The sequence below is a fragment of the Aythya ferina genome (genome assembly GCF_964211825.1).
Source record: "Aythya ferina genome assembly, chromosome: 1".
Classification (NCBI taxonomy): domain Eukaryota; kingdom Metazoa; phylum Chordata; class Aves; order Anseriformes; family Anatidae; genus Aythya; species Aythya ferina.
The window spans coordinates 71,834,047-71,899,928 of NC_140296.1; the positions used below are offsets into that span (position 1 = coordinate 71,834,047).

Consider the following 65,882-nt stretch of genomic DNA (forward strand, 5'->3'; position numbering starts at 1 on the left):
AGACTCTGTGCTTGTAGTGTTGTTACAAAGGGCTTTATGTTAGCATATGGTGCCAAAATTTAGTCCATGAGGTGCAAAATAAAATTAATTGCATGATTTATTTTTTTTAAAGAACTCTCTAGTCCTTTATTTCTCCCCTGAAGAAATAAATTCTAGTCAAATGTACTTAAAGAAAGATTTTAATGGGATAGAAAATACATAAATAATACAAATAATCTAAAAAAAAAAATCACTTATTACGAAAGTATTCTTAATAATTAAAGAATGTCACTATGCTTATATGTCTTTGGTTTGTTTGTTTCTTTGGCTTTGTTTTGTTTTGTTTGTCCCCTTGTTTTCACTGTTGAACTTCAACTATAGCCATTGTGCCTGCTGGTTGCTGCCCAGCAATGCTTTTGTTCTGCAACAGTGGGTGGATGGAGTAATGTTAAGGGGTGGTAACAAATGAGAAGCTGCCCACCATATACCAGAACAGCTGTGGAGAACATAGTGATTGTGCAAAACCCACCTGGCAAATCTGGGAAATAGACGGTTAGGGCCAGAAAATTAAAGTAGTGAAACCAATCTAAGCAAAACTTAGAGCAGTTACTTTTAGTTTAGGGAAAATGAACTGCTTAATTTTAAGAATTCAAGAGACTAGAGAATTTCCTGAAATGTAGACGTGTGCACTGGCCATGCATCTGAAGAAAGGCATTTCTGAAACCTTTGTGGATCTGATTATGTGACTACTCTTAAATACAAAAGCAATAATAATAGTAATAATAGTAATAATAGTAATAATAATAATAATAATAATAAATGAGGAACATCACTTTTTATATTTTGATTGAGAAAATAATAAAATTGTTCAAAAAGTATTCAATTGCATTAGAAAAAAAAAACTATATTATGCATAATTTACAGCATAAATTCAGTCATTAAGCAATAAAATCTTGCATTCTTAAACTCAAATCCAATTTACAAAGCAGTCTTAGATAAGGGGCGTCACTAAGACCATGTGTCTTATTAAGACATACATGTATCTAAAACTTACACTTCATTTAAGGCTGAGAATTCATATATTTCAAAGTCCTTATATGTGATAGTACACAATGTTGATATTGACTGAGGAATAATGACATGAACAACATACAACAAATACATTTTAAATGTCTGGGTAGATAGTTAAAATAGCACTACTATTTACATTTGTTTTTTTCAAAACTTACCTTCTTTTTAATGCATGTTAAATGCAGCATCATTTGGGCTGAGACAATGGCAAGGTCAGCACTGGAGAATCACAGAATCAAATGTCTTGATTTAAGACTATATTGAGAAACCGATTCAAGAGACTTCCCTTTTTCTCAATATGCCACCTCAGAAAAGCCCGTTGCCACTGTTGCTTCCTCCTATGGGACCAAAACACACCTCTTAATACATGGAACCTTAGCCAAATTCTTCAAAAATAATTTGAAAAGGCGCACCTCTCTATGACTAACCCCAGTGGTGAGAGATGATGTATTTTTTTCTCTATTCATATGAAAGAGAAATATTTCCAAACATTTTAGATATTGCAATGATCTTTGATGTTTTAAGAAAAAGTCAGATTACAAAAGAAATTTAATTGTGTAGGGCAAGTGGTGACTACGAGATCAACATTCCCAAAAGATAACCTCCTTGCTGCTGTTCTGTTTTTGTGATGGCTAATATATATCTGTCACTTCACACTAAATTAAAATGAATTAATGGGTTAAAGCTAAAAATAAACAAATTGCCAGACAGATAAAAATCCCAGAAATAATGGAAGAAAAAAGAAAAGAACAAAAGAATCTTAACTTTTGGAAAAGTGTCACTGTTTGTTTTACTCTTCATCTCAGAAACTTTGCCCAGCAGAGCATCTGAAAGTCTCCTCCTTTAACTTGCTTAGCAAATGGGGTTAATTTCCAGTTATTGCTGCCATACTGAAGTGTTGTGAGTGGAGTTCTGGAGAAGCCTTGATAATACATAGGTTTGATATTAACTTTTAATTTTATTCATGCAAGCTGATATTTTGTATTCCAGCTTTCCACCTTAAGCTGAATTTGATGGGAGAATTATGGATATACTCACTCATGTCTCTCTGGGAATGTGGTTTGGAACAGATATGCCTCTTCTTCATGTTAAGAAGTTTATTAACTGAACATCTGAAACAGTTCAGGTTTTGGTGCAAAGGTTTGAAATGAGCCTAAGGTGTCAAAAATGAATTATTTGCTGCCATTTGCTGCATTTTTTATTTTTTTTTTAAAAAACTAAAAACCTTAAAAAAAAAAAAAAAGGACTTCTTAAAAGTCTCATTTCACAACTGCTGAACAGATCAAAGTATATATCTTCTTTCATTTACTAGCTGTTGTGCTCCCCTCCAGACCATAGAAACTGGCTCTTCTGCTTTGCTTTTCTCCTTTTTTAGCTTCCAGACACACAGTGGATAAATGCTGATGGAGGAAGGATCCTATGCCTTCCCTCACTTTGACAGGTTGTTAGGTGAAATGGTAGAGACCTAAAGATTTTCAACTCAGTTGAAGAGGTTGGTTGAAGAAGAGTTGAAAAGGCACAAATTTTAAGGGGTAAGAATAGAAACCTTTTTTGTACTTTGTTATCCATGTTAAAAACACAAAAGTTAACATTAAAATAAACAAACAAAACCAGATGTCATACAAAAGCTCAATACTGTGTTCCAAATTCTTATTATTAAAGCCTCAAAACCTGGTGCTTTGCACCATGTATCTCTTTCTTCTAATAATTTTTTTTTTTTTTTGCTATGATTACTGGGACTGTTTTGTATCTATATTTTTCTTACACCTAGATTTAGTAAGCTAATCTTGGCTTTAGATTAGTAAATAATGTGTTTAGGTCCACATGTTATTTTACTTTTTAAATGAGTTAATGTAATTATACACCATTTCTACAATTATTTTTGTTTTTGTAATATAAATAAATTTAATACAAATAAATAAATTAGTAAAAATAATATGCAATTAAATAATATACATTTAAATAATAAAAATAATATACAATTATTGTATAATTGCTGTAATGTAATTATACTATGTAATTAAAGAACAGCTTTTATTTCTTACTGCTCCTTTGTTTTGGTATGTATCAGACCCAAGCTTAAGACACGTGTATGCAGAAAAAAAACTCTCATCTATAGAAATGTACTACATAAAGTAAGGTAAATGATTCTTGACATCTTCAACTAAATTTAGAGGCATGTTGCATTTAAGTGAGAAGAGTGTGACTTAGAATCTCAAATCCAATTATAACAGTAGCAAACCTGGCCACAGGCTTAGTACTTTATTTTTAAAATATAAAAAACTTATTTTCCCGTTGTGTCTTCTGCATATTAGTAAAATGTAAGTTTTATCTGGTTTAAAAGCAGTTTATTCACTGAGTTGATGTCTGCACATTAGTAATTGCAGCACATTGCTTACACCAATAAAATGCTCCCATTGCTGACTTCAGAGAAAACATTCATTACCTAGTAGTAGTATGTTTTCTGGAGTTTTCTCATAATTTAAAGTAATTAAAGATGAAAAGGAAGAAAGCTACGCCTCAGGGATTTTTTTTTTTATTTATTTTTAATAATCATACAGTTTTAACTGTACTCAGAAAAGTAAGAATGATGAGAATTCATCACATTTTCCATTTTAGCACACTCTTACACTGAACTCAGTAATAGATTATAAATGTGTTTCATTGAAACCACATATGTATTTGGGCTGATCAAAATGGCATGTCATATAACTAAAAAAATCCATAAAGCCAATTCACTGAACAGTACATCACCCAGCATTTAGCTGCCTGTTAAAAGGAATGACTGCTAACTCTGTAAAACCAGCGATCTATGCATCTATGTATGTACATATGATCTATGTATGTATTCAGTAGTTAGCAATCATTTGTTTTGTGGTCATCTAAGCACTGTGCTGAGATAGTTCCAGTGAAGATTCATGTGGCTACAGGATATGGGTTTTCCTTTCTCACATTCCCTTAAGTGTTTTATGTTGTATTAGAGCAACTAATGCTTGTAATCATGCTAGGGGCATTTGAGATACTCTTTAATTCCAGCTCTGTTTACACCAATAGAGGAAGAGGGGAAAATCTCATATTTTTCTTTGCACTGCAGGGAAAATTACATTTCTAACATTTGTGCCACTGAAAAGGAAACGTTAAACTACAAAGGAATAGTGAGACAAGCTGAAAGGATATCACTAAGATAAAGGGAGTGTCCTGAATGCATATGTTCTTGTTAGCAGAAGGGAATGTTGGCATCACAGGTTTCTACTGCAGTGACTAAAATACAAACCTTTGGGTTTTTAATGCTGTTTTGCAGCTAATTTTATGTTTCTGTTTCACATAATAGAGACGGCAACTGTACATAAGGCCTTCTACACTGAATCTGTGATCTTAAAATGTAATGTTTCTTTTGTTGTCAAATATTTTTGTAATGCTTTTCAAAATAGATAGATGAACATGTATATACAATAATACGTTAACCAGAGAAAGTGATTTCTTGGAGAAGATATCTCTTTGCTTTCCAAAAATTGTCAGCTACAGCTAATAGCCATCTGTTGACCATAAAAGCAAACTTGATACATTTTTTTTCTCTCTGTTTTTTTCTACATCTGTGCAGGTTAATATCTATTACAGTCAAATCCTACATGTAGAGATTTATCAGAGACCAAAGTATGGGTTTGGGATGTGCTCTACGATAAACTGACTTTGCATTGATGTGGGAATGAGCCTTTTAAAAAAGCATAGCATTATATAGACATGCTTGTTCTCAGCTAATTAGAAAGAAGCAGTGAAAGATTTCAATTAAAAGGCAGTACTGATAGTATTGCCAGTATCTCCATGGCAGATGCTTAGACTAAATTAGATCAATTTAACACTTACTATAGAATATGCACTACTTTTAATATGGGAGAGAAAAAGGAGGGAAATATGGGGAAAAATAATAATAATAATAAAAACAGACCTAATCTTTTCTGAGTGAGGAACTGAGGTATAGAGAGATTATACACATTTTCCAAATCATACCAGAAATAGCTGAAATATCTAGGAATTTATACTGTTCTGAGATTTTCCTTTTAAAGCTTTTGGACTGCGTGGAAAAATTCAAAATACTGATCAGGAGCTGATATTTCATTACACATATGACATAACTTCTTTCTGGGGTAATGGTCAGGTCAGTGATGAATCACAGTAATTGTGATGAATAACAGCTGTGAGACCAAGGTTTGAAACAGATGATTTATCTTTTAGTGTGAAAACAATGTATATGTATCCTGAATATTTCTAGGAAGAAATCTTGCTGTATTATAAAAGATAAGCTATATTTCTTAACCATTATAATTCTTTCAAGAAAACTGGCAAAGCATAACACAGAAAAAAATAAAATAAAATTGTAGATGCTTAAGAGCTTATTACTTATTTCCTTATGTATTGTCATCTGATTGCTAATTTGTCTAAATATTCCTGATCAGATATTGAAGCATTGACAACAGGAATTGTACTATATATACTTTATCAGCTATAAACTTGAGGAGTCAAATTAGATAGAGACTCATCGCACCTTAAGGTAAACCCATAGTGTCAATCAGATAAATCACACTTTAAACCAAATTGACTAGATCTTCGCTAATTACAATTGAAATTCAGACCCTACAGTTATTAAACATGTAATCCCTGCTCTTCCTGTTTAGATTAAACTTTTAAAAATGGACAGATTTTAAAAAGCAATGTTTTAATGAAGTACTGTTATTTTTTCTCCAGGCTTCCTCTACACAATTCATTTAAGAATGTCCTTCAGAATCTTCAGAATAGAATGTCCTTCTATTTTCCTTCACAGTCAGTGTACAGAAATTGCACCAGGTGCTCAGAAATAGTCCTGCTTTTATAATATCTTTAGACTTCAAGTCTTAAGACTAAGGACTGACTCTGGCAAAGCTTCTATTGTTTTGCAGATGGCTATTAAAATACTGCTTCCTATTTGGATTCCTGAGGATTTTGTAAAGTGTTGTCTCCTGTATCCTTCACCTGATTCTTTCAAACTCACAAACCAGGGTTTGATAAGGAGCCATCTATTGCTACCTTGTGATGCTCTTTGCCCAGCCAAGAAGGACAACATATATGTGCAGATGACATTCTCACTGAAGACAAGCATATTGGTGTCCTTTACACTGCCAAAGCTAGAAGGGGAAAAAATCTATTCACTTGCTATAACTATCATTTTTGGAAAGACTTTTTCACTCTCTCACTGTCATGGCACTCCTCCCCTACCAAACCCTAGCTACCCAAAACCACAATAGTGAAGAGCAGCATTTACCACTCAGTTGAAAGAAAATTGACTTGTTGCCAAGCACGCTGATGATATAAAATCCACCAGAAACAATCAGAGGGAAAAAATCTTATTTGTCCACCAATCGCAAGCAGATTTTTATTTATTTTTTTTTTTTTTTTGGTGAAATAACTTCTGCTAATCCCAGTTTAAAAACACTCAAATTCATTGCAACTCCAACAGAATCATTGGCATTTATTTCACCTAGGCAGATTTTGAAAAAAATCATTCTGCATTAGAGAACGATAAGTTTCTATATCACCTGTACAGAACTTTTATATACTGGTCAACATTGATATTGTGCCTGCTCACATTCTTAGCTCCTTATTACTAATCTAGAACTCACTCTTTTACATTCTTATGGTCTTTCAGTCTACTATCAGTGAGAATGCACTGAGCAAGAATCTTAGAATCATTAAGGTTGGAAAAGACCTCCAAGATCATCTGGTCCAACCATCACCCTACCACCAATGTCACCCACTAAACCATGTCCCTAAGTGCCACATCCAACATTTCCTTGAACACTACCAGGGATGGTGATGCCACCACTTCCCTGGGCAACCTGTTCCAATGCTTGACTGTTCTTTCTGAGAAGAAATGTCTCCTGATTTCCTACCTGAACCTCCCCTGGTGCAACTTGAGACCATTCCATCTAGTCCTATCACTAGTTATCTGTGAGAAGAGGCTGACCCCCAGCTCCCCACACCTTCCTTTCGGGCAGCTGTAGAGAGCAATAAGGTCTCCCCTGAGCCTCCTCTTCTCCAGACTAAACAACCCCCATTCCCTCAGCCACTCCTGACAGGACTTGTGTTCCAGACCCTTCACTAGCTTCGTAGTCCTTCTCTGAATGTTCCAGGATGGCCTCGATGTCCTTCTTGTAGTGAGGGGCCCAAAACTGAACACATTACTCGAGATGTGGCCTCACCAGAGCCGACTACAGTGAAACGATCACCTCCCTGGTCCTGCTGGCTGCCCTATTCCTGATACAAGCCAGGATGTTGTTGATCCTCTTGGCCACCTGGGCACACTGCCAGAAATCACACTGAAAGCTGCACTTGCTGGTAATGAAAATTCAGAAGCATTTCAGCAACCAGGCATAGACTTTGAGCAGCTGTCCTATGTGCTCTTTGAAACAATTCCATTATCACCCAAAATACTGAGCTATCTGTGGGCACATAGAAAAAAACAAAAAAAAAAAAAAAAAAAAAAAAAAAAGAAAAAGGAAAAAAAAAAAAAGGTATTACTTGTGATGAAACCAGATGATGCTAAACATTCAACAGATCAGATTTATTCTAAATTTTAGAAAGTTTTGTAAGAAAAGCCTTCTGAAATTAACACATTTGCCTTGAAAATAATTCAAGATTAGGTGGAGTTTTTCTGTCATTTTGTTTGTTTATTTGTTTGTTTTCAGCTTCCCAATAGAGGATACTTTACTTTCCAGACTAAACATTGATGTTTTGCTTAAGAGTTGCTGGGAAAAAAAAAAAAAAAAAAGAGGGTGAGATGGAAGTTGGGTTAAAATCTGTCAGTTGGCAGAAGGCTGTTCTAGCAGAGTTCTGACTTCATCAACAAAGAGAATGTGACTTCCCGGGGGAAAAAAGGAAAAAAAAAAAAAAAAAAGAAAGCAAAAAGAAAAGACAGAGACAAAGAAAGAGAGAGAGAGAGAGAGAGAGAGAGAGAGAGAGAGAGAGAGAGAGAGAGAAAGAAAGAAAGAAAGAAAGAAAGAAAGAAAGAAAGAAAGAAAGAAAGAAAGAAAGAAAGAAAGAAAGAAAGAAAGAAAGAAAGAAAGAAAGAAAGAAAGAAAGAAAAGAAGGAAGGAAGGAAGGAAGGAAGGAAGGAAGGAAGGAAGGAAGGAAGGAAGGAAGGAAGGAAGGAAGGAAGGAAGGAAGGAAGGAAGGAAGGAAGGAAGGAAGGAAGGAAGGAAGGAAGAGGATGAAAGTATTTTTTAAAAGGAATAATTTTAACACCTACCTTTGTCAGAGGTTCACACCTGTGGCAATCCATGTACAATTCACTCCTTCAGTCTTGCAAGTAAGGTACACTCAACTCTAGTGAAGAGGATCTAATATATGTCTCTCTACTGTGTTATTTCCAACTGTGAAGCTTTGGTAATTTCCATTTAGCATGTGGGAGAGTCCCAGTAAGACATGTTTCTCATTCTGAAGCTTTCCTATTCCATAGCTTCTGTAGATTTCTCAAGGCTGTAACTTCCACTTTGGACTAATTATTTCCAAATTCTTTCCTGCACTCAGTCCAGTGTTACTATCCTTTTTCTATAGATCAGTTTACTCACCTCCTTATGTGTTACCAGATCAGCTAACTCTTAAGTTAGAGTTGCTCCTAGGCACTACCTCAGTTTTTAATCCTTTCTAGTACACTTCTTCATGCAAGCAGTACCAACTCTCTTGACGCAAGAGAACTAAGTATTTTCCCAGATGAGTCAGGGTTGTCATCGCTCTATTAAACTGCTCCTGCTTTCAGCTGAGTCATATTCATTTCGCCACTTCCATTTTGCTTTATCTGACAAGTATAAGTGGCTAAACATTTTCTTCCTTTTATGCAGCTGTTGCTTAGTTTAACAAAATTTTATGTCTGAAGAATCACCTCAAGTGTTCCAGTGCTGGGAAAAAAAAATAATAAGAGGAAGATGGAATAAACATTGTTAAAACAAAATAGAGTTAGCTAGTATTTGTAGCAGGTAACCACCCCACTGAAACTACCAGTACTAGTATCAGATGAAAAGACATTTGTGGCACTGTGCAAAGATCTATCTCCACATCAGGAGTTTAAGATTCACCTCCATTTCTTAGGTATCTAAGATCCCTAAGTCTGTGGTCATTATCTTGGGTTCCCCTCATAGAGAAAACAGAAACAAACTTGTTGTGATTTATGTATGTGTAATAGGGTTAATCTCATCCCATCAAGCAGAGCAAATGAATTATCATCTGGGGATGCTCCTTTAAAGCCCTTTTGGGTGAGACTCTGGATCATAATAATGATAATTTTCAGAGGGTTAACATTAGAGATAAACCTCAACCTATGCATTTGGAATTACTTTTCTATTAAAAACTGGCCAATTTATACCTATTAGGAACTTAGCTTTGGAAAAATAGCCCCATAGTTGAACCAAAGCATCTTTTGCGTGCATCATATGAAGACTATTCATATCTCCATCTTCTCCTGAAATTGCTAGGAACTTATCTTTACTGGGTCATTAATTCTGGTAAGTTCATAATCTTACTGTTTAAGTTAAGGAGAAGAAAATGTTCCTGCATACTCTGACCTGTAACTATTTTTCTGGTGAGAAAGACTACACAGTTACACACCTGAGAATGTGCTGTTGCAGAAGAGGAATTCTTCTCAGAGTATGTGGTGTACAGAGATACTCTTGTTCAACTTTATTTCATTCTTCTGATTGTTTTAGAAAGAAAAGGGGAAAAACAGAGTTGCTGAGAGACTACCCACATTTAGGTGGAAAGGGTACTAATAAATATTTGATACTTAGTGTTTTAAAAAGACTTGAAAGAAGAAAAGGCAAGCAGGATTGGCTTGGGTAATATATCATGAACTTTAGCAACAAAACAATGAATGAATGAGAACAAATCTACATTAAGGAAAAACCTCACTAGAAATTAATGATCAGAATATGATAAACCCAAGCTTACAAAGAACTCCATAAGGCAAAGGAAGAACGTCATTAGAACTTCCTCAATATTATTTTTTTTTTTTTTTCAAAAAAAATCAAGAGTAGCCCAGACTGGAAACCTGAGCACAATGCTCTGTGAGTCAGACTATAGTAGTGAGCAAACAGAAAAGAAACTGAGAAAAAAGAAACTGAGAAACAGAAAAGATACTGAGCTGGAAGATTGTTACCATGGTAATGATAAACTCCCAGCCAACCCCAAAGTGCTGCTCTGTCTGGATGCATATAAGTCTATGAGGCACAGGGTGATTCATCCCAGGGAACTCAAAGAGCCAGCTGATGCCTTCACAAGATCTCTCTCAATTATCTTTCAATAGTCTTGGGAATCTGGAGAAGTCTCAGCCAAGTAGAAGATGGCAAAGATCATTCCAATTTCAAGGAGGACAAGAAAGAAGACCCTAGTAATAACCAGCCTGTCAGTGTCACTTCCATGCCTGGTAAAATTATGCAGAAGATTATTCTGGAGGTTATTGAGAAACACCTGAATCAATGCAGTCATTGATCACAACCAATGGTTTCACAAGGGGAAAGTCCTGCTTAATGAACTTAATTTCCTTTTATGACAAGGTTACCCATCTAGCTGATTGATTGAAGCCATCTGATGTCATCTTTTTGGATTTCAATAAAGCCTTTGATAATTTTTCTTGGAGTATCCTTCCAGCAGAGAGCATAGAGTCTAGCATAGAGCCTGGTAAACAGGTAATATGATGAGAGAACAAATAGTTGATGGCTTGGGCTCACTGCACCTTCAAAGACAAATTAATTTTGAATTCAATACATGTTTTGTTTTGTTTTTACATTGGAGATATTTAGATGTGCACAAATCAGGTCCATCTGTTGTTATTGTCAATGAAAAACTACACTTTGACAAGAAAACATTTCATTCACCCCATTTGATTCACCCAGAACTCATCCATTGTTCATGAAGTGAGCAGACAGCACCAAAACTAAGGTGTAGATTGCAATAATATGGAGTTTTAGTCTATAGTCCAGAAATGAATCCCATCCTTGATGTCTCATTTAACCTTCACTGTATGAATGAACTTTAAAAAATGACTGTAAGCAAAAGCATTATTTACTCTGGTCCATAAGCCTACCTGCAAATGCAAATCAATGCAAATGCAGCACTGATCTGCTTTTCATCAGTATATAAAATCTGTTAGCAGAACTTCTATTTGGGTATATTTTGATTTAAAACATTAATTCTGGTAAAATAAAATAAAATAAAATAAAATAAAATAAAGTAAAATAAAGTAAAATAAAATAAAAAATAAAGTTAAAGACTGGAATTTATCAATGTCTGTAACTAAAAATCCTCGTCTAAAGTATGTTAAGTTTTCTGCTTTTTAAGCAATTTGGTGTACATTGGGAAAAAGATAAGATAAATTGACACCATATCAAATATTCAGTTTGGATTTCCTGATGAAACAATCCAACAAAGAATCCTAGTCAGTTCTGCAATTAATATAATAAGGATGTAATTTATTTTTAAATATTAATTGGATTGTACATGAATAAACATGAGTCCCATAAAAGAACCTTTAATTGGTACAAGGTTCTGGTCTACAGTATAGGCTTCCATTCCACCTGGAGATCTCTTATCTTACCATCATGCCTGCAAAGCTACAACTTTAGATATTTCCATATTTGATTGCTTTGGTATACAGTCTGAAGTAATAGCTCAGAAGCATAAGCTTTGGAGCATGTTGGCTAGATTTCAGCCATACAATCACATTTTACATAAGTATGGTTGAAGCTCTGAGAATGGTGTGCATGAACAGAAATACACAACATAAATAAACCTATGTCTTAGAATTTAATGTCTGGAGTATCCCAAAGAAGCTACTTACAGAAAAACTTGCACCTTTTCCTTTCTGAAATGAAGGTACATTTTGTCCATTTTTAGGGGTTTGTTTGTTTGAGGGGGAATGGGGATGGGGAGGGGGGAGCAGAAAAAAACATACACGAATCAAAGGGAAGTATGCCTAAGAAATAACTGAGTGCAATTAAGAAGCAAAATTAAGCCCTCTAAAAGCCATATGTGGATTTGATGGTGTACGTAGTGGTGTTTTCCAGGCTGAGAAGTAATCAGCCTTCAAGATCCTGTTACTTGGGAAGATTCTCAAAGTGGCCACATGATGGTAGCCTATGATCAGATACAAGCAAGCATCAACTGCTAAATCACATAAGGAAAGGAAATAGAGTGAAAAACTACTTCTTGTAAACAGAAATCAAAGTAAACCTCTGAACCCGTTGGTACCATAGAGGGAGGAGGTAAACTATATTTTGGTTTCCAAGCAGTGTAATATCCACAAAAAGGCTTTCAAGTGTACCTATTGACTTGCATCTAGATATGGTCTGTGTCTGGAGCTTTGTGACATCATAAACAAATTTACAGCTAGTAAGCTTGTCCTTACACTTCTCTTACATGTGAGGTCATCATATCATATCATATCATATCATATCATATCATATATCATATCATATCATATCATATCCAGCTACAATTTCAATTTTTATTTTAAAGTGCAAAACAGGAGTCAAAAGTTTAAACAAATCTCCTTGCTACAGTCTCAGAATCTCTTGCGCATTATACAAAAAAAAAAAAAAAATAGTTTTGGCTGTATGCCGTAAATAAAGGAAAAGAGGGATTTTTTATTTTTTTTGTATTGGACAGTATTACCCAAATTTATAGGCTGGGGATACCTGTATTTGCTGTTTTGAACTGATTACAGGTAATAGTTTCTCATTTTTGGAAGGATATGAAAATTGCTTTTAAGCTTATCTACTTTGTGTAAAAAAAAAAAAAAAAAAAAAAAAAAACAGTTTGTGTTCAACAAAAAAAATTCACTGTCCCTGAAGCCATCTTGGGGCCTGGGTAATTATACATGTATAGCACAAATGTGTCCATTTGTAAAATTAAATAATAAAAATAATAAGAAAAATAAATAAAGTTCTAATCCATACCCAAGTTACTAAGCTCATTTTCTTTCTAGGTCTGGTACCTCCAATGAAAGGTGATAAATTTAAAATACATTAAGGCAGAGAAATAAAAATAAAGATTACTGAAAGATTGTCCGATTATCAACTTCTTCCTGATCAGCAATGCTCTTTCTTATGCATGCAGTTCTTTAAATTGTTATGTTTCAAATTTAAGGTTAGAAAGCTAATCATATAAAGCCTCTACAATGATTCTGGTTTTGAAAAGACCACAGATCAGCCCTAAAAGTCTGTGGTATAATGTGCTGGTCTAATCAGGGTTGCTTTTACACTACTCCGACATGCAACTCCCCTCCATCTCATAAGCAAACCAAATCAATCTTTAGACTGACACAGCATCTAAGGAGAAATTCACTTTCAAACTGACTGTTTTGGTAAAAACACCCACATCTAGGTCAAACACTGATAATAAACTGCAAATTAAAAACAAACAAGGCCTGGCCTTGAACACTTCCAGAGACAGGACATCCACAGCTTCACTGGGCAACCTGTTCCAGGGCCTCACCTCCCTCAGAGTAAAGAATTTCCTTCTTATATGTTATCTAAACCTACCCTCTTATGGTTTAAAGTCATTACCCTTTGACCTATCACTAAAGTCTCTGACAAAAAAATCCCTACCCCGGCTTTCCCTTAGGCCCCCTTAAGGTATTGGAAGACCACTGTAAGGCCTCCCCAGAGCCTTTTCTTCTCCTGGATGAACAACCCCAACTCCCTCAGCCTGTCTTCATAGGAGAGGTGCTACAACTGCTTGATCAGCCTCATGGACTTCCTCTGGACTTCCACGTCCTTCTTGTGCTGGGGTCCCCAGACTTAAATGCAGCACTCCAGGGGTAGTCTCATGAGAGAAGAGTAGAGGGGAAGAATCACCTCCCTCTCCCTGCTGCTGGCCACACTTCTTTTGATGCAGCACACACTGCTGGCTCATGTAGAGCTTCTCATTAACCAACACACCCAGGTCCATCTCCTCAGAGCTCCTCTCAATCCATTCTCCACACAGCCTGTATTTGTGCTTGGCATGCAGGTGCAGGATCTTGCACTTGGTCTTGTTGAATGAACCTCATGAGGTTCACAAAGGCCTAGCTCTCAAGACTGTCAAGGTCTCTCTGGATGGCAACCTTTCCCTCCAGCACGTCAACAACAAAACACAGCTTGGTGTCATCTGCAAACTTGCTGAGGGTACACTCAATCTCACTGTCCATGTCACCAGTGAAGACGTTCAACAGCGCCAGCCCCAGTACTGATCTCTAAGGAACACCACTTGTTACTGATCTCCACATGGACATTGAGTCATTGACAGCAACTTTTTGAGTGCAACCATCCAGCCAACTCCTTACCCACACAGAGGTCTGTCTGTCAAATCCACGTCTCTCCAGTTTAGAGACAAGGATATCATGGGGGACAGTGTCAAATGCTTTGCACAACTCCAATAGATGATGTCAGTTGCTCTTCCCCTATCCATCAGTGCTGTAACCCCATTGTAGAAGGCCACCAAATTTGCAGGCATGATCTGCCCTTAGTGAAGCCATGTTGGCTGTCACCAGTCACCTCCTTATTTTTCATGTGTCTCAGCATAGTTTCCAGGAGGATCTGCTCCATGATCTTACCTAGCACAGAAGTGAGATTGACACATCTTCAGTTGGCCAGGTCTTCCTTTTATTCTTTTTAAAAATAGGAGTTATATTTCCCATCTTCCAGTGAGTGGGAACTTTACCCAGCTGCCAGGACTTCTCAAATATGATGGACAGTGGCTTAGGAACTACATCCACCAGTTCCTTCAGGACCTGTGTATGCATCTCATCAGGTCCCATGGACTGTGAACCTTCAGGTTCCTTAGATGGTCTTAGTTCATTGACTACATCCTACATTGGTTCATCATTCTTCCAGTCCCTGCCTTTGTCTTCTGGGGCCTGGGCTATGTTGCTTGAGCACTTGTCAGTAAAGACTGAGGCAAAAAAAGTCATTGAGTACCTCAGCATTCTCCATATCCCAGGTCTCCTGTTTCCTTCTGGAGAGGGCCCACAATTTTCCTAGTCTTCTTTTTATCAATGATGTACTTATAGAAGCCTTTCTTGTTCCCCTTGGTGTTCCTGTCCAAATTTAATTCTAAGAGGGCTTTGGCTTCCCTAACCTGATCTCTGGATGCTCAAAGTCTCTGTATCTCTTCCAGGCTGTCTCCCAGGCTATGCTTCCGCTCCCTGTAGGCCTTCTTTTTCTGTTTAACTTTGGCTGGAAGCTCCTTGTTCATCCATGCAGGTCTCCTGGTGGTTTTGCATGACTTCCTCTTGTCTGGGATGCACCCCTCCTGAGCTTGAGGGAGGTGATGTTTGAATATTAACCAGCTTTCTTGAGCCCTTCTTCCCTCCAGGGCTTTCTCGCATGATACCCTACCAAGCAGATCCCTAAAGAGGGCAAAGTCTGCTCTCTCAAAGTCCAGAGTAGCAATCTTACTCTGCTCCTTCCTCGCTGCCCTCTGAATCCCAAACTGCACCATATCATAGTCCCTGCAGCCAAGGCTGCCCTTGAATTTCCCATTCCCTACCAGCCCCTCCTTGTTGGTGAGAATGAGGTCCAGCACAGCACCTCCCCTCATTGACTCTTTGAAGAAGCAAGTTATCATCAATGTATTCCAGAAACCTCCTGGATTGCCTATGCCCTGCTGTATTGTCCCTCCAACGGATATGGGGGTGGTTGAAGCGCCCCAGGAGGACCAGCACTTGTGCACAGGAGGTTGCTTCTGTCTATCAGCACACTCCCACTATAATGTCCCTTGTCCCTGCCCTCCCTGTAATCCTGACATTTAAACTGTCTGTCAACTCCTCACCCATCTTGAGGAAGAGTTCCATGTATTCTAGCTTCATATTGACACAGAAGGTGATGCCTCCTCCTGCTGTTTCCTGATGGGAAATCATACGTTCCCAGAAGTTAGTTAAAATACGTACACTGAAATTGATAGCACATAGTTTATTCTGTATAGATAATGAGGGTTTAAACTGTTCTAATTCTTCTTTTTTTTTTCATTATTAAGGAAGTTCACATGGCAATAAACTAATTTTTATATCGCCTAGTTTCCTGTATCCTAATTCACTGTAACAGTTACATCATGACCCAACTTCCCCAGTGCAGGAACTTGCCGTTCCAAGTATAATCCTGTTACGAGAGTCTGCAGGATCCAATTTCAAGAATTACAGAAGCTGAGTAGCCACATGAGTCACAGGAATATCTTCAACCTGTAGTAGGACCCTTTCAGTTCCTTTACCAAGTATTAACCAGAACAACTCAGTTCTGAGCAGCTCGGTTATAGTTAGTCTTTTTGCTCTCTCGTTTCCTGTTTCATGAATACAGTAACTGTACTGAGTAAATACATTGTCCCATAATTCACAATATCACCCAGTTTCACATACATTAGCATAATGAAATTTGTCATGATAAACTTTTAGGATAATTGTGGACTTCTATCTGGCACATGTTTATGGGTGTGCTTGACGCAAGTATTTGTGTGAGTACTATAAAAAGCTACACAACTTAGCTTGTCTCAATTCAGTACTGCTATCATTGCACACACTCTGGCATGCATGTGCTTCAGTGCTTCACTGCTTCAGGAGGGTGTTTCTCTTGCTGAAAGGACCTTGGGAATAAGCATCATTAAGTTGGGAAGAAAAAGCAAATTCTGTGTCTTCTTACTGAGACCTGTTGGCTTCCTCATCACGACCTGTCCAGTTTGCTCACTCTACCAGGTTCAAAGAGGTTCTCTTGATTCCTCTGTGAAATGACAACATTAACCATTCCCTATGTGTTTACCAAGTGAAACGTTTCATGAAATCAGCTTCAGATCTAGCTCAGGGCAACTGATGAAGGAGAAACAAAATCTAAACCATAACATAAATCCCCACCCCCTCCTTATGACAACATCACCACTGGCAATAAAGCTTTTTTTTTTTTTTTTTTTTTTTTTTTTCCCAGAGAAACCATTTTATGTAAGGCAAATGCATCAAATTAAGTGCCCATTTTCTTTGGGGAGTTCACATTGAAATTGATCTGCAGAATGCTCTGTACTTCATGCCTCTAAAGGTAAGGTAGAGCATTTGTTTACCTTTTTCTTTGGATTCTGTTTCCATATTTTCACAGTAATTCTGCATATCTTCTTTTATTTGATCCCACAAGCCTCCAATTAAAAGCCCCTTGACATTTATGCAAACTATTGCTCTTTAGAAGAAAGGGAATAAATAAGTCACATGCTTTCTCTTAACTAAGAAAAAAATAATGACTTCCCTCAGCACTACTTCGTCTGCTGTTAACCACAGTACCTGTATAAACACCATTTATCTAACTGTATTTTATGGTTAATGTACAAGAAGCTAATCAGAAAAAAAAAAAAAAAAAAGAGAGAGAGAAAAATAATTAAAAAAAAGAAGTATTACAATACAAGTCAACTACCTCATTCCTTGTGGCCACATTATAGTAACTACTGATTATACAATTAGCTCTGTTTCCTTTATTTCTCTGTTTCTATTCTAAATCTTGTGATCTGGTTAGCTGACCAAGCAACTTCTCTAAAGTGCAGCTTTACAATGAATTTTCAACTTTTTACCACATTCATTATCACAGTGAAAGTATTCCAGCAAGGGCAACTTTACAGACAAGCAGACAACGGGGAAACATATTTTAAACTACTTTCTCTCCTTGAGAATGTGCAGATGAGAGAATTGTTCATCTAATGAGAGAAATGTTCACTATTGCATTGGAAATGAATTGGAAACCTAGATGGAACTTGAAAACTGGTTCTTTCCTGAGGTAGGCAGATAGCCCGGCATTCAAAGAAGGTCTCTGAATAACAGGCAGGCCTAACCAATTCTGCCTACTCAGCACAAGGTGGAAATTATAGGTAAGGGTTTTCTAAGCCTTTCCTTGGCTTGTGGGAGAAACACTAGCAACATGGAACATTCCTGTGGTAGATGTATCCATCAAGAAAGTGTTGTGTGGACCCTTGCAGAGGTTTTGAGGGAAGCCATTCCAAGCACTCCCTTCACATACATGCACTCAACATGCAGAAATGTTAATACAAAGGAGAAAGGTGGCAAAATTGGTGCTTTCCCTTGCAGCAGGAGTAGACTACCACTTGATACTTGTATTTTTCTTCCTTACATCATCAGTAAAAAGAGTATGAGTAACTTCCATGCTGGACTGTCATGAGACCACTTGTCTTACAAAGCTGTTACATCTCGTCTGGTACCAACTTGGCATACTGCCACAGGTGCTACATGGGCAGAGATGGTTTGACTGAATTTTCTCTAGTAATGAGATTTTCTCAGTGGCCAAGGGGAGAACACACACTAGTCCCAAGAACCCCAAATAGCTTTTGCTTTACCTGAGCATAATAACATAAAAGCGCATTTCATACTTAATGGTTACTATTCTGTACATTATAGAACAGTGAAATAGAAACAGAAACATATTTCCAATAAGACTTGCCATGTGGACTGAAAGATGTGCCTTTATGTTGGTGATTCCACCTATCTTCTGATATTAGGTCGTTGTTTTTTGTTGTTGTTGTTGTTGTTGTTTGTTTGTTTGTTTAGTTTTGTTTTGTTTTTCCGTTTTTTGTTGCAAACAATTTATATATTTTTTTCAAGGAAGATGGAGTGATTTCATGAAAGTTCACCAGATGCCACATCTTGGGGCTAAATTAAATACTAAGGTCCGAACGCTTCGTTGGGTTAGAAACTGGCTGGATAGCCGGGCCCAAAGAGTCGTGGTGAATGGAGCCAAGTCCAGTTGGAGGCCAGTCACTAGTGGCATCCCCCAGGGCTCGGTGCTGGGGCCGGTCCTCTTTAATATCTTCATCGATGATCTGGACGAGGGCATTGAGTGCACCCTCAGTAAGTTTGCAGATGACACCAAGTTAGGTGCGTGTGTCGATCTGCTTGAGGGTAGGAAAGCTCTGCAGGAGGATCTGGATAGGCTGCACCGATGGGCTGAGGTCAACTGCATGAAGTTCAACAAGGCCAAGTGCCGGGTCCTGCACCTGGGGCGCAATAACCCCAAGCAGAGCTACAGGCTAGGAGAGGAATGGTTGGAGAGCTGCCAGGCAGAGAAGGACCTGGGAGTGATGGTGGATAGTCGGCTGAATATGAGCCAGCAGTGTGCTCAGGTGGCCAAGAAGGCCAACGGCATCCTGGCTTGTATCAGGAACAGTGTGACCAGCAGGGCTAGGGAGGTGATCGTCCCCCTGTACTCAGCTCTGGTGAGGCCGCACCTCGAGTACTGTGTTCAGTTTTGGGCCCCTCGCTACAAGAAGGACATGGAGGTGCTTGAGCGGGTCCAGAGAAGGGCGACGAAGCTGGTGAGGGGCCTGGAGAACAAGTCTTATGAGGGGTGGCTGAGGGAGCTGGGCTTGTTCAGCCTGGAGAAGAGGAGGCTCAGAGGTGACCTTATCACTCTCTATAGGTACCTCAAGGGAGGCTGTAGCGAGGTGGGGGTTGGTTTGTTCTCCCACGTGCCTGGTGACAGGACGAGGGGGAATGGGCTAAAGTTGAGCCAGGGGAGTTTTAGGTTAGATGTTAGGAAGAACTTCTTCATTGAAAGGGTTGTGAGGCATTGGAACAGGCTGCCCAGGGAAGTGGTGGAGTCACCATCCCTGGAAGTCTTCAAAAGACGTTTAGATGTAGAGCTTAGGGATATGGTTTAGTGGGGACTGCTAGCATTAGGTCAGAGGTTGGACTCGATGATCTTGAGGTCTCTTACAACCTAGAAATTCTGTGATTCTGTGAACCAAATGGAAGGTAAAGCTCTCCCTCTGTCACCAATGACAAAGAAAACATTCCTAGTTTTCTTCTGCATGATCCCACATTGCAGTGTTCAAGAGTGGCTTCACCTGAAGCCTTACGTGTTCCATGATAGATTATGTAGGAATTTGTATACAGCACTGATGGGTTTTAAACTCTTTTCTGCTCTGGCCTTCCTAAATCTTTACATTGCTTTAACTTCTAAGTTTCCCTATACAATTTGACCTTACCAGGCACTAGGGCAGGGTGGCAAAGTCCTTACTTTGTCAGTGATTAATTAAAAGGTAGTACAGAATTAACTGACACCTTAAAAAGCACTGTCCATTACACAACAACTAGAATTTCCTTTCTTGCCATCCTGGAAAGTTTTGATGTCAGTATGAGATTACAAGAGGACAGGCAGTCCCTGAGGTTGACTTGGTTGACATTCCCTGACTAAGCTTTTCCAAACACACAAGCAGTGCCACCAAGTTGAAGGGCAGGAGAAATTGAGTTTCTCCTTCCTGCTTTCTATTGCTCTTATACTCATGTGTTTGCCCCTTATATACTCCTTACCTTCCTTTAAAAAGGAAGTGTTAATAGGCCAAGATATATTCTATACTTGTATCTAGAAGAAGAAGAATTATATGAAGAAGCAGGCATATTTTGCAGGGATTCAATATACAAATAAAAAGCAAAGACTTTTTTTGTCAGTGCAGGACCAACGATGTATGGATGTAGACAATAATAGACAGAGCATCACACAGGAAAAGGGATATTCTTTACATCTTGGGGAAGATAAATGGACAGAGGGGTCTTTTTGCCATATAGATGAGTTGAGGAGGGTTTGATAGCTGGAGAGAGAGACCAAAGGCTTTTTGAGAGACCTATGAATGTCTCAGCCATGTTGTCAGAACTGATTCTATGCCTCTCTCCTGCTCACAGCTGATTTTATGTTTTACATCCTTTCCTGTGATAGTTTAGTAGCAGTCTATTTTGCTTTCTACAGGGCTTAAGGTATCTCTCTCCTACATCTCATCTTCATATCTACTTCTGAATTTCATCTCCAAGTATAACCTCTCCTCTCCCCACTTTATCAGTTCTTTACCAATAATCCCTTTTACGGATTCTGAACTAAATAGTTCAAGGAAAAATTAAAGGAGCAAGAGTTATTTGTACAGCTGAACTGCACTATATCTCTTCTTCCTACGCTGTTTCATTTTCCATGCCATTGCCTTCTCTTGATGGTGTAAGCTGGTGGCTTCTTGTTTTGATGCTGTGATGGAGAAAGTTCAATCACTTGTTATTGACATAAGTGTTTAATCATGCAAGCAGTACTGTCTCATGATGGCTTGCTAAATATCCATTGTAGCAGACTCTGGATTTGGTGCCTAGATTATTCCCCTTATTGATTATTCAATACAAACTCCAGTCACACACTGCAGTCTTCAGAGATAGAAACATTGCTGATGAATCAAAGAAACCATGGGCCTCTTTTACTCTTTTTTTTTTTAAAAAAAAATATCCTTCCCACTGCTGGCTAGTAGAGCTTTTACTGTGAAAATATGCTATTTGTTTTTTTCTGAAAATACAATGAGTAATTATGTTTAAAAGCATAACTGATAAAGAGAATAACCTAAGGGCTTTGGATCCAGAGAGCATTACAGTAGATAAGTAACTAATTTAACGCTTTTTGTGCTAGAAAGCTTCATATATCCAGCATACATAAGTTACAGCAGTTAACAGCAATGGTTTGCTAAGATTTCCAATACTGTAATTGTTTATTTTTATGTAAGTTTCAAAAGTAAAAACAAAATTGCTCTTAAAAATATTAGCCAAGAAAAATCAACATTATTCTACCTTTTATGAATTTGTTTCATTAATATAGCACAAAAGAAATGGAGAAATGGTGAAATCTAATCTGATGTAATTTCAGTCCAAAGAAGAAATAAAATACAAATAAGGAAAACCTTTTTCTGGGTTGAATTCATATAGCTCTTACTCAGCTATATGACCTTTAAAATTGAGTTGTTTTAAAATTTTCATGCAAATATTTTTTTCAGCATAAAATGCTGTTTCGGACTATAACTCAGCAGACCATCATTCTAAATAAACCCATCAATTCTGGTCAAATTTGAAAAATTGCTTGCATTTTGAGAGAGAAAGAGAAAAAGAGAGAGAATTTTAAAATAAAAATATTTTATTATTTTGCACATGTCGCACATTGTTTAACTGACTGATATTTTAATTTCAGTGTTTTCTACCCTGATAAATAAATAAATAAATAAATAAATAGTAATTTTCATATAGGACCAAAAAAAAAAAAAAAAAAAGTTGCATCTGCTGCCATCCCTAGGGGACAACCCATTACTCCCAGGCCTCCAGAATTCCCCTGCCCCTGTGGGAATTATATGGAACCTTACAAGTTTACAGGGCTTCTGTTGTATTTTTGCTTCACCCCTACACCTGTCATGTAGTGTGCATTACAATTACAGGAGCAAAATTAGGGTTTCACATCAGGCACATTTTCATGCTGACAAACTGATCAAGTTATCAAGCACTTGAGGTAGAACAAGAGGTTCTCATTTGCTTGTTTTTTTGTTTCTCTTACCCATGAAATCAGCGAATCCTGGAAAAACAGCTCTTATGTTCAAGCAGATGTAAAATCATAGTAGGAGCAATTTTAGGTGTATGTAACTAATGCAGTTTCATCAGATCCCACTGCTCAGATGAGTTCCAAATCCTTTTCACAGGATCCCAAATGCCATAAGTAATTTGGTCAGATGTCCAGCTGTGGTTCTTTCTTACCTCTACCTGGAAACACACCTGAGTCACTACAACGAGGTTAAATGTGAGTAAACTCCGTATAATTATGGCAATGGAGGGGAAAAAAAAATATTTCTTCCTATCTAATCAGTATTGTCTTAACAAAGAAAATCTAAATGTTCCTATGTGATTCCAAATGATTGCATGCAGTGAAACACCAAGTACATGAAAAGACATGTCTATATCTCAACAATTTCACAGGTCTTCCCTTAAAAAAAGTCACACATACAGTTAACTAAGAGTCACAGTAGTTTCCCATATCACAAAAGAAATTGTCCATGTACCATATGATTATTTAATAGAATTGTCAAAACTTTAGAAAGTGCAATTTAAATTAAGAGTAAATCTGTGGAAGTATAGCAAGATTATCCATCCTCATTTATATTTGCTTATACAGCCCTATTTCTTTTGGGATGTGTGCATATTAATTGTGACACAGTCTTTAATTACATAATTATATCCTTTCCACAGAAGACCTGATTCAGTCTGTGCCTTACAGATGAATATGAAGGTCAATTGTTTAGCTTCCAATCTTCTCAGCACTATTGTCATCTAGCTGGACAGACTGTATATACCTTGATAAAATGACATTTCAGGCTTGCTGATAAAAATTTATCCCAAAACCACATTTATTCCAGTTTTTAAAAAAGTCTCTACCATAGAAAGTGAGAAAGAGAACAGAAGATCTTACTTCTACAGTTTCTCAAATTAAGTGTCATATCAGGGAACAGCCTAGTATCCTGCTGGCTAATCTATGAATAAAATTGAGGAATTGAGACCTGAAGAAGAGGAAACATCTTCTCAAGAAACTCCCAATTCCTCCTCTGCTCAGAAGAGCAAGAAAAACAAAGGGTTATAGGAAAGAAGCTGTACAAGACACAAGCAAACAGAAGCAGGACAGATCTCAACTGATTTACCACTCCTTCCGTGATATATAACAAATAAGTGTAGAAAGACAAGTACATTCAGTGAACGTTATAAGTCATCAGATTTAAATGCTGTTGTTTAATAAACTTATTTTCCTGTTCAAGTAATTCACAGGTGAGAAAGGCAGAGGAATCAGTAATCACAGACATAAAATCATTTAATCATAGAATGCTTTGGGTTGGAAAGGACGTTAAGGATCATCTAATTCCAACCCCTCTGCCATGGGAAGGGACACCTCCCACCAGAGCCCCATCCAGCCTGGCCTTGAACACCTTCAGGGATGGGACATCCACCGCTTTGATGAGCAAGCTATGCCAGGGCATCATCACCCAATAATTTCTTCCTAATATCTAATCTAAATCTACCCTTTTTTAGCTTAAAACCTTTATCCCATATCACTCCCAGATAAAGAATAGCTTCCAGGCTTTCCTGTAGACCCCTTTAGGTCCTGAAGGTCACCGTAAAGTCTGCCCAGTCTTCTTTCTCTCCAGGATGAAAAACCCCAACTCTCTAAGCCTATCTTAATAGGAGAGGTGCTCCAAACCCTTGATCATCTTTGGGGCCCTCCTCTGGACTCATTTTAATAGGTCCATGTCCTTCCTGTGCTGGGGGCCCCAGAACTGAACACAGTACTCCACGTGGGGTCTTATGACAGCAGAGTTGAGGTAATCGCCTTCCTCGAACTGCTGACCATGCTTCTTTTGCTGCAGCTCAGGGTACATTTGGCTTTCTGGGCTGCAGCACACACTGCTGGCTCATGTTCAGCTTTTCAGTCATGAATTTGCACAAGTCCATCTCAATCCGTTCTCCACCCCGCCTGAATTTGTGCTTGGCATGCAGGTGCAGGATCTTGCACTTGGCTTAGTTGACTGAACCTCATGTGGTTCACACAGGCCCAGCTCTCAAGACTGTCAAGGTCTCTCTGGATGGCAACCTTTCCTTCCATGTGTTTGTGCCCTGAACGGCTACAAGTTTGTCTTTGTGAGTTTTAGGGTCTCAGACTGTACTATGCAGCATAAGAAAAGGCAGGCACTATGTTTCTCAGTTCACAGAAAGATGCTTTCCTGGACAAATGTTTTTCAGTACCCAGGCACATGCTTCAGTCTCAAAAACAGTCAAAAAGCCTTGGGCTACTACAGAGCCTGTTAACCTGGGCAGTTGTGCATCTCCATAGCTGGGTAGTGTGATAGCTTAGGACTATGCTCACATCACTGAATGCATTTGGAAAGAGGACATTCAGACTCTGCAGCCAGAGAGCAAGAGAAACTGTACACCATCCTAGGACTAGGGCACTAGTACAGGCAGTTGCCATAGTGCTGTTTTGGTACACTCAGGGCATTTGCATGCCAGAACAAACTTTTCCTTGACCATACATTGAATTCATCCCCCCAAAAATATGTACGCATAGAGGACATTAACTTTGTCAAGTAGAAAAGTTGTGGAAGCTGGTGATATTGGTTTGCTGCTCATCCATGGGAGCTGTCTTTAAGTATGACTGAGGCAGAGCTGTGAACAGATGTTATGAAGTCCACAGCACCAGGCATAATCTCCCATGCAGGGCAGTGACCCTTGGCAATAAGCTGGAAACAGTGGTGTTGTTTGAAACAATGGTGCTGACCTGTACCTGAGCCAGAAATTCAACTTGTATCTTCACCTGCCTTTGAGGTTGTGCCCGGTATGGAAGCCTCTGTGAAACACAGGTGACAGCAACAAATTAAAATTATGTAAAGGAAGTGGTGAAGAGCGTGTCACTCTCCTCTTACTTATTTGCCTTCCTGTAACAATACAATGGATGTAGCTGTGCTTTTTCCCTGTTGGCTTACGGAAGTGTGAGGTAAGGGAAATGAGTAAGATGTAGGCGTTTGTTTTTTTTTCACACCCTCTTACGTGAGCAGTTTAGAACAGCTTAATAATGAAATAACACTGTCAAAGCACAGAAAAATATGCCTCTGAGACGAATTTATGACTTCCGTCCTTTCTGTGCCCCTTTACTATAACCGCCACAGGGAAACATCTTTGCAAGGAGGAGGTATGTTTATTTTTTATATTTCTCTGTTGTTAAATTTTATCTCAAAGAAGATAGGCAAAGAAATACTGTATTCTGTCATTGTGTTGTTGTGATATTCTTAGAATAACTCTGTGAGAGGTGGATAAACACTACTTACAAAATGCATGCTTTTGTCTCCAAAGACTGTCTTAGACAACATTTTGATGGCTTATTAGCACATTCTTTTCTGCAATCTGAAAATAGTTATTTAAAAATATTTAAAAATGAAAAGTGACCATATTAACAGCATTATTGGGTTCATCCAAGAAGCAGTATTTTGCTTGTTACAGCAAACCCTGCATTACAGTATTGAAGAGTGCCTATGTCACTTTCTGTATTCTCTTGCAGAAAGCACAGCTTGCCTGGAAATATTCAGATTTTTAAATTCATACAGAAAAATCTCTATACAGAGTAAATTCCTTTGAGTAGTACTGCATTTAAGTACCAGCTGAATAGAAGTATTTATGTGTCTTTTCTCTTATTCCAATTTTAATACTGAGGTAGAATATTTCACAATATCCATAATTCTCTGAATATGTCAGAGGAATGTAAGCATAAATTTATCCTTATAGCACATAAAACATGTAAGCAATAATTACATCTCTAATATTCGCCTACAGGCAAAAATAATTCTCTAAATGTCTCAGAGGTAAAGCTGGGAAATAAACTCAGAGGTCTAGTCTTAAGTAAGATGCCCAGCATTAATAAGGTATTCTTTCCCTTCCCATCCCCCTCCCCAAAGGAGAAAAAAAAAAAAAAAAAGAAAGAAAAAAAAGTGTTATTTTTGTTTGTTTGTTTATTTTCCAGTAAGAAACCTTCCTTTCCAATGGTTATAAAAGTCATAACATTATCAGACATGAAGACATGATAAGCTACACGGTCATATATTACTTATAGCCAGCAGGTTATTGGGCAGATTTTTTCTTGTCTAATCATTCTCTTTTTTGTCTCTAATCAGTCTGAATGAGAATAGTCACTGCAGCAGGATTTCAACCTAGATAATATTTCCAAAATTCTAAAATAAACATTGTCTGGGGACATGTCTCAGGACTGAGCATTTTCAGAAAAAAAAAAAAAAAAAAGTAATTAAAATTGACTTGTTCTGCAGTATGAAGTCTAGCTGTAGCCTATTTTCATGGAAAATTCTACAATGCAAGAATAAAACAGCTTTGCATGGAAATACTTTGTTTCCTTAATATTTTGGTCAATAATCTGCACAGCAATTACTTGGGATGTAAAAGAAAGTTTTTCCCACCTTTGAGGGAAAAAAAGTACAGTTCTACTGCAACAGTTTTTCTAAAGAGAAGAAATATATGATGATACCACAGGTATAAGAAAGAGAAGGAAAAGATATTTTCAAAAATGATTTTGTGATTTTCGTAGAAAAAGAAAAAAGGCAGTGTTTCTGTGTAGTAGTTACATGTGGATTCCAGATAATGTAAAATGCAGAATGAATTATTCCTTCTGGGTTAAAGGCAGAAAACTTTGTTATAGAGGGATGCCTCTAGGCTGGTCATCCTGACCTATCTTTCCAGTGACTGGTGGGAAACAAACAGAGTGAATGCTTTATTCATCACATGCTAGCTTGAATAAACAGTCTTAAGTATTGTTTCTTTCCAGCCACTTTAAAGGCAGCATAGAATTACCGGCTCCTTTGTGGGCAGAGCTATACAGCACTTGTACAATGTTAAGTAAGATGAACTCCACCCTGCAGTCTGGTGGCATCTTCAGAGTTAGGTTAAAAGGTTAAAGCAAGTTAATTTCTTTTTGTTTGTTTCCAATAGTAAAGTATGATGTTTTAATTCCAAATACGTTATTTGTCCAATTGTGTCCAAGATCTGAGAGCAGTTTATGCATTTTCTATTCAGGAACTTTTGAATAAAAATTAAAAAAGGTCTTGGGCTCAAGACCCAGAAGTGAAATCCAGTCTTTCTTTGTTAGCAATCCTGATTGCCACAAAGAATCCAGAGTCAAATTTATTTTCTTTGACATGTTTCTGCAGATACAACTCCTACAGTTTGTAATATCCACAGAAGTGATGGAGCTAACCTAAGTTGACTCAAAAAAAGTGAAGAAAGAAAGAATGATACATAGAAGCAAATATATAAACAAAGAAAAGAAAACACTGTTTGCTTAAAATAGTGTGTTGTAGTGTGTTGGGTGCAAACACAGTAATCACATCAGTTCCACTCAAAAATAAACAGCACCTTGAAGGAAGGTTAGCCATACTTTTGCACACCACAGACGGATGAATAAAGTAGAAATTAAAAATAAATCTCCACAAAACTATAACATAGTATTAGGTCTTCTAGATAGCAGCCTCATTGTATTAGGTGTCCTAGATAGCAGCCTTTGCCTCTGGAAACTTTGAGCCAGGCCATATTTATTATGTGCCTACATTCCGAGTATGTTCAAATGAAAAAAAAAAATAAATCCCTTCTGTAGAGTAGTCCCAAAAACATTTATACAGCACAGTACCTGCCTGAATCTAGCCAAGAAAAAAATATGAGGTACAAGGTATGAGTGTATTCTTGAGCACCTTTTCTGAAGAAACACTACTTTTTCTTACATCACTGCCGAGGAAATAAAAGGATCCAGAAGGAAAATACACCTTTTAAATTCCCCCCTTGCTCACCCAAGGGATGCAGTGGAGGCCAAATAAATCATAGAATCATTAGGGTTGGAAATGACCTCCAAGATCATCTGGTCTAACCATCACCCTACTACCAATGTCACCCATTAAACCATGACACTAAGCACCATATCCAACATTTCCAGGGATGGTGACTACACAACTAAAAAAAATAGATTTAGAAGGGATAGAAGAAATTAATGGGGGATCTGGCTTTCTCAGACTGCTAAGTACAACAATCTAAAAAGTAGCTCTTAACTTTGAAACCCCTTAGGACACTTCTCACCAGCAGCTGAGAGATTCTATAAGTGGAGGCTTGCTCTGTGCTTTCTCTTTCCTTTTACTTTTCTCCCTAAGAATCCACTGATGTCAGTTTTGGTCTGCTCAAATACAGCATTTTGTTTGAAATCAGTGCTGTCAGCTATGTGATCAGTTGCTGTATGGGGAAATAAAGAGAAAGAGGCTTCCAGCTTGGACTGCAATGAAGCTTGGACAGGAGACAGCCAATTGTTCTCATAAGATGATGGCTTCTTAGCATTGTTTGGGAACAAGTGTTTGACATGGGGGGTGCTGTAAGGCTCACTGTGGAGGTACACTGGTAGGTGGTGATGGTGTTTAAGCTCAACAATTCACTGACTTGGAAAGCTGTGATGCAGACCTTCAGTTCATGATGATAGCTACTACATGATTATTATTTCCCATTGAAGATCTTACCTTTTGATAGGGAAGACACAACACATGGAATTTATTCCTCATGTGAATATACAACTAGAACAGCTCTTTAATGTAAGCAAATTATCAACTTACTCTTCATTTTTTTCTTGGTTTTGCATTAATGATATGGATATTTGGGCATATCAAGTCCTGTGCATTCAAAATTCACCATATCCTTGAATCCAAAGTGCCTTAGTCTTGAACAGATTAACAGTGGTTCTAAATTCAAGATTGAAAATATGCCATTCTCTCCTGCAGGAACTAGCTTTGGGAAACAGTCTCAGAGTTAGGTTGTAATCATCTAATTGTTACACAGTGAAAGAGGTGGAAAGCTTATTTTAAATCCTTAGTCCTTTATAAATAAACCAAAAGTCAGTGCTTAACACAGACATGGGATAGAGAACTTCCCTGGCTCATAGCTGTAGAATTTATGTTCCATTGTAGGCTGGACCTTACATAAACTGAGGATCTAGACAAAGTTCTCAATAGTGACTGTCTTCATTAATAATCTTCACTACATCATGTCCCTGAGCTGATTAAATCATAGTCAAATTTTCAGTATCTGTAACAATGGTAGGTAATCCTCAGACTCAGATAAAATCACTGCTACGTTAAAGTAAACATGTAATTGCAAGACCCAACTAGTATGCAGTTAGTTTTGCTAATCAAGTGCTTAAAAACCACTAAATAGACATGCAGAGCTCTAAAGGGTTTAAGCAGTTACACAATCTCTCCACAGAATTGATGTGGGATATTCTTCCTGTGTTTGCAGACATGAATGACACAGCCATAGAAAATTTTATCTGTGTGATATATAATGTTTCCTTCATGAACTGCACTTGGCATGTGAGCAGGACAGTTCCAGGAGATACCCAATATTTCCTGTACTGGAAGAGCTCACGGTAAGTAGGTCTTCTTGAGTCTTGGGAATTTTGAATTCTGGTCTGACATGTGACATTACTAATATTTAACTGAAGCAATTTGTCATATAAAGGAAAGAAGATTTCATAGGATGCCAGAATTATGTCAAAGATAATTGGGGAAGGCACACGGGATGTAGATTCCAAAATGTGACAATAGAAAATAAGAAAGCTTATTTCCTGGTAAATGGAAGTGGACAAAACATTCAGTCCTACAAGAATATCATTGCTCTGTACAAAATTGGTAAGGATATTTTTTTTTTCAATTTTATTTCATAGAATCATAGAATGGCCTGGGTTGAAAAGAACCTTAAAGATCATCTACTTTCAATCCCCCTGCTCTGGGAAGGGTTACCAACCACTAGAGCTGGCTGCACCCAGCCGGGCCTTGAATGCCTCCAGGGATGGGGCATCCACAACCTCTCTGTGCAACCTGTTCCAGTGCCTTACCACCCTCTGAGTGAGAAACTTTCTCCTAATTTCTAACCTAAATCTTCCCTGTCTTAGTTTAAAACCATTCCCCCTTGTCCTATCACTATCAACACATATAAACAAATGTTCCCCCTCCTGTTTATAGGCTCCCTTCAAGTACTGGAAGGCCACAATGAGGCCTCCCTGGCGCCTTCTCTTCTCCAAGCTAAACAAGCCCAGTTCACTCAACCTTTCTGCATAGGAGAGGTGCTCCAGACCTCTGATCATCTTGGTGGCCCTCCTCTGGACTCGTTCCAAGAGCTCCGCATCCTTCTTGTGCTGGGGGCCTCAGGCCTTCATACAGTACTCCAGGCGGGGCCTCACAAGACCAGAGTAGAAGGGGACAATCACCTCCCTCTCCCTGCTGGCCACCCCTTTTTTGATGCAGCATAGGACATAGTTGGCCTTCCAGACTGCAAGCATGCACTGATGGCTCATGTGCACCTTCTTTGGGGTCCACATCAGGACCCCAAAGTCTTTCTCCACAAGGCTGCTCTCAAGTTCTTCTTTGCTCAGTCTATATAAATACTGGGATTGCCCCAGCCCAAGTGCAACACCTTGCACTTGGCCTTCTTGGACCTCATTAGGTTCTTATGGGCCCACTTCTCCAGCCTGTCCAGTTCCCTCTGGATGGCATCCCTTCCCTCTATTGTATCAACTGCACCACTCAGTTTGGTGTCATCTGCAAACTTGCTGAGGGTGCACTCAATTTCGTCATCATCATGGTAGATGATATCCATCATCCTTCCCTTCTATTTCTAGTATTACACTAAGGGAGTGAAGAAGTCATCCCTGGGGAAAAAAAGAAAAAAAAAAAAAAAAAAAAAAAAAAAACTTTTTAAAAATCTGTTCCTCAGAACAGAGAGACAATCTGAAACTCCACAGGTCAGATAATTTTGAACATTTCAGTCAAATATGTGTTCTGTGAAAGAACAAGCTCATCTTTTGGAATTAAGTGGCCATGGATGCCTGAGTGGGACTAACTAGATGTTAGGTCTATACCAGTATCTCATAATTCTGAACTCTGTTCATCCGCAGAATACAAAAGAACCAAGCGCTTTAGTACAATGAGTAAAATATTTTTTCATTTTTTTTAATGCGTTTATAGTTAGAAAAAGAAAAAAAAAAAAAAAGAAGAAGGAAATTGATTCAATTTAATATGAATACACACACACACAAAAAATGTTGCTCAGATTAAATTTCTCAATTCAGTAAAATATCACAACAGGTTTGTTTCATAGAATCATTATGGTTGGAAAAGACCTCCAGGATCATATGGTCCAACCATCACCCTACCACCAATGTCACCCACTAAACCATGTCCCTAAGCACCACATCCAAACTTTACTTATACACCCCCTTGGACAGTGACTCTACCACTTCCCTGAGCAACCCATTCCAATGCCTGACCACTCTTTCTGGGAAGAAATTTCTCCTAATTTCCAACTGGAGTTTGTTTGTTTTAATTTAATTTTACCTATAGTTATTTCTGATATTCCAAGCACCTCAAGTGGAGTGGAAGTTCTGCTTTTGAATATGGGGTGAATCTGGTAATTCTCACAAAGTTACATTACAACTTTTTAGACCACTTATTTGAACAGCCACCTAACCACTTATATTAAAAAAAAAAAAAAAAAAAAAAAAAAAAAAAAAAACCAGAGTAAAAAGACTTGTTTTTTAATCAGTTTTATTCATAGATGCATAATAATTTTATTCTTAATTAAATTATTTCAGAGAAGCTCACCCCTCCATTAAATGTCACTGTGAACTGTAAAGGACTTTCTCATAGTTGTGAAATTAAGTGGCAACCACCTCGTACAAGTCATGTGAAAAGAGACATTTGTTTCAAATATCAAGTTGTCATAGAAAAGAAGGTAAGAAGAATTGATTATAACACTTAACTCTGTTTGCCTGCTTGTATTTCCACACACACTACCATACAACTGATCCCCTGTTCTTCTGTTTGAGTGACCACTCCATTTTTATACAAGGTATCCTTGCACAGGTATAGAAGTGCTATCAGTCCATGCTACATTAAAGAAACTGGGCAAGGATCCCCACACTGAGGGTGAATACATAGAGCATAATCTTCCTCGCCATTACTATTACTACCTCCTTCACCTTGCCCCCCCCCCCGAAAAAAAAAAAAAAAAGAAAAGAAGAAAAAAAAAGACCCTAGCTTGGCCTTCTTGGTTTTGCTATGTATGGAAGTTGATTGACATGAACATAATTCTGCTAAAGGATGTAGTTGGCCAATAAAGTGAATTACATAGTGAATTCAATGTGTAACTGGAATTCTTGGATTGTTGCAAGGGCTCAAAATTGCCAAAAATTTTAACTTTAAATGTAGCTATCTGTTTTAAAGATCAGAAGTGTACGATGTTCCTCATTTGCAGAGCACTAGAGGAAAAAAAGTGAGCAATGCGAAGTAGAAATGTAGATGGTTTAAATAGATAATGCTAACACCAACATTTAACATGCTCATCTTATAGCTTGTGCGACATTCTCCCTCGTGGTTTTGTTTTTGTTGTTGTTGTTTTGTTTTGTTTTGTTTCTTATATGTTTCCTGTTTTACTGTTAACTGGAATTCTGTAATTCTTTTGTATGCAGCTTTTGTGTAAACAAGCATCCTCCCAGATCCAACTGTCTACTTAGATGACCTCAATGTCTGTACCTTATCTGATTCTGAGGTTTAGCTAAAGTAGGTCTGCATCTTATATACAGTTGTGAATTTCACTTCAGCTGTCACAATCAGATATAAATGGGCAGAAATACACATCAGTTCATTGTGGGTTGTGGGAGGGTTTGGGTTTGTTTGTTGGTTTTTTATTTTATTTTTTTTTTTCAAGTTCAGTGTCTTTTTTTTTAACTTAAAGTGGAAAGAACCATCCATGTCTTAATAAAATATGTATACATATATATTGTACATGTTATTAGAACAGAATATCCAGGTTTTCCATATCTTACCTATATGTGGTTGTTACTATGCATTTTAAAAATTGCAAGTATTTATCCATCAAAAATACCGCTTGAAATATTTGTAGAAACAGTTGAACTCATGGTTCCAACAGTAACAATAAAAAAAAATAAAAAAATAAAAAAATAAAAAGGAAGACATAACATAACTAATTAAAAGATTAACAGTGTAAAAGTTACATAGACAAAAATTTGGATGAAGAAAGCATTGCCCCAGTTTGTTAGTATTTTTTAAGATACTCTTATGTACAACTGAAACACAGACTTTTCATTTGTGGGCAACCTGAGCCTTTTGTTGTTGTTGTTTAGTTCTTTGATTCACAGTTCTGCAATTAAAAATAAAGTATACATTATTTTAGAGCATTAGTGGTAAGGAAAAATGTTTCAGTGGAAGAACTGTTTAACTTCATGGTCTATAAAAGAAGGCATATGAAGCATGTGGGTTTTGTTGTTGTTGTTTTCTGAAAATCAAACATTCATAAGGCGAGACACCTTATTACAAAGAAACAAAAGGAACAATCATAAACATTCAAGTTCTCTGTTGTTGCTAGGTTGATCCTGAGAAAGGCATCAAAGACACATCTAAAATGGTAAGTCTTTATTATCCTATTAATCTAACATTTATGCTGTTTTTATGCTATGTTTATGTAAGAACATCCTCCAATCAAATTGCCTTGGTTTCAGTATACTGTGTATGCTTCTTATTGACAAGTTTCCTCAACATAGTTTTAAACTGTTGTTTATAAAATATATTCCCACATATATGAAACTTTATATTATTTCTTTGCAAGTCACAAAATCTTCCATTTTACAGTTCATTGTACTTCCTAGCAAACTCATACTTGTGTATAAATATGGATCATAATTCCACATTTCTGTTGAAGATTAAAAAAAAGTAAAGGAGAACTATGGAGATTTGTACTTTATTAATGGTCTCTGGGAGAGGTCGAGATGAAGGATGCAGGAAAATATCAACTGAAAGATTAAATCAGTATAAAGGAGGAAGAAGAAAAAAAAACCACAGTTTTCAAGAAAGTTCAGTACTCTTCTGAGAAGCATTTCCATATATGTCAAATGTTTCACTTCTATGTAATCTGATTGTTAAACTTTACTTCAGTTTTGAAAACAATTATAGGAAAGGGAATGACAATTCTTCAGAGAAGTTCCTGCTAAAAGACTTACAGATTGAAAATACACTATTGTTTTGTGTTTTCTTCCAAAATTTTGCTCTTTAGCAGAGGTTAAATGCTGCAAATTTCACCCTCCCAGCACCACTGACAAAGATATTCATACAAAATGAATTAAAATGGAACAAACTAATTTCTTAAGGGATGATTTTCTATTTGTTATTTCACTCATCTGTCCATAGATATATGTGCAAAATTTGTAAGTGTCTACATCATTAAATGAAGCAGAAACATTGTCATTTAGCAAAGAAAAAGCTCTCAGTCTAGTTTTCTGTTTAGGAAACAAACATCACTGGAAACTCCTACATATTTGACAGCTTTAGTGCAGAAAGAAGATACAGCATCAAAATCAGAGCTACTGACAATGGTTGCTTAGTGAGCAAAAACTGGGGGGAGTGGAGTACACCTGTAGAGTTTGGTAAGAATGAAAATCATTTTTTTGACCTAATTTTTTTCTCAGATATTACTTGTCTGCCTCACTTCTTACTTCACAGATAGAAATATTTTTATATTTCCAAATTTCTTCAATTTGCTAGGATGAAAGGAGCAAAGAACTGGAATATCTCTTAATATAAGGGAGGTTTCCAACCATTCTGTTGTGACAGTTAATTCTTCTTGCAAGAAGACAGTGAATAAAGCACATTTTTTCAGGTCTTCATTGTTAGCTGTTTTCCTTCTTCCATTTCTACTTTTGTCTTCATAAACTTCTTATTTCCCTGTTGCTCCCTGCCACCTTGAATTTTGAAGTACTCTGTAGGACTCAGAACCTCACAAAATGAGGTTCTGAGGCTTGAGGCTTGGTAGTCTCAAGTTACTGGATATGGCCCACATACTGTCTGCCATCCTACTCATTCACATGTTACAAGATCATGAGGAGCTAGGCTAAGGAAGAAGTGACTTCATACTGGTGTTTCACATAGTTGAGCAATCTTTCTTATTCTGTGATACTAAACAACATTTTGATGACTACATGTCTTTCAGGAGGAGAACAACTTACGTCTACTTCATCATATCTGCTACTTCTGGTATCAGAACTGGCAGCAAGTGTCGTATTTTTTCTCTGTGCAGTGTAAGCTTTGTTTCTTGTGCATTTTTTTTTATTCTGTACCTGAAATAACTCCTCTTTCTCCAATAGAAATGTTCTGGTGTCTTTTAAGGAGGAGGGAGGGGGAAAAAACTGACACTGAATTGTTGCAGGAGTCATGACACCATACATGTAGACATTCCTCAAGTGGGCTCTACATTTCTGATTTCCAACCTTTTTACTTGCTTGATCAATATTGCACAACTCCTTTCAAGACAAGGTCTTATATCAGTTCCCCTTTCCTACTTTCAGATACTGCAATGTAGAGGTGTGGCATGTAAAATTTCCTTGTTTTAAAAATATTTCTCTTTAAGAGGATGAAAAAACTTCCTATGATTTATTAAAAAGTCATAAAAGAGATTACTATAATCCAAATTCTGAACAATGAACTGATGCCATTGTTTTAAATCCACATAATTTTTAGTTAACCTTTCATTACTTTTGTCTTGGAGGGAGAAAATAATAACTCAGGAGTATAATAAAATTATAGTACATTTTGATATTTGCATACTGAGTCTTTTCTTCACCACCCCTTTTTGTCACTGTAGAAATATTTATTTGAAAACAGTACCTGCTAGAGTACTACAGCCAAAAGACCCATTCCATGAGATCGCTCCAATGAATTTCCAGGTATATTTTCCTTCCATTTGTCCAAAATTTTTTGTAAATGAGGATCCATTGCAGTTTCAAAGGTATGACCTAAGTGTCAGAGAAATGTGCATAAGCAAAGAATTTTTTTCTTTTTTCTTTTTTTTTTTTTTTTTCCTTCTGTTGGTGTACTGAAAGAGGAATTCCATATGAAAATAATTCTTATGGTTTTCCTTTTCCATTCTAAGATATTTGTGATATGTCCACCTGGAGCATTTGACAAATACATAATTTCACCCAGCTCTCCTTATAAACCATATGTTATCACTAGGAGTGCTGAGCCTAAGCTCAGGACAATAATAATGCAAATCTAGGCTGCTGCTCAGTTATGGGGTGAGAATGGACAGAGAAATCTACTTCTGGTAAAAAATACTTGTGTAATAGATGCTGAGACCATGTTAGTATTTGGCAACACTGCTTAAGACGGGAAATTTTCAAGGTTATGGTAAGAAAGTGTAGTAGACAGCTAAGAGATTCTAGCTTACACAGAGTGCTTGAGAGACTCATGAGAGCAAGGAACAGATTGCAAGTAACAAAGGGGAACTGACAGTCTGGAGAGCATTGTGCAAAACTTGCTGCAATTCAGAAAGTATTTGAGTTGGCTACAGACAGGCCTGGAAGCAAGAACATGTCCACAAGGAAACACTGGATCACTGGAAGCCTCTGTTAATCTTTTTAATTTCAGTTCCTTAGTCACATGAACTTTCCAATGCTAAAAAAGATTAGATTTCTGGCTGTTCAGTGGAATAACCCCAAGCACCAGTACAGGCTGGGGGGTCACCTGCTGCAGTGCAGCTCTGCAGAGAGAGACCTGAGAGTCCTGGTGGACAGCAGGCTGTTGCAAGTGCAATATGCCCTCGTGGTCAAGAAGGCCAACGGTACCCTGGGGTGCATTTGGAAGAGTGCTGCAAGCAAGTCAAGGGAGGTGATCCTCCCCTTCTACTCAGCCCTGGTGAGGCCACGCCTGGATTATTGTGTCCAGCTCTGGGCTCCCCAGTACCAGAGGGACATAGAACTACTGGAGCGAGTCCAGAGGAGGGCTACTAAAATGATTAGATGGCTAATAGCACCTGTCGTATGAGGACAGGATGAGAGAACTGGGCCTGTTTAGCCCAGGAAAGAGAAGACTGAGGGGAGACCTCATAAATGTGTATAAATATCTGAGGGGAGGGTGTCAAGAGGATGGAGCCAATCTCTTTTCAGTTGTGCCCAGCAACAGGACAAGAGGCAACAGGCACAAACTGAAGCACAGGAGGTTCCAGCTAAGTACAAGAGGGCACTTCTTTACTGTGAGGGTGACAGAGGACTGGCACAGGCTGCCCAGAGAGGTTGTGGGGTCTCCTTGTCTGGAGCTATTCAAAACCCACCTGGATGCAACGTGCTTTAGGTGATCCTGCTCAGCACAGGGGTAGGATTAGATGGTCTTCAGAGGTTCCTTCCAACCTCGGCCATTCTGGGATTCTGGGATTCTGTGAGATGTCCTTTGGTCCTCTTTGGGGAGCTCATCATGAAGGGAATATCTAGACACTACTACTTCAGTCCTCTCACTGACAGAGTCCTACAACAGCTTCTATATAATAAATAACTACCATTTAAATAGTAGGAGGTTCAAAATTGTAACATAGTGACTAATCTAATGCATGAAACACTAATGAAATGTTTTTTTTCTTCTTTTAATAGACAGAACATAAGAATCAATTAATAAAGCATGAAACTGAAGAAATAACTGTTATTGAAGAAGTGGCATAATGGCATGCAAGTGAAGAGAGTTGGATTTTTGTTTTTGTTTTTGTTTTTGTTTTTCACATGAACAATTATGTATCTTGTTGGCAATAATTTATAGGTTTTTCATATCGTCCTTCTTCTAAGCAGAGATAACATCATTGCCTGTAGAGGCAGCTCCTCAGGAACCTGTCTTTGAAAAACTCCTTGTATTTGCTTGCATTTTCAAAAAATATTTTCAGTTGTATGATGATGATTTCTTCCTTCTTCTTATGAAGACCATTTTTGCAGTGTTTCAGCAAAAATATTTCAGTAGTGCTGTGGAAGTTATTATACTAATTTTCAATCTAATCCAAAAGAATAAAATAGGAGCAACCACATTTAAGGGTTTTATTCAGAGCCTTCAGTGGTCCACTGCCTAGGAAACAGCTTGATCAAGGCTGTAATCAGGAGTAAAAATTTATCATCTCTATGAAAACCCACTGAAAATAGGCCAAGATTAAACATCTCAAAAATGCTCACTTGTCCACAGAAAATGAATATTGTTAAAGATTTCAGGAGACAATTTTCTCATAAACCCATTTGTTGCCTCCAAACTATGTTGCTAAGTCCTTCAGCACAATATCACCTAGGGGCTGACCCTCACTATTTACAAACCCAAAGGTTTCCTCCCACCTCTCATCACTTCATATTTGTGGTAGATAAAAGTATAACTTGAATTGTGAATACTAACAGGTATCAGATAGCTGGGAAGGGGAGGAGGGATGGTGTACAATGTCAGAAATTAAACGTTTGAACTTTCAACCAGAAGCCTGACACTTGCAAGCTGAAGTACAGGCTGGCTGTTTTTATAACACCTGGACAAAACAGAAGTAACATATCCTGAACCTCTAACTAGTAAGCAGATATGAGACACAACCTTAGTATGGAAAGCTAATCATGCATTCCACTTTAGCATGTGGATCATTTCAGTTGGGGAAACCAAGGGTTAGAGGTCATTTATAACCATGGGGTGCCCAGTGTCCCATCTCTTATTTCCCCCATGCCTGTACACTTCATTACCATATCCTGTGTCTCCACTTCTAAAGGCCTCTGCTGTCATACAAGGATACCCTTCATCAGTGGTGGTACCTTGGTGGTATCACACAAAGATAAAAGTAAACCTAAATCAGGGTTGCTGGCAGGACACATCCATAGAAGTCTCTGACTTACTGCCAGTCTCCAAACTAAGGTGTGAGAGACAGACAGACCTCTGGATCTGAGACCCCATCCTGCCCTGAGCAAGCTGAAGTTGACTCTCATGTCATCCAATGTATATATTACGCTGTTTGCCTTTCTGCTTTCTCTCAGGATTTTAAAGTCCATCACATCATAGTCCTTGCATTTAAGACTGCCCTTGACTCACATCCTTGACCAGTTTTTGTTTAATGAGTTGCAGATCCAGTTGAGAAGATCCTGTAGTTCGCTTGTCCAGCATGTGTATCTAAATATTGTTTCTGGTGATTTCTATAATTCTCCTGTTTTACATGTATCCTGACACATTGCCCTTCCAGCAGGTCTCAGGATAGTTAAAAACATCTTAGGCAGCTGAAATCTCATCCTGGCAGATAAAGTTCACTCAGGGTGACAAAATTCCACTAGTCCACAAGAAGTCCCTTTTGAAAACAATTTTTTTCTGATTCTGTGTTTCTAAACAAGCTTTTATTAACAATTTCTTTCAATTACCTTTAAAAACAGAAACAGAGAAGGAGCCTAATCTTAAACTATCACTTCCTAACAATAAAAGCTTCTGCATCAAAAGTGTTCAACTAAAGGCAAAGTTTATTTTAATTTAAGGGAAATGAAACAGATAAGGTCTACCAGATCCTCTCCATCCTGTTTCATTCACATTCAATCATGGCTATTGGTGACCTTCTTGCATCCACACTGCTTTCACTAGGAAAGCTGATGAGGCTACAAAGCCACTTAACAACCTGGAATTCACTGGAATTCACTTCTAGCATCCTGATGAGAACACAAGAAATCTCTCCATGACACAATGGAGGAGGGAGTAGGGGTGGGGTTAAGGTATCCCTTTCCCATCCCTGAGCAAAGGCCCATACAGTGATCACTACAAAAGGATGGTCAGGCTGTGTAACCTTCTATTCAAGTGATTTGAATATTCACATTTACACACATAAAAGCCCTGCATTCTGGTCTCCTGTTGCTGTTCCTCTGTTCTGTGGAAAACATCATCTCCTGAAAAATAGAGGATCTTTGGTGCAAGGACAAAAAACAGGGTATTTGTAATGTTGCAGTCTATACAAGTCATAATACATCAGCAGTACAAAATGTCTAGGCAGTTCATGTGAGTACCCTTATTGCTGTTGGATCAATGAATTATTATGAGCTTTAGTGACTTTTAGGAAAGGTTTTTTTTAATTCTGTTTCTGCAGTGACTTTACTCCTTGTAAAGCTCAAAGGTGAGAATCAATCTCAGTATCTCTGCCCAGTTTTCCTCTGGAAATAGCCTATTGTTTTTCCTCTCCTGGGTTATAATGAGACAGCTCAGTGCTGGTTCCCTAGCCTCCAGAAGATAACAGGCTTTGACAATATCATCAACTGCACTGGCCTTGCTTGGAGATTTTTTTTGTTTTGTTTTTTGTTTACATTTTTTAAAGCGTCAGGTGAGAATTTGCCCTAAATATAGTTAAACAAAGAAATCCCCTGGGTAGAAGAGTTCCTTTGTGGTGGTTACAACACTGTCTTTGTGGGCTGCTTGGATTGTTCTCCTGTAGTGTTTTCTTTTTTTTTTTTTTTTTTTTAATTTTAAAAAAGTATCCAAACCCCAAAACCTCAAAACCTAGACTTCCTCAATGTGTTACGCAGATCCACAATCTGAGAGAGTGCCAGAGAGCATGCCACTCCTCTGCTGTTTGCTACAGGCTTGAAAGCTCTTCAGAGTGGGAGCAGGAAGATCTGTCTGGGATGCACAAGTAACCATGTGGAGTTACAGTCCCCTCACAGCAAAAGTTGACATTAAACCCCATCCTTAAAGTGGTGCAGAATCAACAAATGCAATTTTGATAGAATTGATCCTTTCTCCTCTCCAGCCCAATCTCTGGGCTCAACTCAACTCCTTCCCGTCTTTGCTCCTGAAGTATGAGGTGCCTGGAGATGAGCAGAGCTCCTATTTTGGAGGCGTCTTCTTCAGGAATCGGTGGGAGACAGCTTAGCACTCTGGGACCTATATTGTTGGAGGAGGGAGAAAAAGGGAAGTAAAAGGCTGGGAGAAAGGAGAGTGAAAGGCACATAAACTCTGTCTTCCTTCAATTTCCTGAACCCCATTTGATTCTCCCAGGAATTTCATATGGCTTTAATTTTATTAGCCCAGACACTTTGCCCCCTTCCTTCTCTATAAAATGTAATCACCATTAAAGTCTGTTACCACCATTAAAAAGAGTGATTCTCTTCCAAAGATGAGGACACAATAGAGTGTATTTTGCTTGTTTGTTTGTTTTAAATTCTTTGTAGTCGGAAGTCCTTTCTTCTACCTCTACAGCTCAGTAAGTGTTAAAAAGATATCTGCATGGGCAAGCACGGAATTTCTTTTATCTGGAAGTGCAGTGAATCCTCAGATGACTTTTTCCTCTGAATGACCACACTGGGTTCAGACCTGAAGTCTGAACTTTCATTTTTTTCAACAGGAAAAGTTATTCTCAACAGAAAGAGCTTCTTCTATAACTAAATCTTTTTTTTTTTTTTTGACAGAAAAAAAAAACACCTATTCCTATTTGCTCATCATTCCTGTTCACAGTGTTTGTTTGTTTCATAACTATGCTTCAGAAAAACTTTGCCACATTTTTATTCTCTCCTGAAATACAGAGAAAGTGCACTCCCAAGGGACTCATGAATGCATCCTTATAAAAACACCATTCCCTTAAACCTTTCTGTCTGAAACCATGAAAGACTAAGCCAGGCCTTCTTGATTCCCTTGTGATTACTGTTTCTAGGGATGACTGGAGGTTTTTTTTTAAGTTCTCAATGCTCAAGGTGAGTTGTTAATCTTCTAAATTAATACTGAGTTACTGATGGACATGATCAAATGCATGAACTCAAGGACAAGGTGTCACTTAATACATTGTTTTCCAGTCCAGCCTTGTTCTACACTTCTAATACATCATGTGAGCATAAGTGGAGATGGTGTGATTTTCATTTCATTAGAAAAGACTTTTGTAGTCAAAAAGCTGATAATAAGGAGACTTACTGTGCCACACCGTCTCTCTTTTTGAACTGCAGAGAAGAAAGCAGGTCAGAAATCCATTTGGGGGTGATGGTTGGTCTCAGTGACAACTCAGTATCATTGACGTTTACAAGCAGTGTAAGAGCATGAACCTGGAAAACAACAGCACACTTACAGCTCATCAGTGATCAGTCTCACACTGCAGTGGGAATCTAGGCAGTGGAAATACTCATGAGCCCACTGCATTATATCTTCAGCTTTTTCCTTTGGAAATAACTGTATCATAGCTATATACGACTAGCTGATAATACAAACTAATACTGATATGGTTATATATTTACATATGTCAATAAAGCAGTAGCAGGACAGGAACTGGGGATTTTGACAGAGTATGGTGACTCCTGGAGCAGCCTGGTAGGGTGCTGGGCAGCAGCCCTTTTTTTTTCTAAATAAAATAGGCAAGAAACAGGAGTGGTAAAGGAGCATATAGACAGACTCCTATTAGATTTTAACCACAGTAGAATGCATCTGCCTGTTCTTAAGAAGAAAATATTGTAAATATTTGGGCTAGGATAGAGTTACTTTTCTTTGTAGAGGCTCACTGATGCTGTGTGTTGGATTTTTATTAAAGTAGTGGTGATAGCACATTGACGTTTTAGTTGTTGCTGAGCAGTGCTTATGCTGCCCTGTCAGCAAAGAGGCTGGGGGGTGCTCAAGAAGCTGTGAGGGGGCAGAACCAGGTTAACTGACTTCAACTGACGGAACGGTTATCCCACCCCATATGACGTTGTGCTCAACAATAAAAGCTGGGGGACAAAAAAGGAGGATGTGGTGATGTTTGGAGTAATAGCATTTGTCTTCTCAAGTAACCATTGCATGTGATACACTGATACGCCCTGCTTTCCTGGAAATGGCTGAACATCTGCCTGCAGTGAGAGGTAGTGAATGAATCCCTTGTTTTGTTTCGCTTGTGTAAGCAGCTTTTGCTTTAACTAGTGAACTGTCTTTATCTCAACCCATGAATTCTCGCATTTTTTTACCTTTCCAATTCTCTCCTTCATTCCACCTGGAGAGAGTGAGCGAACTGTGTGGTGCTGAGCTGCCTACCAGGGTTAAACCACAATACACATTTTACTGTTTGAAAAAAAATATATATATATATATTTTCTAATGATGTTTCAATTTCAATAAGTGGTGAAATTAGATTACTTTATGTGCATCACAAAGCTCCTTATTAAGTAAAGGAGCTCCCTATCCTCAAAGGGAAAGGGGGAGAAAATACAATGAAAAGGGCTCAAGGGTTGAGATAAAGACAGGGAGGTCAATCAAAAATTATCATCACAGGCAAAACAGACTCAGCATAGGGAGAACACATAAATTTATTGCACATTACTAACAAGCTAGAGAAGCGAGAAACAAAGAACAAACAAAAACCACTCTCCTTCCCTTCATCCACCCTCTCCTACTTCCTCTTCCTGAGTTGTGTAAGGGAACAGGGAATGGGGGCTGTAGTTACGCTTCATCTCTGTGCTCCTTCATGGTCACTTCCTGCCCCTGCTCCACATGGGGTCCCTCCCACGGGATGCCAAACTTCCCAAACTGAGCCTGTGGGGGCTTCCCACAGGCAGCAGCTCTTCAAGCACTGCTCCCACACAGCTCCGTGCCACGGGGTCCATCCCCCGGGAGCAAACTGCTCCAGCACGGGTCCCCACGGATGGGCGGCAGCTCCCCCCAGACCCCCTGCTCCTGCGTCGGCTCCTCTCCACGGGCTGCAGCTCCGGCCCGGGGCCTGCTCCTGCGGGGGCTCTCCATGGGCCGCGGCCTCCTCCAGGCCACATCCACCTGCTCCACCGGGGGCTCCTCCACCCATGGGGGGGCTGCAGCGTGGAGATCTGCTCCATGTGGGACCCATGGGCTGCAGGGGGACAGCCTGCTCCACCAGGGGCCTCTCCACAGGCCACAGCAGGACTACTGCTGCTGCCTGCCTGGAGCACCTCCTGATCAACTTCTGCACTGACCTGGGGGTCTGCAGGGCTGGTTCTCACTCCTTGTTCTTCCAGCTGCTGTTGTGCAGCATTTTTTTTTTTTACCCCTTTCTTAAATATGGTTTCACAGAGGTGCAAAACAACATCTTATTGGCTCAGCTCTGGGCAGCAGTGGGTCAGCAGAACTCAGGAGTCAGCAGAAACTGGCCTTTATCTAACATGGGGCAGCCTCTGGATTCTTCTCGCAGAGGCTAAACCATGTAGTCCTCTGCTACCAAAACGTTGCCACACAAGCCCACTAGAAAGAGCGAGACATAAATATCTGTAAAAGAAATTTCTTATGTACTTATTGGATTCCCTAACACAAACGGACTCAATACAACAGATAATTTAACAATCTAGCTGCTTGTTTGAGTTTAATGAAATTGTGACTTTTACAGTTGCATTAATTTGGTAAGAATCAGGAAGGAAGTGATGAACATTCTATCTTGCAACACTTCCGATGGTAGGACTGTTCTCTAAAACACAAGTGACAAGTGAGACAGCCCTATTTGTAACTGTACAACCATTTCAACTGCAAGTCTTTCCATCTTCTCTGAGCCTCGAGGCTATGATACAAATATAAGTGAGACAAAGAAGTTTTGAAATACAAGGTAGGTTCATCTTATCTTTGTGTGTTGTGTTTTTTTGTTTGTTTGTTTGTTGCTTGTTGTTTTTGTTTGTTTGTTTGTTTTGTTTTGTTTTTGTTTTTTCTTTCTTGTAGTGGTATTTGGTAAGGCTTTAGGAGAGATACTGGAAGCCCAGGGCTGGAGGGATAATATCCCAGGCAAAATCTTAAAAGCTGAAAAAGAAATATGCGGAGCTAAATTGAATGAAGTTTTTTTGCAAGGACCTACTGCCTGCTAAGAAAGTTCCCAGCCATATGGTTTATTCTCTCTCTAGTTTTGGCACTGAATTTGTAGTAACAGTAGATACTCCTACTGGATTCACTTTTATGCACGTAGTCAAAAATATCCTTGAAAGTACATAAACTATTCCGAGGCAACATAAGCACCAAACTTACTGATGAATGGGTAATGAGAGCTGACTGATATTGAAAATGGCTTTATGTCCAAGTGGAGGCCAGTGATGAATAGTGTCCCTCAGGGGTCTGTCCTGGGACTGGTACTGTTTAATATCTTTGCCAGTGACATAGACAGTGGGATCAAGTGCACCCTCAGCAAGTTTGCAGATGACACCAAGCTGAGTGGTAGAGCTGATACAACAGAAGGAAGTGATGCCATCCAAAGGGACATGGAGAAGCTTAAGATTTGGGCCCATGTGAACCTCATGAGGTTCAACAAGTCAAAGTGCAAGGTGCTGTACCTGCGTCAGGGCAGTTCCAGACATGAAGTCAGACTGGGAAAAGAACTCATTGAGAGCAGCCCTGCAGAGAAGGACTTGGGCGTGCTAGTGGACAAAAAGCTCAACAGGAGCCGGCAGTGCACACTTGCAGCCCAGAAGGCCAACTGCATCCTGGCCTGCATCAACAGGGGAGTGGCCAGCGGGGCAAGGGAGGTGACTGTCCCCCTCTGCTCTGCCCTTGTGAGGCCCCACTCGGGGTACTGTGTCTGTGGGCCCAATCACAAGAAGGATGTTCATCTGTTCGAGCAGATCCAGAGGAGGACCACAAAGATGTTCAGAGGGCTGAAGCACCTCTCCTATGAAGACAGGCTGAGAGAGCTGGGGATGTTCAGCCTACAGAAGAGAAGGCTCCAGGGTGACCTCACTGCAACCTTTCAGTACTTAGAAGGGACTTATAAAAAAGATGGAGAGCGACTCTGCTCAATCAGATAATGACAGGACATGGGGGAATGGTTTTTAACTAAAAGAGGGGAGATTTAGATTAGAGATTAGGAGGAAGTTATTCACTCAGAGAGTAATGTGGCACTTGCACAGGTTGTCCAGAGAAGCTGTGGATGCCCCATCCCTGGAGGTGTTCACAACCATGTTTGATGGGGCCCTGAGCAACCTGATCTAGTGGGTGGCATCCCTGCCCATGGCAGGAGGGTTGGCACTAGATGATATTTGAGGTCCTTTCTAACCCAAGCCATTCTATGATTCTATGATATTGCTGTGACTGATTTTGATATGCAGCTGATTTTGTTTGCAGCTGTTTACTCACATGCTTTAGGTCCACTCATCCTAACCTTTCTATGCACCAGACAGGTGATCTTTAGGCCTTAAGACAGCAGTCATAAGTGTATGCATTTCTAGAGTGATTCCCAAATAAACAGCTTTATAAATCATCACACAAGTTGTTTTTCTGCAGAAAAGAGCAACTTCATTAACTTTGTTACCATTTATTTGAATGTTTCTCTGACTTTGAGAGGTCTATTGAATCTTTTCTTGGTCAGTAATTGAGAGATGGGCAGATGGTGTGGAAGCAGGCAGCATGAGCAGATTAGACCAGACAAATTCAGGGGACAGTGATTCACTCTGGTGTCTTTCACCTTGGGCAAGTTCTGCTGCTTTCTGTCTCCAAGGAAGAAGAGATGCTTGCTTGTCTTGGACTCATCTTCATGACCCAGTGGCTGCTTCTGGTCGCCCAGATGTGTATTGACTGGCAATGCACAGATTGTGAGTAGAACACTTCCATGCAGACATCCTCCCAGACGAGGTGTAGCATGCTTCTCTTTACAGGTAGTTGTCTTCCAGTTACCTGTTGTCTTAGACCTGATAGGTAGTAGCCTTTGCACTCCAAAAAAATGGGTAGCATCAATCCTGCACCTTACTGATCCTATAATGTGATATTTTCAGTGGAGATGCCAGAGCCACCTATCAGAAATTTGACACTGAATCCTTGGAAAATGGAACTGAGTTGGATAAGCAGTACAAATTTCACCGAGTACAAGTGTTCTGTGGCAGCAGACAACGAAAAGGCCATTATAAAGGTAAATTTTCTATATAAAGTTTTAACAGAAATAAATCATTACACTTTGTTCTTTCTCTTTCACATTCTTAAGTAATTGAAAAAGGTATTCTTGGTTAGAACAAGATAGTCTCTGTTTTAGCATTTTTTTTTCTAGTTTTTATTAAGGCCCATCTTTGTACTGAGATATGTCTGCCCTCTCTGGCCATTCTTGTGAAATTCTTGCCTTGAGATCATTCTTGGGAGATCAGAACCTTGATGAGACTTAAGTGTAAGATTTCCTCTTTCCTGGTTTCAGAGGAACTTCAGTGAGAGGCATCTCATGCTGTACAGATGCTGTATTTAAAGTATGGAGGAGAAACTGAGTTAGATACATGTGTCCTGACTGACTTACCTAAAAATAAGGCATTGGAAATGTAGTGATATACCTGCTCAGGACTGACTGATGTGACACAGAAGCCTGTGAAGGGATAATATTTCTGGAATGGCTCGTGGGAGCTAAGCAGGTTGTCTGGGGTATTTCAAATGCAGTAGGCACCTTTGTATAGGCCAACAGAGCCAAGACCTTAAAAAACGTGTGCCTGAGCAGCCAGCAGCTCTGTAGCTAGACATTCTTGGAAGGCATGCACTCTGGATCACTCTGCAAGTCAGCATGTTCCAGATGCTCATCTTAGCCTGATGCAATTATTAACCTATATAAATAGATAAAAAGGAGAAATACACTGGATTTTTAAACTATAGGTCTAACCTTTTGATAACAGGAGGCATGGAACTCAAATCTTGTGTGAATGGATTACTTGAGAAGTGTTCTGACGTTATAGGAAGGTAACTTCTGCTTCTGATTTAGTCTGTTTTCAGAAGTTCTCATGCAGAGAAGATTGCAAGCTAAACCTTTCCCTATTTGGTAATTACTATGCATGTTAACAAGAATAGTTTATCTTTTACCAGCCTCTGCAAACTGCACAGGTACATTAAAGCAAGTCATGAAGTTGTGCCCTTGCACTTATTTTTTCTTGAATACGTGTATTATTCCAGCCTTCACTAAGCTCTCTTCCTCTAGATCCCAAAGTTGCATTAATGTTGAAGCCTATATGGCCAATATTTCTTGTGATAGAGTAGGTTATCTCTAAATCTCTAGATTATCTCTATCTCTATCTCTAGAGTATGTTATCTTTAAAATGAAGTTGTTTCAGAAAGAGGAACTGTAGCAGAAGCCACTGTTTTTGATGCTGTATTTTGCACTAATAGAGAGTAAGCATGTTATGCTACACAAGTATGTCAATAAGTCAAATACATGCTTACTGGTTCTGCAGGCAGTTCCTAGAAAAGTCTGACTTTGGGGAACTCTTTTAATACTCCATGCAGTTATATCACCAGTATTGCTAATCACAGATCAGAATAGGGTTATATCACCCTCATTTCAGCTATCTAAGCCTGGAAATTGTAGTATTCTAAGCTCTGACAGGTGTGACTAGAGAGGTACAGGCCCTGCCTGAAGACAGTGTATCTCATACATCTCAGATGCTAACATCTGTGCCCTCCTTCACTGCTGCACAGACAAGGCAGCTATATGACTTGTTGAAAATGTCTGCTAGTATTCAGAAAGGTAATGTTACTGGAGATGAACCTCAAGCCATCTCCTTATACAGGCACACATTTGTGGGGTATCTCCCTTTGTCACTGAAAGGAGAGTAAAGCACATTGAAGTCATCTTTTGATTCTTATGAAGGAGCATATACTCCATTTTGAGGAGGTACAGTAGATTTGTTGGAAAGAGGGGAGGAACTTCTGCTCCTGGCACTGTTCAGTCATGAGATTTTCTGGAGGAAAGCGCCAGTGTCTTCACCTTGCACTGTTAAAGGTTCATTACACAAAACTTCTGGGAAGGAGGTTCTTAAACATGGGGAGACATCAGTATCTACTTCACTATTGTAGTGGTCACGCTGCTACAAAGCAAGCACAAGCTTTCTGCAGGAAGCGTTATGTAAACTGTTAGACAAAAAACTGAAAATAAACTACCTGCATGTCATTTTTCAGGCAGTGGACATGACCTGCATATTTGATGGAAATCTAATGTTTCCTCTGCACAACGGGGCAAACTTTTCAGTTACAGCAGTGAACATCAACAGTACATATTCAAGCATATGCACATGTATTCCTCGAGGTAATACACTAGACTTTGAGAGAGGATTTGCCTGCTTCCAATGGCCTGAGGGTTAAATAAATAAATAAATAACAAAAAAAAAAATCTTTCATTACTAAATTCTTTCCTGTAAATGGATAGCTTCCTGTTCACACCCTTATGACAATGTTTCTTAGACAAGTAAAGGAGTTTCCTAGAACTAACTCAATAATTCTTTAGTCCTTAGTTGGCTGCCTTGCTTGGTGCAATCTTTTTAATTCCTAATTCTTTTTTAAATGTTTGTGCTAATATTTTGTTGACTGCATTCGGATGTCTATGCTATTAAAAATCAAGGTGAAACAGGTTTGTGTCTGTAGTTTTTAAATTCTTGAGAATTCTATGATACCTTAAATTTTGTCACAGCATAACTCATGCTGTTATGCCTAACACTTTGTTCAATCCACAATAATGAAAGTTCTGACTGAATCTACCCTTCTTTGTATGAGAGGGATAGTAGATATAAGAGTGTTAAGAGAATGAGGTACATGATCTGCTCCTTTAAGCAACATGAGTTGACACATATTAAAAAAAAAAAAAAAAAAAAAAAAAAAAAAAAAAAACTCCCTACCTCATCAGGCTCAAAGAAATTGTTGTTTCCTTATAAAAGGGAGAATAAGTCATCTTTCCATTTAAACGCCATGTTTAATCTCCTTATTAGGCTTTGCGGGGAGTAGGTGCTAAAGAGCTAATTGAAATGTTTGTGATATGCGGAAGGTTCCTGGTGTTTATTCCAGCTATAAGAAGGTATCCCTGCAGAGAACACCTCAGGTATTTATATATTCACTTCCATGAAGTCTGGAAAATCGTCACAGCTCTGCATTTGACCTTCTCTCCCTCTCTAGAGTTCTCAGTGAAGCCCCTCTTGCTCTTCATTTATCTGACAGAATGCTGAAGAACATCCCTCAAATAAAAATGCTATGGCAGGATCCTAAGGATGATAGGCAGAGATTTCGGTCTGCAGCATTGGACACCAGTGTGTCCTTTTGAATCAGAACAGTTCAAAGCACAGTGGTGGCCACTTTGGGTGTCAGCCTGTTCTATGGCAGTATAGGCTTCCCTGAGCCTCATTCTACCAAATACAACTGTTATCATATATTTGGAGAATATAGCCACATTAAATTTTTCATATCAGTCCAAGTATCTTCCAATGCTGCTACCTAAAATGAATTCCATCATTACTAACCCTAGCACTAATTGGTTGGAGTTGCAGGTATTTAGCATATCTAAACATGCACCAAGATCCTCCATCTTGGAGCAGTCACACAGTTCTTCAACCTAACAGAGATTGCTGTGTTTGCAGGCATAAAGGGGTCAGCCATTGAAAACTTCTCCTGCGTGATTTATGATGTTTCTCTCATGAACTGCACTTGGCAGGCAGGCAGAAATGCTCCAGGAGATACCCAATATTTTCTCTACTGGAAGAATTCAAGGTAAGTAAGCCTGCTTGAATCCTGGGAAGCCTGAATTCTCACTCAACACATTACACTGCCCACTGCCCATCTTTAACTAAAACACTTTGTTATATGCAGAGATGATTATGAGACAGAATGTGAGCTTTACATTAAAGATGAAAATGGCAGACACGTGGGATGTAGATTCCAAAATGTGATGATTAAATACAAAACTGCTTACTTCATGGTGAATGGGTCTAGCAATGTCTCCCAGATCCGATTCTATGATAAGTACATCGAACTGTATACAATTGGTGAGTAAATAATTTATCTCTGGTTTATTTCCATTATTGCATAAGGGTAGTAGAGCATCCATCCCTGAGATGGAGACTGAATTCATTTCAGAATTGTCACTCCACAAAATAGTCTTTTCCTTTCTTTGAAAAGCTTTGATCTTGTCCTCAATTTCTGCAAAAATGTAATTCCAAATTGTACAACAAGAGGAGGTAGAACCATTCAGAAACAACTGTTCAGAGAAGTCTAAACACCCTAACAGAATTCACATTGTTGAGAGTTAGGATTTCCTGGTTTGGAAATCATTTACCTAAAAAACCTGTGAGCATGCAAGCACATTTGATGTTGGTATCGGAGTTTCAAAATTCCAGTTGAAATCTCTACTTATGTCTTTATGTAGCTATAGTGAATTTTTGTTGCCTAGACTGTCAACTGATTTAGTTGATTATTAACCTAAAAGACAATAAGTATTGACTTTATCACTGCATTTACTACAGACCTCCATACCATTTTCTGTTATACTTAAAACTTCTGAAAATGGTCTTATGGCTGGGATCAGTGCTTGGCTACATAATTTTACCCCAGTTTACTCCCCTGTGTAATCATTTTCTTTTGATGGACTTTCTACATGTCAATTCAGACTGCAGTTAACCATTTACAAGCATCATTGGACAGAATGTTTTTTATTTAAGAATAGTATCCATTGAGGCAAGCCCTGAAACGTCCTTTCACATATTATGTTTTTGCAATTATTCTATTCTCACTATACTATACTCACTTCGTTTAATCACCTGTGAAAGTACCCTGTCATGCCTTTAGACCTAGGGTCAAAAGTAAGAGGCTGTAGCTTTTTCAGGAAAATCTATTCCCTAAGCAAAACAGCCATGAGGGAATGCCAGCAAAAAAGCTTCACAGCTGCAGCCTCTCTCAGCTTCTTTAGCAATCTACTCTAATTGTATTTAAGCTTTCACTAGCAGGGTCCACAGGATGTAGAAGATTGCAATTCACACGTTTCAACTGAAGAGACTTTGCAGGAAAAGCTTCTTTGGGCAATTGCTCCTCCTTCTCATTGCCAGTAGGGATAGCGTGAATGGACAGACACCCTTGACTAAAGAAACCGATATGTATAAAACAGCTCAGGTTTTCATATGCACTTGCATATATGGTGATCTACTTGGAAGCTTCCTGTGCAATTGTTTATACTATTGGCAAAGCCTTTTTGGCAAAGCCCTACTGATCTGGTATTGCCTCCAAAAAATGGACAAAGCTTCATTCTATAAAGAGAAGAAATCAAGCTGTAATATTACTCCTGGGACATGAAACAATAGTGTTCTTTGACCAAACAGCCCAAATAACCAGTTTTGTCTGTATAGACTGGTGCAAGGTAACTGAAACTATTTCTTCTATCATCCTTTTATCACCTTTTTAGTCATCAGTGACTATTTGTCTTTTGCTGTTACAATAACCATCAAGTCCTTGGAGATGATCAAAATTCAAAGGTCTGCAATACTTTTGTCCACACCTCCTAGGGGAGATATATTGTAAAGTTCTAGATTCTTAAAACTGAATTCTTAAATTTGTATGACTATTTTTGGAGGGGGAATAAGCTGCATAGTTCACAACACCAAGCAAGCCATAAGTTCATGTAACAGAAGAATCATGCAAGGAGTCTTAGAGAAAGAAATGATCTTCAGATTTCTTATATTAGGGCTGTCATCATATTGTTCTTCCCTGGTCATGTTCCATGTTTTTTTTTTGTTTGTTTCTTTTTGTTTTCTGATCCAATGGACAAGATCTAGAGACTTCTGGTCTTTCAATTATTTCTAACAGAGTTCCCAAGAAAAAAATATATATAATTATTTCTTCACAGAGCTGTTACCTGCTATTGCACTCTCTTCTACCAAAGCAAAAGGAGATAACATGATTATTTGAATTCTCTACTGTATCATTTCAGAAAAACTCATGCCTCCTTCAAATGTCACTGTCAACTGTGACAAAAAACAAAATGATTGCATAATTCAGTGGCAACGACCCCAAATAAGTCATTTGCATAAAGACAGGTGTTTTAAATATGAAGTCAAAATAACATATAAGGTAAGAGGAGAGTTTCTTGATCTACATTTAACATTAATACATACGCTTTATTTTCTACTACACTTGGGTAAAAAGAAAATTTCTCTCTCTTATATGGTGTAGCCTTCCTCATATGTAGCACCATATTTCTTTGTGGTTGTGCCTTTCTCAGTTGTGACAGAACTCAAAAAAGTCACTTCTTTCAATGAGACCTGCTAGAACTATCCTGGACTGGATTTTTTCCAGTAGCGACTGTATCTTTTTGAAACAGTAGAGCTGGGCTGTAAGTACTGGATGGAGAAATGGACGTCCAGTTAAGGAATACGAATTGGTGGAGAGGACTGAAATTTCTGTATATTCAAAATGCAAACAGTTTACTAGATATTATAGACAAGAAACACACATTTTGGTCTAACACTTGAAGCTGCATAATATTAAGTAAAATGAAAACAAATGAGAGAAAGCAGAAAGGCAGTGTGAAAGGCACAGGTCATTGTGTAGAACCATTTAAGCTACTGAAAGTGAAGTTCGGATCTTGATTTTAAAAGCTTTTTTGCACGGAAAAAAAAAAAAAAAAAAAAAAAAAAAAAAAAAAAAAAAAAAAAAAAAACCTGCAAGACAAGTGGCCACAAGTGACCACAAGATGGCAGATAGCGACTATGAAGGAAGAACCTGCTTGTACTACTCCCAGACAGCCACTGAGATGCTAGTTGAAGGAATTCATTGGATTTCTCTTATTTGAACTTTAGTCCAAAGACTACAAATCTTCAGATTTAGGGGCTTGCTACTTCAGAAGTGATTTTTTTCACAATTCCAGCTAGCTGCTGCAAAAAATTATTACTTCTCTGACTCGCTTTGCCTTTGTAGCAAAGAAAGCTTATACCAGTCAGTGTAACTTTAGCATGAAAATCACAGTAAAACAATACATAATTCTTTAAGACTTAATCTGAGACTATTATTATTAGTAGTAGTAGTAGTAGTATTACAATATATTAATTAATAATACATTGATTATATTATTGTTGTTATTGTTGTTATTATTATTATTGAATAGCATTTGCAATTAAACAGTGAAATTTCTTTTAAAATATAAATACTACATTTAAAATAAAAAATCTCAAATATGTTTTTCTACTATGTGTAACAATGAAGCTATAGTTTTCATTCAGATCAGGTCTGGTTTGTTTGTCTTCAGTCACAAATCTGAAATAAAATTTATTTCTTGATTCTAGTAGTAAGAAAAATAAATACATTTCCAAAGAAAAATTAGCTACTCTATAAAATCGGCGTTGCAGATGAATTACATACCAGAAACTAAACATTAGGTAAATTGTTAGTTCCTCTGAACAAACTGCAAAATAGATAAGAAAGTAACTAAGTAATGGAGAGAAAGGACATGGTAGATTAAAATGACATCTCAACAAAAACCAAGCAATCATAATAATAAAGGTTTTCTCTCAATTTACAGGGTAATTCTGCAGAAGAGGTTGTACATACTTTTACAAAAGTAAGTCTTGCCTTTTCTATTTATCAGCATCACATGTTAGTTTCATAGTTATTTGTGAAAATTAAGTAGTATGTAAATGCTTTAGCATCAGTATCCTATGCTTTATGGGATCATTATTATAAGTTTCTTAGAAGTGTCAAACTGCTAAATAATTATGATAATTAGGTAATTTATCACACATTTAAAGAGAACTTTATTACTATTCTGCAACTGCTTTGGGAAAAAAAAAATCCATTTTACATTATATTGTTCCCTTTGCCCCTCAAATGTTTGGATCAGAACTTGAAGTTACACTTTAGTAACAACAAAGAAAATGTTTGTGGAATGGGGGCTGTTCTTCAGGTACGCAGCACTTTCTTCTAACCAGTGGAGTCTGGACATCCCCTCGCTATCCTGAAAGTACCTCAGAGTAAGCACGTTTCAGGAACTTCTAGTAACACTGGATATTGCAGTATTTTTACACGTTTGAATGGGAATTTATTCTTGTCCTCAAGAGTCATAATCCAAAGACTGATGAATGTGAGTGAGGTGCACAGAGACAGTTTGTTACTCACATCACATATAATAGCTGTAATATTATGAGACAATTCAAGATATTTTTCTGCTTCTGTCAACTTGCTAAGGGAAAGTATCAATAAATCAGGCTATATCATAAGAAATTGTAGGCTACAAGGTCAAAGATTAAAAGCTTCTGAACAGAAGAATTTACAGACTAACAAACTATTTTTGAAAGAAGATACATAGGTACATATCCATTACATATTTAAAAACATGCAAGTTTATTTTTTGCTCTGTAACAGCAGTCTGCTCTAACAAGAAATTCTCTTATAACCTTGTGAAATTTCACTGGTAAATGGAACTTACATATTACAGACATGCAAAAAAGAAAAACTCAGTTTAATTGCTGTTTGTTGTTGTTGTTGTTGTTTAAGGAAATTGAAAGAAGCCACATACTTCAAAGTTACAGTATGGGAAAGAAGTACCTTGTGAAAATCAGAGCAGCTGGCCTTGACTGTTCTGTGAATAACGGCTGGGGGGAGTGGAGTGCAGCTGTTGAGTTTGGTAAGAACAAAAATCTTTGCATTGGTTTACCTCCCCTAGCTATGAACTATCTACCTTGCACAGTACTGCAGTGGTGGTCTTACCCAGCTGGGTAGCAGAGCTCCACCACAACCACTCTCTCACTCCCCATCCTCAAAGGGAAAGGGAGAATAAATAGGAAGGAAAGGGATCAAGGGTTGAGGTAAGGACAGGGAGATCACTCAACAATTATCATCACGGGCAAAATAGACTCAGCATAGAGAGAACAGAGAAATTTTTTGGTCATTACTAACAAGCTAGAGAAGTGAGGAAAAAAGAAAACAATCAAAAAACACTCTCCTTCCCTTCATCCACCCTCTCCTACTTCCTCTTCCTGAGTTGTGTAAGGGAACAGGGAATGGGGGCTGTAGTTACGCTTCATCTCTGTGCTCCTTCATGGTCACTTCCTGCCCCTGCTCCACATGGGGTCCCTCCCACGGGATGCCAAACTTCCCAAACTGAGCCTGTGGGGGCTTCCCACAGGCAGCAGCTCTTCAAGAATTGCTCCCACATGGCTCCGTACCACTGGGTCCATCCCCCAGGAGCAAACTGCTCCAGCACGGGTCCCCATGGATGGGCGGCAGCTCCCCCCAGACCCCCTGCTCCTGCGTGGGCTCCTCTCCACGGGCTGCAGCTCCGGGCCGGGGTCTGCTCCTGTGGGGGCTCTCCATGGGCCGCAGCCTCCTCCAGGCCACATCCACCTGCTCCACCGGGGGCTCCTCCACCCATGGGGGGGCTGCAGCGTGGAGATCTGCTCCATGTGGGACCCATGGGCTGCAGGGGGACAGCCTGCTCCACCAGGGGCCTCTCCACAGGCCACAGCAGGACTACTGCTGCTGCCTGCCTGGAGCACCTCCTGCCCTCCTGCTGCACTCACCTTCAGGGCTGCAGGGATGCTTCTCTCACATGTTCTCTCACTCCTCTCTCAGCTGCTGTTGCGCAGCATTTTTTTTTTTCCCTTTTCTAAACCTGCTCTCCCAGAGGCCCAACCAGCATTGCTCCCTGGCTCAGCTCTGGGCAGCTGTGGGTCCCTTTGGAGCCAGCAGAAACTGGCTATTATCTAACACAGGGTAGCTTATGGATTCTTTTCACAAATGCCAGCCGGGGTAGCCCCTCACTACCAAAACCTTGCCACGTAAACCCACTACAACTGCAGACACACAAAAATATAAAGGACTGTTAAACATTATTTTTCATTTTACCTTATTAAAAAGAGAGAGAGAATTTGTTCATCTCTTAGCAGTAACATTGGGAATCAATATAAAAGTAATCCATTTGCAAGTGGAGTGCCTACCTGCTTACTGGTAGAGATTAACAAACAGGTTCAACGTTGATATGTCCCAGAAAACTACTGCTAAGGTGCTAAATTTAAGAGATGATTTTTATTCCAGGAGAAACCTTTCAGACTGACATTCAGCAGTCACTCATCAGAGACATGTTTGGCATAGCTGTGCATCTATTGCTTTTCATTAACAAAAATACTTCATGACTTTTGTTCTTCCAGGAAATGAAGACGTTTTTTCTTCTTCAATATGGATTTTATCAGTGGTGGCAGTTGCAATATTCTTAGTGTTTTTTTTCACAGTTTTGTTCTGCAAAAGGTAAACTTAATTTATGCATTTTTTAAATTTTTGGAGGTTCGTGATGCATCTGCAATTCTTAAACAAATAAATAATGTACAGATGCCTTTGAGATATAGTTGCAACTGTTCGACTCACACTGTAGTGGAAGCCAAGCCAAAATGGTGGTCTTGAGGCAGGTAATGTAATTGTGATGCCCAATGTCCTTCTTTGGATGACCCACACAAATATTTCCAGGGTTTCTTCTGTCAATGTGGCAGAGAGCAATTATATACAATCACTTAGATTAGCAGTACAGCTACTGGATATCTGCAATATAGAATAGAATATAGAATAGAATAGAATAGAAAATAGAATAGAATAGAACAGAACAGAACAGAACAGAACAGAATAGTTCAGATGGAAGGGACCTTCAACAAACATCTAATCTAACTGCCTGAACACTTCAGGGCTAACCAAAAGTTAAAGCATATTATTAAGAGCTTTACCCAACTGTTGAACACTGACATGTAGGGGGCATCAACCACCTTGCTATGAAGTCTGTTTCACTACTCTCATGGTAAAGAAATTTTTCCTAATGCCCAGTCTGAACCTCCCTTGATGCGGTTCTTTCTGGCATTCAAGGAAGATCAGCATGTACCTCCCAATTTTCCCTCCTTGGGAAGTTGTAGAGAGCAATGAGATCACCTCTCAGCTTCCTTTTCTCGAAACTGGACGCATTAGGTGTCATCAGCCTGTCCTCATAGGACATGTCCTCCAGCACTGTTACCAGACGTGTTACCCTCTCCTGGATGCATTCAAGTGTCTCACTATCCTTGTTACACTGTAGAGCCCAGAACTGCACACAGTGTTCAAGGTGAGGCTGCACCAAGTGTAGACTGCCTACCAACATGTAGACAGTCTGCAAAACAAATCTAATTTCTTGAAATGTAGTTATTGCACACAACAGGCTGATCGCACTTAACAGTAAAGATTTTGCAACATTCACTAAAATTGTCCTAGCAAGTGAAATAGATCTTAGACCACAAAAACTAAGCAGGTTGTTTCTTGAAATAAACTATGCCAGGGAAAAAGAAAGAAAAAGGTTAATCTTCTTTATCATACATTTCATATAGAAATATACAGTAATTCAGAGAAGATACTGTTCTTCCAAGTTGTTTAAATGTTTATGTTCACTTTACACTGGTTGCAGTGACTTAAAGAGGAGGACAATAGGAAGTTCCTTTTTCTTTCAAATAAGAAAATAACTATTAGTGAATCTTTTACCAAAAATAAAACTATTAGCGTACAAATTCTTGGTGTTATCCTTATATGTGTTCATTCTGTGCTGTGATGATGTATAGTTTTCATTTCTCTTCTATCCTGGAAAAGTAATATAAGAGTTGGGCACAATGGTTTTGATACATGCTAGATACTTATTTTTTCCTTTTAATTCCATCCCTTTTGATCTCCAGGACTCATTATTGGAAAACAGCATTTCCACCAGTCCCAAAGCCAAAAAATCCATTTAGTGGACAGCATGATATAAATCCAGAGGTAGGCTTTCTTTATATTAAATATATGAAATGCATACTATACTTTACTGAAGGTTGAAAGGTATTATTTAAATGGTAAGGAACTTAACACAAAGAATAACCGTTTCCTCTGCCATATTTTGAGGAATTACGAGAGAAAATTAACAGAGAGTTTGCTAAGGGAAGTCAAATGCAGTGGCCTACCAGACCCGGAGGGTTTCTCCCACTCCAGTCTAACAGATACAGGGATTGATGCTCCCATTGGTAGGTCCAGCCAGCAGCAAGGGCTGTGTATTTTCCCAATACAAGGCACACACATGCACAAACACACACACTGAGATAGCCAGTCACACAGATCAGCACGGGTATCTTAACCAGTACCACATTATCGCTGACACCAATCACATAAACAGGGTCATGGACACCCCAGTCTTACTTTTCATCTCCACCTGTGCAGGGCTGAAGTTTGCCAGTGAGATGTGCACACACCTTCACTCTGCATTCACAATCCTTCACATTCACAAATCCTTCACATCTGATCTTTGTGCCCAGATTCTGGGTCCTCCCACCAAGTCATCATCTTACCTTGTCTTTCTGGGTGTGGATCGTCTACTTACCCACTATCTCAGCTTTAATAAAATTTGTTAGCAAGCTGCAAAAAAAGTGACACAGAAAACAGTACAAAACAGGATTTTGTAAGATGATAGGGCAGACTGTAATTGTCAGACCAGACAAACATACAGCCCAGCAGCTCACTTGCACCCAGATATCCTTTTTCTTGGCCAGCAGGTTCTTATGTGACATTTAATAGTTTCTTATGGTCCGCTCAATTAGCCAAGCTTCAGGCCAATGTTTCTACTTGCATACCTTTACAAAGTTAATCTTTTTGTTCTGATTCTTTAGAAATGATTTGTGGTATACCAATCTGTGATGTGTTGGAGAAAAAGCACATTCTCCCTATCCACTTCCAGGCCAGCTAAAAACCATGTGTCAGCATTACAGAAATGTTGAAATGTCAATTTTTTGACTTTCTAAGGAAAGCTTATTGGCTAAAGAACTAAGAAGTGAATTATTTTTATAAAATATGCAACAGAAGTTGAAATACTGTCAGAATTACACACGAGTTAGTAGAGTTAACTTATCCACATGTACAAAACTAATGAAAGTTTTTATTTTCCTCTCAGCTGATGGAGTGCAAAATGCAGTCAATAACATCTGAAAATGAACAGATTTTAGTTGCTGAATTAGTAAAATAACAAAGAAAAAATGAGGAACCTGAAAGTGTATTTCTCAGGTAACTATATGTCCCTGTGGAAATTCAGGAATAATAATGCATGGGCCTTCTTCACTTACTTCCTTTTCTTGGCAAAAACAGTAGTACAGCCAAGAGAGAAGATTACTTCACATGTAATTTTTTGAAATGCTATTGTATTTTCTTCTAATTTTGGCTGACTTTAACTGTTAGTGTAACTGCCCTTATTGTGTATCTTCCATTTTGTGAATATGATTTAAATATTTCAGTAAAGAAGTTTCAGCAACATTTCAATTTGTTTAAAGAAAAACAATGGTGGTTTTTTTTGTTTTGTTTTGTTTTTCTTATATTACAAAGAATGTGTTCATTGAGGTTAATAAACTTTTTTTTTTTTTTTTGAGATTCCTGTCTGCTGAATGATACTGTTCTAGTCAAGAATATGCCTATTCATACTTGAAGTTTCCTCAGATCTCTTAAAATACATATAGGCAACTTGAAAATTAATAATGGGATTAAAAACTGGATGGCATATTGAGTGATGGTCTGTAATCAACAGAAATCTCAGAGAACATGTAACTGTGTTATTTACGTGTTAAGGGCTTGGCCACCATTAATGTGATAGCAGCCCAGAATCTTCTCTGGTATCCCACCTGCTGGTATCCAGCTCTTTTTGTTCTTACTGCTTACTTGCTTTCTCATTACTTTCATTTTTGTTTATCTGCTTCATATTTTAAAATATAGAGTGTGTGACTCAATTAATCTCTGTGTCCTTTTGCTTGAATAGACACCTTTACTACTCAGTATTTTTCAGAGTCAAGGGGTTAGGACAAGGTACCAGGAAAATAGCCCAGGCTGCTGAATGCACTGTCTGGCTATGAGCAATGCTTCTCCAGGATCAATGCTAAGACTCACTGCTTAGTACTGACAACAGCTTGGACAGTGGTATGAAATGCAGCCTTAGCAAGACATGTATGACAGCAAACTGGGAATACTGCCTGATATACTGAAGGGCAGTCTGCTTTGCAGAGCGTCCCTGACAGGCTGATGAAATGGGTTGATGGGGACTTCATGAAGTTCAACTTTTGTTTTGCAAATGCAAAATCCCATACCTGGAACAAACTAAACCCATGAATATTAGAGAATGTCTGACTGGCAGGTTTGCAGAAAAGGCTCTGAGGCAAACACAAATCAGCAATGTATCCTTATGGTAATAAAAACTATCCATATACATGTAGTAGGCTGTACTGAGAGCAATGAACCCAGCAGGTCAAGGGAAGTGATTCTCACTGCTCAGCACTTATGAGCCTGCACATACAGCTCTATGTCCAGATTTCAGCCTCCTTCAGACACTGGCAAACTAAAGCAGTTCAGCAGAGAGGCACCAAGATGACTGGGGAGAGCTGAAGCACACACTGTTTCGAGGGAGGCTGAAGGAATATTTTTTTCAGTATGGTGAATAGAAGCTGAATCCAGCCCTCTGATCGACTTAATGGCCCTCCTCTGGACCCGTTCTAACAGATCAACATCTTTCTTTTGTCAGTGGCCCCAGACCTGGACACAGGACTCCAAGTGGGGCCTCACAAGGGCAGAGCAGAGGGGGCAATCACCTCCCTTGCCCTGCTGGACACTCCTCTGGTGATGCAGCCCAGGATGCAGTTGGCCTTCTGGGCTGCAAAACTTTAATCTTTAAACATTTAAACTTTTAACTTTATCCTTTAAGTTGCCCCACTGATTTTTATGGCTCATATAGCTCCAGTCACTAGTGGCGTCCCGCAGGGCTCGGTGCTGGGGCCGGTCCTCTTTAATACCTTTATCGATGATCTGGATGAGGGGATTGAGTGCACCCTCAGTAAGTTCGCAGATGACACCAAGTTAGGTGCGTGTGTCGATTTGCTCGAGGGTAGGAAGGCTCTGCAGGAGGATCTGGATAGGCTGCACCGATGGGCTGAGGCCAACTGCATGAAGTTCAACAAGGCCAAGTGCCGGGTCCTGCACCTGGGGCGCAATAACCCCAAGCAGAGCTACAGGCTGAGAGATGAGTGCTTGGAAAGCTGCCTGGCGGAGCAGGACCTGGGAGTATTGGTTGATAGTCAGCTGAATATGAGCCAGCAGTGTGCTCAGGTGGCCAAGAAAGCCAACAGCATCCTGGCTTGTATAAGAAGCAGCGTGGCCAGCAGGGCTAGGGGAGTGACTGTCCCCCTGTACTCGGCTCTGGTGAGGCCGCACCTCAAGTACTGTGTTCAGTTTTGGGCCCCTCACTACAGGAAGGACACTGAGGTGCTCGAGCGAGTCCAGAGAAGGGCAACAAAGCTGGTGAGGGGTCTGGAGAACAAGTCTTATGAGGGGTGTCTGAGGGAGCTGGGCTTGTTCAGCCTGGAGAAAAGGAGGCTCAGGGGTGACCCTATCGCTCTCTACAGGTACCTTAAAGGAGGCTGTAGCGAGGTGGGGACTGGTCCATTCTCCCACGTGCCTGGCAACGAGGAGGAATGGGCCAAAGTTGTGCCAGGGGAGGTTTAGGTTGGATATTAGGAAAAGCTTCTTTACGGAAAGGGTTGTTAGGCATTGGAATGGGTTGACCAGGGAAGTGGTGGAGTCACCATCCCTGGAGGTCTTTAAAATACGTTTAGATGTAGTGCTTAGTGATATGGTTTAGTGGAGGACTGGTTAGTGTTAGGTTAGAGGTTGGACTCGGTGATCTTGGAGATCTCTTTCAACCTAGATGATTCTGCAATTCTGTGATATATCTCACTGCTCTTTTTGGTCTTGGAGATTCATATTTTTTGGATCTTACTATGATGATACGATAATGACACTCTAAATTAAATAATTGATACTATAAATTTGATTATCAGACTATATATTCCCAGGACTACTTTCTCACACTGAGGCCAATTGTCATGTAATTTTGCTAGATACATTTTATTAAATATTTAAATAAGCTTGATACATGAAAACTGCCATTAGAAATTAGCCCTGATCTGAGATAACCCCTGGACTATGCCCAGGATTTGTTCAGGACATTGCTAGCAAGTCCTGGCCAAGTCAATGCTTGGAATGGTTGTTCCTGGATGCTTTCCAGTGCTGGGGAGTCTTCCAGCTACCACCTTATGCAGGGTTTATCCCCCACATTGTCCTACTCATTCAGTAGCTAGATGCAAACAGCTCTTGGAACAGCCACTACCTTTGACAAAGTTAATGATTGCCTTTTGGTCAAAGACTCAGCTGGGAATCTTTTTAATCTTTTTTTTTTTTTTCTTTTTTCTTTTTTTTTTTTTCAGAAGATTAGAACAACAGGGCCAATTTCTTAATGAGACTGCATTCATGCTGGACACACATGCAAACCAACTTTGTGTTTCTTTCACTATGCAGCAGTGGCCAGAGTTGAAATGCTCATTCACATGCTAAAAGAATGATGGGGTTGTACTAGACTGCAGTAGCTTATAAAATCTTTCATGATATCTTTCCTCTTGTGCAAAATTGCCAGGGTGAAGCATAGGTTGATTATAATCTGCCATAACAGCCATGAGGCATAAAACATATGTTCGCTTGCTATAGGGAAGGGAAAAGGAAAGCATAATAAAGGCAGCACCAATACACTCAGGAGATGGTATTGTTAAATTGGTCTGGTTAAATAGATGCTAAACAAACTCCTTATTAGTTTCCTGTTTTCTCCTGGTAAGGGATAGCATATTTTAGCTTATTCAGGAAAGGAGCTTAGGAAAAGCTGGCAGGTCGCTTAAGACAGCAGAACAGAGAGCCATCATGTTACTCAAGGAAACAAGCAAATGTACTAGGAGAGCAGCTTGTTAAAAAAAAAAAAAAAAAAAAAAAAAAAGTACAAGAAAAAAAAGGAACAACAAAGCAGTGGGTGAGGGTCAAAGGAAGGGATTAAATGAAAAAAACTCAAACATGTATTACCTAGACAAGATTGAAATTTGGGCCCATGTGAACTTCATGATGTTCAACAAGTCAAAGTGCAAGGTGCTGCACCTGGGCTGGGACAATCCCAGACATGAGCACAGACTCGGGGAAGAACTCATTGATAGCAGCCCTGCTGAGAAAGACTTGGGGGTTCAGGTGGATTAAAAGCTTGACAGGAGCCAGCAGTGTACAACTGCAGCCCAGAAGGCCAACTGCATCCTGGCCTGCATCAACAGGGGAGTGGCCAGCAGGGAGAGGGAGGTGATTGTGCCCTTCTTCTCTGCCCTTGTGAGGTCCTACTTGGAATGCTGCGTCCAGGTCTGGGGCCCCCATCACAAGAAGGATGTTGATCTGTTCGAGCAGATCCAGAGGAGGACCACAAAGATGTTCAGAGGGCTGGAGCACCTCTCCTATGAAGACAGGCTGAGAGAGCTGGGGGTGATCAGCCTACAGAAAAGAAGGCTCCGGGGTGGCCTCATTGCAGCCTTTCAATACTTACAGGGGGCTTATAAAAAAGATGGAGAGCAACTCTTTGCTCAATCAGATAATGACAAGACAAGGGGGAATGGTTTTAAACTAGAAAAGGAGAGATTTAGATTAGAAATTAGGAGGAAATTCTTCACTCAGAGGATGGTGAGGCACTGGCACAGGTTGGCTAGAGAAACTGTGGATGCCCCATCCTTGGAGGTGTTCAAGACCAGGTTGGATGGGGCCCTGAGCAACCTGATCTAGTGGGTGGCAACCCTGCCTATGGCAGGGGGTTTGGAACTGAATGATCTTTGAGGTCCCTCAAACAACCCAAGCTATTCTGTGATTCTACAAGACCCAAAAAATTTTATTCAAGAGTGCTGAGACCTACCAAACCCATTCTCTCTCATCTTCAGAAGGTTGAGGAGACCAGGGAGGTTTTTAATGACTGAAGAAAGGCAAGTGTTGCCACTGTCTTCAAAAAACAAGATCAAAAGTTTCTCATAGAACTCCAGGCTTGTCATCATGGAAAAGTCATGAAGTAAGTCCTTTGGAGCACATTTCTGGGCATATTAAGGAGAAGGTCACTGGGAGCAGTCAGGTTGGTTTTACCAAGAATATCTGTGACAACTGGAGTACCACAGGGCTCTATCCTGTTCTGTATGACATCTTTATCAATGACCTAGGTCTCATCGTGTTTGTAGATGACACCAGATTGGGGTGACCAATTCATTTTCTCAAGATGAGATTTGCTCAAGATGTTGCTGCCATCCACAAGGACCCACACAGGCTGAAGGAATGTTAAATATATATATATATATCCATTACTCAACTGAATTTAAGTTGTCCAGAAGAGGAAAAGGTAACATATATATCATATATATTTATTTTTTTAGAGTAGCTTTTTCAAAATAAACATTGTGGAGGAAAAAAATGCTGTGCATTTCCTAAAACTATATGCATTACACTGGCCCTTGTTAGGTTGTTACAAAACAACTTCATACCACATTGGGCAACTTCTTGAATGTTATGGAAACAATTGTTCCATTTACTCTTTACATATGACAGATTGGTGACATTTACAAGCTTTCATTAGCCTGGTGTGGGTTTTTGTTGTTGTTTTCCTCAGGGCTTCATCTAACAGTAGTAGATTTCGCCTTATTAGTGGTATATTTTTAAGACCATGCAAATTGAATGTCTATTTCATTTATGATAAATAAATTGGCTAGCTACACCTGCATCAACACTGTGGCACCTGCCACATGGGGCACCTGCCCCATTCAGCAGCAGGACAACATTTTCCCCAGTCTTCCTTTTTCTGCTGATGTATTTGAAGAAGCCCTTCTCCTCTTCAGTGAACGGAATAAGTCTCTGCCTGTGCCTCACTACTCCTGGGGGAGTCTCAGCTTCTGACACTGACAACACTGAACTAGAACAAAGCACAGAGTAATACATACACAAAACCCAATCTTTGCTGGCTCATCATAAACAGCAGGACATGGAGTGTCTCAGTTCACAAGCTGTTG

The 65,882-nt window shown here is 39.0% G+C and overlaps 3 protein-coding genes across 6 annotated transcripts in view; 2 read left to right on the top strand and 1 right to left on the bottom strand.

Moving 5' to 3' along the window:
* LOC311433287 (interleukin-5 receptor subunit alpha-like) overlaps nucleotides 1–1,325 on the bottom strand; it is a 25,045-nt gene extending 23,720 nt beyond the window's left edge. Inside the window, exon 1 of the mRNA XM_084512233.1 lies at nucleotides 1,209–1,325. The gene's annotated coding sequence lies outside the window, so the exon portion shown is untranslated. The remainder of the gene's footprint in view (nucleotides 1–1,208) is intronic.
* Nucleotides 1,326–25,325: 24,000 nt separating this feature from the next.
* On the top strand, nucleotides 25,326–38,497 carry LOC311429711 (granulocyte-macrophage colony-stimulating factor receptor subunit alpha-like). Of its 2 annotated transcripts, XM_084505874.1 has the most exons (9): nucleotides 25,326–25,604; nucleotides 29,741–29,870; nucleotides 29,963–30,132; nucleotides 32,094–32,233; nucleotides 33,887–33,925; nucleotides 34,802–34,940; nucleotides 35,504–35,591; nucleotides 36,155–36,236; nucleotides 37,935–38,497. In XM_084505874.1, the coding sequence occupies exons 1-9, from the start codon at nucleotides 25,538–25,540 to the stop codon at nucleotides 38,001–38,003; spliced, it is 924 nt and encodes a 307-aa protein (XP_084362000.1). In that variant the 5' UTR covers nucleotides 25,326–25,537; the 3' UTR covers nucleotides 38,004–38,497. The 2 variants fall into 2 exon arrangements, with proteins under 2 accessions (XP_084362000.1, XP_084362001.1); XM_084505875.1 differs by lacking the exon at nucleotides 36,155–36,236 and having other exon boundaries at nucleotides 25,337–25,604; nucleotides 37,935–38,356.
* A 6,199-nt stretch (nucleotides 38,498–44,696) lies between these two features.
* Nucleotides 44,697–60,726, top strand: LOC311429710 (granulocyte-macrophage colony-stimulating factor receptor subunit alpha-like). 3 transcript variants are annotated; one of them, XM_084505871.1, is made up of 13 exons: nucleotides 44,697–44,836; nucleotides 46,709–46,802; nucleotides 46,983–47,116; nucleotides 49,132–49,258; nucleotides 50,577–50,706; nucleotides 50,806–50,981; nucleotides 52,916–53,055; nucleotides 54,503–54,541; nucleotides 55,474–55,603; nucleotides 57,126–57,222; nucleotides 58,656–58,737; nucleotides 59,900–60,009; nucleotides 60,369–60,726. In XM_084505871.1, exons 2-12 carry the CDS (start codon nucleotides 46,718–46,720, stop codon nucleotides 59,969–59,971), a joined length of 1,212 nt encoding a protein of 403 aa, XP_084361997.1. In that variant the 5' UTR covers nucleotides 44,697–44,836; nucleotides 46,709–46,717; the 3' UTR covers nucleotides 59,972–60,009; nucleotides 60,369–60,726. The 3 variants fall into 3 exon arrangements, with proteins under 3 accessions (XP_084361997.1, XP_084361998.1, XP_084361999.1); XM_084505872.1 differs by lacking the exons at nucleotides 46,709–46,802; nucleotides 60,369–60,726 and having other exon boundaries at nucleotides 44,708–44,836; nucleotides 59,900–60,277; XM_084505873.1 differs by lacking the exons at nucleotides 49,132–49,258; nucleotides 60,369–60,726 and having other exon boundaries at nucleotides 44,723–44,836; nucleotides 59,900–60,277.
* Nucleotides 60,727–65,882: the final 5,156 nt, after the last annotated feature.

Coding starts and splice junctions, on each gene's coding strand:
- LOC311429711 (XM_084505874.1), top strand. CDS start 25,538: ATGACTTCCGTCCTTTCTGTGCCCCTTTACTATAACCGCCACAGGGAA. Junction 29,871..29,962: donor CTGTACTGGAAGAGCTCACG/GTAAGTAGGTCT, acceptor TGTCATATAAAG/GAAAGAAGATTTCATAGGAT. Junction 34,941..35,503: donor GAGTACACCTGTAGAGTTTG/GTAAGAATGAAA, acceptor CATGTCTTTCAG/GAGGAGAACAACTTACGTCT.
- LOC311429710 (XM_084505871.1), top strand. CDS start 46,718: ATGCTTGCTTGTCTTGGACTCATCTTCATGACCCAGTGGCTGCTTCTG. Junction 46,803..46,982: donor TGACTGGCAATGCACAGATT/GTGAGTAGAACA, acceptor TGATATTTTCAG/TGGAGATGCCAGAGCCACCT. Junction 50,707..50,805: donor CTCTACTGGAAGAATTCAAG/GTAAGTAAGCCT, acceptor TGTTATATGCAG/AGATGATTATGAGACAGAAT.